This window comes from Mustela nivalis (genome assembly GCF_964662115.1).
Source record: "Mustela nivalis genome assembly, chromosome: 20".
Lineage (NCBI taxonomy): Eukaryota > Metazoa > Chordata > Mammalia > Carnivora > Mustelidae > Mustela > Mustela nivalis.
Window position 1 is genome coordinate 5,081,852 of NC_139039.1, and position 72,089 is coordinate 5,153,940.

The 72,089-nt window shown below is 39.7% G+C and overlaps 1 protein-coding gene across 2 annotated transcripts; it reads right to left on the reverse strand.

The window, feature by feature from the left end:
* Positions 1 to 9,875: 9,875 nt before the first annotated feature.
* Positions 9,876 to 27,811, reverse strand: GOLGA7 (golgin A7). 2 transcript variants are annotated; one of them, XM_082715542.1, is made up of 6 exons: positions 27,702 to 27,811; positions 27,339 to 27,470; positions 21,388 to 21,540; positions 14,770 to 14,871; positions 13,635 to 13,697; positions 9,876 to 11,289 (listed from the first exon to the last, which is right to left on the reverse strand). In XM_082715542.1, the coding sequence occupies exons 2-5, from the start codon at positions 27,447 to 27,449 to the stop codon at positions 13,650 to 13,652; spliced, it is 414 nt and encodes a 137-aa protein (XP_082571668.1). In that variant the 5' UTR covers positions 27,450 to 27,470; positions 27,702 to 27,811; the 3' UTR covers positions 9,876 to 11,289; positions 13,635 to 13,649. The 2 variants fall into 2 exon arrangements, with proteins under 2 accessions (XP_082571668.1, XP_082571667.1); XM_082715541.1 differs by having other exon boundaries at positions 13,635 to 13,702; positions 27,702 to 27,787.
* Between the last annotated feature and the right edge of the window lie 44,278 nt (positions 27,812 to 72,089).

Here is a 72,089-nt window from a genome sequence, read left to right on the forward strand (position 1 = left end):
TCACTAATGCTTCACCAAGGCTTGATATCAAACAAAATAGATTTTTCCTAATTCTTGAAGCCTCCTCCTCCCTTTCACTTGTTTTTCTGTAGAATCCTTTGTTCATGAACTCCTGAGCTTGTGTCAATATTGACATCTCGCTGATCTCCACGTATAATTAGTAACAAGATGGGGATGGCCAGCCAGCCCTAGTCATGAGACCAGCTTAAAGACTAAGGAATGCGGTTGGCAAGTACTAGCTTCCTATTGAAACCACCCAGATCCTGTATTTTCTTTTTCTTTAAAGATCTTATTTATTCATGAGAGACAGAGAGAGAAAGAGAGGCAGAGGGAGAAGCAGGCTTTTCAATGAGTAAGGAGCCCAATGTGGGACTTGATCCCAGGCCCAGGATCATGACCTGAGCTGAAGGCAGACGCAACCATCTGATCCACCCAGGCACCCCAGATTCTGTATTTTCCTATAAAACCCCTCAGTTTTTTTACTGTGGGTTGGTCTGCAGTCCTGGAGACATTAGCTTGTTGCAGTCTCCTTGGCTTGGCAAAGTGATAAACTATCTTCCTTTTTTATGTGTAAACTCTGTCTTCCTGTTACATACTTTGGCTCTAGAGTACAGAGGTCGGTTTTCAAAAGAGCACTTTGTAATCGCCTTGCCTGGGAGAATGTTGCCGAAGTGATGGTCTGACTTCATAAAAGGTGGTGCAACTTCTGTGTGACTCTCTTTCTTGAGCTGCGCCCCTTGGGAGCAAATGAGCTGATATGTGAGAAGTTTGGCTGTCCTGCCGTTGCCATGCTGAAAGGTCCATATGGGGAAATCACATGGAGGTAGAGAGAGAGATGTCTCTGGATGGAGTCTCAGCAGCCCCATGTTTGGTCCTCCCGCTGTCTGAGTTGAGTGAGCCTTCAGATTATTCTAACTCTCGGACTGTGAGCAGGACCAGCTAACATGGAGGGAGTGGAGATGAGCTGACCCTGCAGAGCCCTCCCTGGATTGCAGATTTGTGAGCAAAATACTGTTTTAAACTTAAGTTTTGGGGTGCTTTGTTGCGTAGCATAGATGATTGGAACGTTAGATGATTAGAACATTAGTTGTTGAGCACAATCCCATTCTTCCGTAATTTTCATTCCTATATAGCTTTTCGGCCGTTGTTATTAATATTCCTTAAGTGTTACAGATTTGAGTCCAAGCATGGCTAACTTCTCCATCCAAGTACCAATTGATTACTGACTCAGAGACTTCGCTTCTCCAGGGCCAACTGCTTTTTCCAGTCTCCCACTGTTCCTCAACTGGGGAGCGGGGTTCAGCTTCTGCTTCCTTAGTAGAGGTGTGGCCCTAAACAAGTCCCTTCTCTGGCCTTCGGTGGTGCCCCCTGTTTGTGAGAGCGGTTTGTATCTTCCTAAAGGCAGAGGGATAGATAAAAAATAACGGAGAGCCCCTCTTTCATTTCTAAATCTTTGATCCCAACTAATATGCATCCAACAAAACCACATTAGAGTAAAGTGAATTTTTAGAGAAAGATTTCTGCTATGTAAAAAAGGGAGGATTTAAGGAGATGTCCAGAAAGAATATATAGAACTACGCGGGGAGAAACCTGTGATGAAGCTGTTGGTCATGTGGCACTGTCAAGTTCAGGAAGGTGGGAGAAAAGTCGCGTCTTAAGTTACATTATGGAGGATGAAGAGAAAAATCAGGTGGACACGTCCCTACTGTCAGGAAATTAAAAAAAAAAATGACTACACAGCTGTGTGAATGGAATGTCACTCATTAAAACAGACACATAAAAGATAATTACAGAGATTATGATAGCAGGAGGGTGCAGTTTGATGGTAGTGAATGGAACCCTGGGGCAGAGTTTGTAGGCAAGTTCTGATGATAGAAAGGGCAAGACAAACAGGGTAATCTGGACTCAGACAAGAACAAGGTGAAGCCACAAAGATGGCAAAAGAAAGGAAAAGCTACTGCCCACTGTTTCAGAAGACATCACCCTATGCAACTGAAGAAGCTGAGTTAATGCGATTTCCCGATCCTGCTCAATGAAGAAATTGATTGCACTTATAGACACAGCATATAGAAACAGCAAAATATTTGTGGTTAGCTATGGAAATACACGTTAATAAGAATGAATCTATTTTATTTCAATCACCAGGGTAAGAGACAAAACCTGCATAGTTGATACAGGACTGCGAGCTTTTTGCAGGAAGGTGCTTTTGAAATACAAGGTAATATGACCATTATTGTTCTCATATCATCCCTGCCCTTGCTGATTTGGTCAACAGCTGTTCCTCACTGTTTCCTTCCTCTAAATTCCATCGCATTCTTGGTCTCATTGCCCTGAGAAGCAAAGCCTTACATTTTGGGCAGTGTATGAAGCTAAGTTGAACTCCCAGTTGTTCTGAATGAAGGACAATTTGGACTAAGGATAGGAAAGTGAGCATTTTTAGGCAACCTGCATTATTAAGGAAGAGTACAGAGAAGTGCTCTTAGGATGTTTCCTTGGCTGCTCAAGGAAAGCTATTGACAGGTGAACGTGCAGATGTTTTTCTGGCTAATGGTAAAACCCCATACGTGCTTGTACAGGCAGATACTGGAAAGCTCCGGAGGCCAGGGTCTGTTTTGGATCTCACTGACAAATGGAAGATCTGGGCAATTCAGAGTCATCTGAATTCCTTTTCCCCCCTCAGATTTCTTTCCTCATCCCTTACCCATCTTGATTTCAAGCACATTAAATTAACCCAGAAATGTCTTCAACAAAGATATATGCTTTTCAAATCTCTTTTGTGTCCTTCTTTTCTAAGTTTTGAGATTAAGGTTTCAAGAGTTCTTTAACAGGTAGCCCTCAAATCCAGCACAGCGCCCATCATTTATGCATGCATTAATTTCTTTGTTCAACAAATATTTCTTGAGCATCCAGTGATATTTGTTTGAGTGTCTACTGCCAGGCTCTGTGTAAGGGCTAAAGAAAAAGCAGGGACTAGAAAACTCAGACTCCGTGAAGGGAGATAGACAATAAATATTTGTCAGGTTGTACAAAATAAAGCTGGACAATAGAATGTTGCAGATAGGGGCATTTTGGAAGGTTTCAGTCGGCATCTGTCTCAGTCCATTTGGGCTGCTATAATAAAATACCACAGATTATGTGGCTTCTAAACAGCAAAAACTTATATTTCAGTTATGGAGGCTGGGATGTCCCAGATCGTGGTTCCGAAAGAGTCGGTGTCTGGTGAGCGCCCATTTCCTAGAAGGCTGTCTTTTCATTGTAAGGTCACAGGGTGGAAGGGGCAAAGGAGCTTTGTGGGCTGCTCTTATAAGAGCACTGATCTCATTCATGAGGGCTCTGAATTACGGGCTTGGGGGTTAGGATTTTAACACATGAATTTGGAGGGGACCAGTCATTCACCCTACAGCAGCTTCCCTGAGGAGTGGACACACGACATAGTTTGCAGGAAGCATGACTGAATTCCAGGAGAGGAGTGGGAAACACTGCGAAGAGAAACAGAAACTGTATTGTCATTGCAGAATGTACAAGGACTATGCCTTTCCTTTTTTTTTTTTTTTTTTTAAGATTTTATTGATTTATTTAACAGATAGAGATCACAAGTAGGCAGAAAGGCAGGCGGAGAGAGAGAGAGAGAGAGAGAGAGAGAGAGAGAGAGAGAGAGAGAAAGAAACAGGCTCCCTGCTAAGCAGAGAGCCCAATGCGGGGCTCCATCCCAGGACCCTGAGATCATGACCTGAGCCAAAGGTAGAGGCTTTAACCCACTGAGCCACTCAGGCGCCCAGCCTTTTCCTTTAAAACAAAACAAAACAAAACAAAACAAAATGCAACTTATCTTCTGGAAAACTATGGCCATTTAGCAAGTTACAGAAGACTATTTTCTTAATGATTTTCTGGATGAGTCAGCAAAGAGAAATGTGGTTTTTCCATCAGAAAATTCCTGTGATTTTATGTCAGGAGTGTCTAAGTGCTGGCAGTCTTTATGTTTATTAAGTTCTATGTAATTTAGGGAATTGTCTTTAGGTCTGAATGAAAACCAGGCCAAACTCAGCATTTCTAAATACTTAAAGGTTAGGACATTGCTCTTCTTTTTTTTTTTTTTTTTTAAAGCATGTAGCCACAGGTAAAGGTTTGATAATGGTCATAGGAAGAGGCTTGGAGGGTAGCCTTGCTTGAATCTACCTTGTGTCAAAATTCCATTCATTGGTTTTCATTTTAGTGCCTTATCTTTTTTGGTGTTAAGGGATCATAGACATGGCACCATGTTGAGAACTTCTTATAACTAACAAAATGGGTCACTCCACTTCAGCGTAAAGTTTGTTGAAATAATTTTTCTGTGTAGGGACAACTCTTAGAATACAAGTGATACTCCTCTGTATCTGGGCTTCAGTTTCCCTGAGCTGACAAGGTGCATGAAGATTTATTTTAAAACTTTTTTAAGTTCCAAACTTTCTAGTTCAAGTTACAGAGATGGAATTATACTGTCATTATATCTACATTATATCTATATATTGCATTATATCTAGTTTTTTTTTTTTTTTCATTTAAACACTTCTAACAGGTGTCTCGTTGGTGAGCTAAACACTTTAATTCAGTTCAGTATTCATCCTCTATCAGAAGGCTGGAGAGTAGATAACTTTTAACTGGGCTCCATGTCCCAGAACATTATCTGGGTATTTTACTACTAATTCCACCTTTAGAGTATCCCACAGTGATAAAACCCACGAAACTGTCAGTTTCTGTTATGTCCAGTTTAGTTATGAAAATGTTTTCAGCTGGAAATACTGAAATCTGGTCAAGAAATTGTGTTAACTGTTGATATGTTTGGAGACAAGAACTGGAAGCTTTGGGCTACTTGGTCTGTTGTAGCAGATTTTGCCATGAGCGTTGTCATTGCACACCTTTGCCAGCTTGTTAGGGTCAGTAAGCTTTGGATGTGACCCATGGAGCTCTGGGGAAGGCTGAAGTGACTTTTGACTTGTCTCTGTTTATGGGGAAGTGAGAGTGTAAGTTTCCTAGTCAGCTTCTTTCTTTCATCTCCGACATGTTTACATGAGAAATTCTGCTTGACCCTGAACTTTACTCCTCGGCTATATGCTGCTTCTGGGCTGTAAGTTTAATTCATTTATTTTATTTTTATTTTTTTAAAGATTTTATTTATTTATTTGACAGACAGAGATCACAAGTAGGCAGAGAGGCAGACAGAGAGAGAGAGAGAGAGAAGCAGGCTTCCCGCCGAGCAGAGAGCCCGATGCGAGGCTCTATCCCAGGACTCTGAGATCATGACCTGAGCCGAAGGCAGAGGCTTTAAACTACTGAGCCACCCAGGCGCCTCTAATTCATTTATTCTTATTTTTTTTTAATTAAAAAAAATTAATTTATTTGACAGAGAGAGATCAGAAGTAGGCAGAGAGGCAGGCAGAGAGAGAGAGAGAGAAGCAGGCTTCCCGTCAAGCAGAGAGCCCGATGCGAGGCTCCATCCCAGGACTCTGAGATCATGACCTGATCTGAAGGCAGAGGCTTAACCCACTGAGCCACACAGGCTCCCCCCCAATTTGTTTATTTTGAAAGGCTACTCTCATATCTGTAAGCAGGAAAAAGCCCCTTGTCAGTATTTTTCACTTTTTTGGTGTATTTAGAAGTAGCAGAACTCAAGACGCTAGTGCTTCTTGACAAGGAGACCAATGAGACAAACAGGCCTGAATGCTTAGAGGAAATTGGAAATAGAGACCTGAAATCTCAGGGGGTGTGAGTATTGTGTCCAAACTAGCAAAGTCCATTAAACATGCTGTTTAATTACAACATGCTGTTGTAATAAAATTTGTTAAATTTGAAAATGTATAGAAAATAAGAAGGCATTTAATATTACAAATTCAACCTAAGCCCTGTGCTCTTCTTTCCGACCCCATTCTCTCTCCTCCCTCTCTACAGGTAACCACCAGCTTCAGTCACCTTAGTGTTCATGGTTTCTAGGCAGAGGGACATATTTTACCACAGCTGTATATATCCAAAAGTAATGTGGTAATAATATACAAATTATGTATATGCTTATCAATTAGGATAACTCCTGGACTATAATAATGAGGCAATTTTCTTTTTGTTTCCAATAGTACTTTTGTCCCTTTACATTGATTTGTTGGGTGGGTATAGCTCTTCCCCTATCCTGGAGGAAAACTAGGGACGGTCCATGATTACTCTTGACACTCTTCTACTGAAAAAAGTAAGTCCTGTGATCTTTCTACGTCACAGAACATAGTGCCCAGTAATTAAAATGTCCAGTGTGATCTAATCAAAACCCCCTCTGGAGTATATTGCCAGCTTGGGGGCTTAGCATTGGTTGGCCATTTGTGCCCTGGACAGTGGCAGTAACCGAATCAGTCATAATGAGCGGAAGTCAATGCTGTTGAGTCATGTGTGGCCTCCATTCTTGCTGCCATGACCATTTTACATGGTCCCAATGAGCAAGCACCAGGGGGGCTGGGAAGAGTCTGAATGACATCAGAGCACTTTCCACAACCACAGTGAGACCCTCTCTGCAGTGGGTGGGCATTTACACGGCATGTACATTTCTTCACACTCTGAGACAGTTCCTAGAGATTCTTCCACAGAGCATTCCTCTACTCTTCTTCTTTTGTCCTCCCTGGTCCCTAAGCAGCTAGCCAGCCAGCCACTCCCATGAATCAGTGTGCCTTGCTTAGATTCCTGCTCATTGATCTTTCCCACTGGCTGAATCCTACTGGAAGCCACAGGCCAAGGGTACCTGGTTGATACTGTCTGCAGGCATCAGTTTTCTAGAACCTAAGGGAGCACATGGAGGAGAAAGGATCTGGAGGGGCCAAAGGAGACTATCCAGCCCACCAGACAAACTTGCGTGTGCATCTAGGTCTCTATTCTGTTCCATTATTCGGTGAGCTTGTCCTCATACCAATGCCCCATGTTAAGCACTACAATTTAATACATCTTGCTAGTTGTAGGACAGGTCTCTTCACTTTTTCTAGAATCAGCATGTCAAGTTCCATAAAAAACCTTATAAGGACTTTGTTAGGCAAATAATTTTCTAAGTTCTTAATAAGCCTGTCTGTAGAATGAATTGAGTAGACTAAATTTGACCCTAAATGCTTTCTCCTGTCCCAGAGGCATTTTTACTTTCTGCCTTTAACTGTTACATATAGTTAATATGCAGCTGCAGTATTATCCTGACGCTGCACATTACCTCGACAAATAGAAAAATTGTGGTCACCGCAAAACCTACATAGTACTTGGGAATAGAAATCAATGTACACAAGCAACCATTTTTCCCCCCTCAGAGTTCTCACAGAATCTCCATCAAGGATCTGATTATTTTTAATATATAGCTCTTGCCGGCAGGGATTGGCAAAGTTTCTGTCAATATGGTTTCTGTTGGGCATTCTGGTTACTTGAAAAGGTGATTTTTCCCATCCTGATGTAGTCCCTCCATATAATTAGACATTAAGTGAAGATGTTTTTTTGCAGTATTAAAAATGCCCACAGCATGCTGTTAGGCCTTTCCTTTCCTAATTGTTTAACTGAAGCATCACTCATTTTAAAAGTAGACAGTCACATCTATAATAATGTTGCTTTTTCAAGCACATAATCCTTCAGACATCTAAGAAATTAGGAATTGGACTAAACAAAACATTTGTGCATTGTATGGGATACAAAGATATGCAAATATGCCCACCAATCCTTTAATTGAGAAGAAAAGGTCACATTACATCCGTTTCTGAGTCCTTGTGTATCACAGAATCTAAAGTGCTACAGTTATGTTGTTTGGCATTTGGTTGCTCCCAGAAGACTAATTGCCAAAACATTTTGAATACAAATTATTATGTTCATTTCCTGGCAATAAATTGGTCTGTGAAAATATGAGGTAAGAAAATATACAAGAAGAGAAACATTAAGATCAAGAGCAACAGATTTGGCAGTTGATGGGCTGATTTTTAGCACCCCGCTTTTTAAAAAGATTTATTTTAGAGAGAGTGAGCATGAGTGGGAGGGGCAGAGGAAGTAGAGTCTCAAGCAGACTCCCCCCATTGCAAAGCCTGACATGAAGCTCGATCTAATGACCCTGAGATCACACCCTGAGCCAAAAGCAAGAGTCAGACACTTAATGGACTGTGCCACCCAGGCGCCTTACCACTTCTTCTTCTTTTAAATCTTTGTAGCCGACACAACCAAATAAATAAATTCTTCAAAGGCAAGGTGATTTATGATTCTAGAGGTTAAAGATTTCACATAAAAAAAGTGACAGCACAAAGTTAAGTAAGTTCTTATAAGGTCAATAGACATATAGCTCATATGCTCTTTTTAAAAAAATCAGCACATTCTGTTGGCATAAATTCGTTTTGACAATGACCCTTAACCAAAATCTTTGGTTGTGCCTGAGTTATAAAATTATTTCTTTTTGTGAAGTGGAGGTTTAAATTTTTTTTTTTTTAAAGTAGGCGTTCAATTCTTACAGGGCTTGGAGGCAGAATTTCACAAAACCTCACATCTGCACCATTTGAGATATACAGACATGTAATTCTGTGTTTACTCATTTTGAAGCAAACTTGATCCAAGAACTTAGGTGGTACGGAACCTACATTTTGACATTCACAATTCACTGGACATATTTGCTATCTTGTACACATTTCCAAGTTTTGAGTACTGTGGTGTACTACTATAAAACCACTCACTACAGCTTTGGTGGGAGGAAGAATAAAATCCTTCACAATTACACATTTGCAGATTAAGGTGGGTCACTGTGTAATGCTTGTATTTATTGGTTTATCTTCCAAGCAAGCACTGATGAGGATGGAGATCACTTACGGGCAATGTCAGGGATCTACAGAGTAAAAAAAAAAAAGGACAAAGGACGAGTTGGAGGGTTACGCAGTATTTACAGATCTCTGTACTTCAAAATGTTTTGAATGTAATTCTTTTCCTTTCCCTGGGAATTCCTGACTACAGGAGAAAGTTCACTTTCTCCTACCGAGAGTAGTTATCTCTGTGCAAAAAAGTCTATTCTGAGTTTAAGCCACAGATCTCTTTCCAATCTTGTAACTTTATAAGAGGGGGTATACAAGTCAAACACCTCAAGATGTAGTGAAGTAACTGGGCTAATCACCCATTAGCCTGTATCTTATTCACTTAGCAAATATGCGTGTTGAGTAGGTGTATCCCCCTGCATGATGATGCTTGCGAGTTAGGGACAGATGCAAGGGTAACTAGAAACAACCTCTGCCCTCATGGAATTAGAAGGATTAGGGTGGGGAAGGAGACATATGGCAAGGGGAAGGGGAGACCATTGTATATAAATCAAACATAGCACTAATACTCTGACCTCCCTTATATGGACTTAAACAACAAAGTGAAAAATAAAGCATGTTACTCTTGCAAAACTATTACTTTATGGTAGGAGCCAGGCAGGGGCTTATGGCCTTTGAGTACCATTTCCTGTTAGTGTAATAGGGTAGGAAAAAGAAGTTGACTTTTATAAAGAAAAATAATCTTATAAAAGTCAGAATATGGACTGTATTATGTAAGTGGTCATTCTCTACTAATGCATTTCATCTTAAAAAAGTCATCAGATGATCCAGGATATAACAATTACTGATAGTTTATTCTTAATGAAACATATTTTTATTTCTTTAATTGAATACATTTTTGACTCTCAGGGATGATTTCTTTGTTTTTATCTATTTAGCGAACACATCTGTCTCTTAGGAAATAAAGCATGTAAAAAGTGGAAAAGTGTGATGAGTGTAAGATGTTTGCTGGAAAACATTAAGCTGCACCGATTCTAGTAGTATTGTTTATCTGTGAAATTTAATGCCGTATCACTTTACCAAACCACACCAGATATGACACAGAGACAATTTGTTTAAGAAAAGTTTTACTAATGTGTTCTTATTTCAGCAAAGTTATTGCAACAGGTTTAAAAGGCAGACAGACACACTATTATAGGCTCTAAAGTAACAAAGGAATTTTATACAATTAAAATATTACACAGACTGATGAGATTTACTGAATAACTAACAGATCCATAAAAGAAACTAAATCTGAAAGATTAAATCCAGTATTAGCACCTACAGTATCTCTGAAAGTAAAACTTTTAACTGTTTCATTCTCTCCTAATACATTTCTGAACTTTCTCCCAAAAACAGTGCTCTCAAACCCCAAAGATGAAGGAAGGGCATAAGAAACCCTGATACTAAGAACATACAGCCAAAAGAACTTGAAACACTGACTCAGACTTGAGAGTTTTAGTTGGAAATCATTTAACTTACTGTATTTGAACCAATCATAAGATTTCTGTGCACTGAATACTGTATATGAGGAAAGTCTATGAATCATAAGGTTTGCCAGTAGGGACAGTTAAAAATTAGCAATATACAGTATTATTCCTATCAAATTTCTTTTCTCATAAGTTATATTTATAACAAAACTATAATTAAAATATTTATTATACTTGCTTATTACACATTCAGGGACACAGCAGGGACATTTATGTTTGATGGTTTAGCATCCACTTTATTGTGCTTACTTATTTTTGTAAGGAACACGCAACACATACTACATCTTCCCAACATTCAAGGTAATGCATTAATAACAAAACTCTCCAAAGAAAAATAACTGGAAATTGCATTAAATACTGCTTTAATTAGGAATAATTACTATCATAAAACAAATAACATCATACATTATTTTTCCAATGAGTTTCAGTTTAAGAATTTGAACAGCAGAAACAGATCTTTAAGATTTTAGTCATGGCAAAACTGGTAGTTCTTCGAAATCCGGGAGATGCATTAGCAAAACCACAGATACAGCCTACCTTTCACCAAAATCCTGGAGAAAAGCATTTTATGAATTTGAGGGAAATAAGACTGAACACTGGCTGAGATGTGACTGGAAGTCGAGAGCCACCTGGGAAGCTGGCCCAAGGAATGAAGAGAACCACTGGTACTGGTGGCAGATAAGAAAGAAACTTTGTGTTGGGCTAACCAACGGCCTATTTTATTAATGGCTTTGGATAAAAAAAGTGAAATGCTTCATTGTGTTTTCTCAGAAACTAATCAAAAGATTACAGAGTCCTACACAATTTGGAGACACAAAGTGGATGCTGAGCGACTAGAGGTCACTCCAGGTGTGGAATCTTAGAAAGTTAGTCCTTGGAGTAAATGGCACCGTGGCTCTGGCAGCAGATACAAAGGAATGATGCTCTGGAGAGGAGGTAGGGGACACTCTGCGATCGGCCAGTGGATAGATGAGGGTCCCAGCTGGAGGTGGGATCTGCAGTCAGATGCGAAAAGTAGAAGTTTTAGAAAGGGATGCTAAAATAACCTCTACAACATCTCTCCTACACCAGCTCACAGGAGCTCCTCAGTTCTAACAGAATACTTGGATCTGTACTAATTGATTAAGCAACCACATAGCTCAACAGTCTAGAAACACAAGCCCTGGATATTTCAGTCTCTGAACAATCCTGTTACAAGAGGCAGGTAGCACAGCACGGGCTGAAGCAGCGAGTCTGGGGCCAGGCCACCTTGGCTGCTACCTACTAGTCTTTGGTCTTAGACAGTAACTTGGGTTCTCTGTGCCAGACTCTCCTCATCTGAGAAAACTGGAATAATAGTACGTACCTTGTAGGGCCGCTATAGTAGCTTGTAGGCATTGAGAACAGTGCAGGCGCAGAATGAGCACCCACAAAAGTTAGCTACTTTTATCAGTGCTCATTTATTGTGACCGAGTAATGATTATGTTCCAATTTTTAAATAAAGACAATTCAAAGAGAAAACTCTATCAGTCTTTAATAGAGTGATTTTAAACATCTTTAATAAAGGCCATCTCCATGATTTGTTTGTTTTTTGGCTAAATCACTAACTCTCGTGTAATTCCTCAACCTGCACAGAAACCTTAGAGACTTAAGAAAAACCACAGAACTGAATTAATTATTCTTACAGTATCTCCCCCTCCACCAAGACCTCCACCCATACTAGATCCTGGGCCTGAGGAACACGCAGCTCTAAACTGAACAGAAATATCTGCATTCATGAAACTATCCAGAAGTTCCTAATGTAAATCTTTTCCATTTCAAAATTTCACAGTTGCCTGGCTATTGATAGATTAGTCTCTGGTGTGTAATTGCTCAAAACCCCACACCACCCCAGAAAAACATTACATTTAGCAATAATAGCTGCAGAATGAGTCATGATAAATGGGTCATGCCAAGTCAAGGCAGCTGCAATTGATAAAACAAACTTATTCCAATGGCACATAACAAAAACCACACATTAAGGTTCCTGGTTGCTCCACTGAGAAGTATCATTTGGAAATTGCACTCGACAAAGTCTATGAGCAAGTAACACTGAGTATTCCCAAACAAGACCTTTTTAAAGAAAGGAAACACATGGCAGAGAATGTCATTATTTAGATTTTGGCTTTCAAAGTCAAAGAATTCAGGTGCCACTTTCACTAGTGCTAAGACGGCAGCTTTGGAATGTTGATTAGTTTATAGGATCTGATAAATTGTACTGGGGTAGACAAAATATATCTTTTAAGAAAGTCTTGAAAAAGAAAAGGGGAGGATAAACACTTAGAATAATCTGATGAACTCTTCCCTCTCCCCATGTTTCTTCTGCTGCAAGAACTTATAGGAGATATGGTGTGAAAACAGGGGTTTTATGGTTCACCAAATTTGGGTTCATATGCCAAACTGTGTTAAACTGAATGACTTTGAGAACACCACTCCATCTATTTGTACCTTGGTTTGCTCATCTCTAAAATGGAGGAAATACTCGGCACACTTTTTGTAAGGAGACATACCATTCACAGAACACCTGGCACAGAGCAGGTGCCCTCGAAATGGCAGTTATTATTACTGTTGCCCTTGGAAGGAGGAGGAGGTCTGGATCTGTTTCTGTGCTCCCTGTTAGTGACAAACACCTGCAAACAGTGAATTAGGAAAGTACAGCAGCAGAACGTTCACTCTCTGTAGAAAGTCTAAATGATTGGAACTGGCAGAAACGGTGCAGTATGATTTTCTGTTACTTAGAAGGCTGTACTAATGGACTATGGTTTCCACATGATTCTGCATCTACACTCCTACCAGTATTAACTGATTTGTTTCTCATTTCTTCAAGGTCATTATATGGATACAGAAGAACATAAATGTTCTAAACAAAAGAATTAAATTTATGGTTTTAACCACCGAGGTAAGTTTTCTTCTATAGGGCAATGAAGCCACTTAAATAAAAGAATCTCCCCTCCACTCTGAAACGTTTCTTTGGTTATTAAAGCCATTCATCATACAGGCAGGGCAGTAGCGAAAATGATTAAATGATTTTTATATGCAAAATGTCTAGGATTGTTTTGAATATTAAAACAAGACCTCCTCCCCTGAAAAAACACCCGGCAAAACAAAGTAATAATAAAACCAGTCTGAAAACAATACAGAGGGGGAAAATCAGGATTAAATTCTAGATCACCAAATAGAACTTTGGGTTAAATATACATTTTAAATCTCAAGCCAATACACAGAATTTGTCATTATCTAATCATTTATTTGCCATGCAGGGAAGAAAACTCATGCATGCTACAAATGACAAAAACTGCACATAAATCACATAATTTTTTACCTTTAATTCTATGGTTTATCTTCCACTGCTCATGCCTCTGTCTTCATAAATGGTGATTTCAATCTAAACAGCATAGCTGTTAAGAAAACACACTGGAGAACGGAACATATAAAAGGGGGCTGTGGAAAGATGATGTGAATGATCTGCACAGACTTTGCTTTCAGTTTCCTTTACTCATTTTTGAATTATTAATAATTTCTCCTACTTAAGTTAGACGTGGTGCTTTCTCCAACTTGCAAAAAACTTTAAGAAATCTAACTGCCTGTAGTACTCTACATGTAATTCCCCACCCCCACTCTCCACCCCCAAACGTTGTTTATTTTTTGGGAAAAAGAATTCTGAAAAAAGATGCTGTATTGTAGAACTAGGGGGTTCTTAGCTGAGAACTAAGGAAGGTAATGAATTCAGGGATTCAAAATGCCCTGTAGTTATCTGCAAACTTTTTCTTGGGAGAGGGTTCATGACCTCTAAGAGTTTAAGAACCACTGCCACAGAGTATAATAAAACTGCTGAAATTATTATCAGCCGGAAGGCCTGGGATTATCTGACCTCGGTTTTTAAAAAAATTTATTTTACTCATGATTCCAGTTATCAAGCTAAATTAGTTTTTTTGCAATTTTATTTACCAAATTCACTTAGTAGTGAGTTTCAAAGCTTACTGCCTCTAAAAATATGCACAGTATGTCAAAGGTAATGAAATTATACATCTGGCAGCTGTAACTGATTTCAACTAGTCCAATGAACCCATGGAACTGCAATTCATTTGGATGACAAGTCTCACCACACATTATGAGTTTATGCATTTCAAAGAAGCTTTAGGTTCAGAGTTTCTGCAGCTGAAACACATTACTCATGCCACCCCCATTATTACTACAAGATGCCTTCAGAACCACCAAGAAAGAAGGTAACCAGAATATTAAACAATCCAAAGACCTGCATGATGCAGAGGAAGGAGACGTGCTTTAAGAAAAATGTTGGAGACGGGAGGGTTAAGGTAGGTAAACAATTCAGAGAAGGTCCCTAGGGCAAATACAAGAGAAGGGACCTAAATTCTCTCTAGTTGATGCCAAAGAGTACTGTCAAAATTTTCTTTTTATAGATATTTAGACTTTATGATCTGGACAAAAAAAGATACAACTCGAAGTCCTCTCTCAATGGGATCTGTCAGGAGGAGGCCTTGGGGAGCATATATCTTCTCATTCTGCTCTTGAATGTATTTGGACACTTTCTTCAGAACCTGATGGAAGGAAATACCATAGCTTTTAACAAATGTCATTAGACTTCCCATTAAGTATTAGCTGGATCTCAAAATACTCAGGCAGTGGAATTAGCTTTTAAAAGAAGAAATGGGTATTCGCATGAAGGGACACAGCTGTGAGTATTTGGCACACGCCGGTTGTGTACGACATATGGCACAGTCTGATGGACTCTGCAAGGCACACGGTCTTCAATGCGGTGTAAGTACCAGTGCGTACAAAATCATGAGCGCCAGCCCCTCCTTCACCTGCGGTTGTCTCAATCCTGGATATAGAGAAATAAGTAGGTGATTATATACACAAAAGTTGGTTGTACTTTTCTCTTTCCCACTCATCAAGTGTTGTTAATGCGACACCAAGGTAATACTTGGGCATTCCCTTTAAGACTTAAGAACAGCTGCTTCTCTCCTTTGAATGTTTTCGTCAATTTTAAGTAATGATACAAAGTTGGCCCATTAACAAGAGATAGCCCAATTAGTTTAAAACTTAAAAGTTTATTTCCTTTGTAAAGCATGTGACAGCTGCCTTGGAGTTTCTGATGACAAGCGTCTTATATCACTTCCACCACTGCATGTAATGCTACTCTGTAGTCTGCTCTTGTGTCCTTGATGGGAACTTTGGTTTATAAGTTTAGAATTAAGGTTGTAAAAGTCAAAGCAAATGCAGACAAAAGCCAGATAGGATACAAAGGAACTTCTGGAAATTGCCAAATCTCTAGCTTTAATAAGGGCAATTCTGAGACTGATAAGGTAGAAGAAAATAAATCTTAGTAGCTATATACAAAATCAAAGAGTTACATGTTTTATTTCAGATTCAAAGTCATCATAACCCTTTTTTGGCTCTAATGTTCAAAAAGGCTTTGATCCAGTTCTTTAATTACTATACATTTTCTTAGATTCTTTCATACTATCAGCATATGCTGAAATCCTGGATAAGTGTGATCATGACATAAGGGAAAAAAAGAATGGTATGAGGATAAAGTTAGAGATTAAGAAACAAATTAAGTATGGGTCTATAATGTACCAGGGCAAACTAACAAAATTAGGATGCTACAATTTAGGTGCTGTAGTATAAACTGATTTAGAATTTAAAACACAAAGTTTCCATAACAAATCTTTTTACTGAAGGAAAAGGAAATTTAAGTAAGTTTATTCAAGTTGCATCTTTGGGAATACTAAATTTCATGTTCTAAAAGAGCATGATGTTAATAAAAGAGCAATCTGCAGGGTTCTTCAGGTAGTGAATTAAGAATACCAATTCTAAAGAAATCATTTTTTTTCATCTAATTATCTGAAGTAATAATACAAGTATCATTCTCCTATTTTCAACTCTCAAAGAACTCATGTGATGCTTGATCTTTTATGGGCAAAAAAGAAATCTTAAGCACTATCTTTCTATCAGTTTGTCAATCACGCTAAAATAACGAATAGAAGGAAGTAGCCCATAAACGTGCCCAACTCAGGACCCTCAATCTTCTCTCCAATTTCTTCCTTGGCTCACCTGCCAGAACTGGAAATTGGAGAGTTGGTCTACCCTTACTCCCATTCATTTCCACTAGGGGGTACAGTCAGAAAAGTGCTTGCATGACTGGTTTCAAAGAAAGGATTCCTTCAGAACAGCTTTTCCTCCTCTCTCCTTGGGTACAGGTTACCGGCAAAGAAACAGCATGCCTTTATTTGATTCAAGGGTAACTCTGTTGTGCAAGGTTTTTATTTAAACGTTAATAACATTCATGTGCACTTAGGATCAGTTCAGAAAGAAAACAATGTTTTCTTTTTGCATAAGCTCCAAATCCTCTTAAACCACTCTGGTGAAGGCAGGACTGCCTTAAACAAGATGCTCTTAAACTCCTAGTCTCTTTAGCAACAAAAAAGCATTAACATGAGTAAACTCATACTGCATCCCAGGAAGGACAAAGTAACGTTCTTTTTCCCAAGAAACTTTATGTTGACATTTTAGCCATAGTTTATTATTTTTGGTAAATCAATGTCAAAACAAACTATAATATTCAACAAAATTATCTGTTATCCTCAAACCCTTAATAAAATCTCAATCTCTATAATATTTACAAAGCTAAACACAATCAAACCTCAGTAAAGACTATTATCTCCTTGAGATATATTATATTAAACTGGAGAGACGCTCAAGAAAAAATACAGACCTTCAAGAAAAAATATCCTAAGTGAAGCTAAGTGAGAACAGCAGGATCTTAGTACTTTCAGAAATAACTAGGTTGCTTCCAATTTATTCCTTTTACAGATTATAGCACACAAGCAGAAGGGATGTTATGAAAAAGGCAGACAGCTACTGAGAGGAGAAGCTTCTACAAACCCATTTGTTCTCTAATTATAATGGGCAACAGCAATAGAGAAATAACACTGAAGTCTTTATCTTCATTTTAAATCAATAAACAGCACATTATAGGAAAAAAAAAAGCATGATTGTTCTAGTGAGTTTTAAAAGGCTTATTTACAATTTCAAAAAATTTAACCCACATGACAAAGTGTAAGCACTATTATATTTGGCTTACTATTTGCAGACTAAAAATTTTAGTGTTTAGAACAATACAGACTTACTGACCCAATCCTGTCCTTTCATAAAGTGGAAAATAATAGTACAGAAATTCCTAAGGGACAAACTGGAGATTAGGAGGGCAGCTGTGCTCTAGTATCACTGTATCAAAATGACAAATATACATTTAATATTTTCTTTTAAAAGTATAAGTCTTAATTAGCACCATTCCAGTTATTCATTTGGCATGATCTAGTCACTCATGCCCAGTTTCTAAAATAAAATCACCCACTTAAAAAAATGTGGCCACACCTTAAATTTTGGTTTCTTGACTAATTTTATTTGGTCCTTAAAAAAAAAAAAAAAGACTTTATTTATTATCTGAGAGAGAGCAGAGCAGGAGTACATAGGTGAGGCTGGGGAGGAAAGGGAGTAGCAGGTTCCCCACTGAGCAAGGAGCCCAATGTGAGCTTGATCCCAGGACCCCGAGATCATGACCTGAACCAAAGGCAGATGCTTAACAAACTGAGCCACCCAGGCGTCCCTAATTTTATTTGTTCTTTACTTGCTTTATAATACTCCATATAAAGAAAGAAACCTTGATTAGTCTTACAAAGTAGTACCTTCTATATCACCTATGAATCCAAGGTAAAACATGTATTAGGACCAATTTCCACTCTATTCCTGATACAGAGAACTTCAAGATTAATAATCAAAGGGATATTTATTTGTTGACTGACTGTAGGCTCCATGCCCAAGGTGGGGCTTGAACTTAAAGCTCCGATATCACAAGCTGCATATGCTCTACCAAATGAGCCAGCCAGGTGCCCCCATAGTTAAAGGGATTTTAATTAAAAGCTGCTAAATGTTTTAAGCAGCTAAATAAGTTAGCAGCTCCTAAAAAAGATTACTTATACCTGGAAAACATGTATATACACACACACACACACACACATTAGTGTGTGTCTATACATATATATGTATATACACAAACTTAATTTTTAAATTCATCTTAAGAGAATACTATAATGCATTTACCATATGTGAGGAAATACATTAATTCTAACACCCATTTTACAGTTGAGAGCTCAGGCTTAGAGAGATTAATTTGTCCATGATACCATAATTAATGTAATTGACTTGGCTAGTACCCAATTACCAATTTCTTTTTACAACTGACAATAGAAGGAGGTATCTATCTATTTCAGCAAATGCACATGGATAAATAAAAGTTAATTAAAATCTTATCAACAAATGTAAAAGCTATAGTGAAATGACAACTCAATTGTCTAATACTCCACTAAGCATGAACAAAATTCTCTAGAAGCTGTAATTCTACCTTAAATTGGTCACGTCCTACACTTTTTTAAATGAACATCCCCCCATGGCCTAGTTTCCAGCCATATGAATTCAGCCCGACCCCTCCTACATTCAGTTCCTCATCAAATCTTGGTTCCACTATCACCATAGTCCTTGAATTTGTTCCCCTCCTTCCATCTCTATGGCTCCATTCCCTGTCCAAGCACCCATCATCTCTCGCCTGGATTTCCATGGAGCATCCTACCTGGTTTCCCTACTTCCACTTTCATACATTTTTTTCCCCCCTAAAGAGATTGCTTTAAAATGAATATCTGATCATATCACTCTTCCACTTAAAATCTTTGAGTAGTTTCCCCGCTGCACTGAAAATAAAATCTGAACATCTTTCTATGGACTACACACTCCTACATGCTACAGCTCCTCCTAACCTCTCCAAATTCGCCTGTGGCTCCTCTCTCCACTCCTCTCCTTCACTCTGGCCTTCTTACAGTTCCCAGGACCCATCACGCTCTCTGGACCTTTGCAAACACTAATCTCTCTACCTGAATGGTCCCAGGATTTGCATTCTTCATGTAGCCACTTATAGGTTACCACTTCAGAGGTCTTTTCTGACCACACAATCTAAATTAGGTCTCTCCTAATATTTTCTATCACGGGAAAGTTTGTTTTCTTCAAGATGCTTATCACTATTTATAATTTAGTTGGTTTTGTTTCCTTTGCATCAATCATTACCACTAAATTATAAATATCACAAAGTCAGCAATCATGTTTGCCCTATTCTGTTACATCCCGGCACACTATTTAGCACATTGTAGGCTTTCAATAAATATTTACCAAATGAATGAATCCCTTGTCCCTTCACTCAGCGAATGTACTATTAAAGAGAAGCTGCAGACTGAAAGCTGATACTGATCCTTTAAAACTTCTGATTTTTGAATGCTGAACAGGAATGAAAGTTACCTGCTTCTCTGTATGATATGGAAAAAGATATATTAACTACTAATTTAGTTATTTAAATATACCCTTTTAGTAACACTAAGACAGTTCATGTCAGGATGCTAATGAAGCATACGGCAGTATTTTTAGCCAGTAACTCTCAAAAATACTTCAGATGCAACTGTATTTGCTTTCCACTATATAGAGTCCATGACAATCACAGGGACACTTCTATTAGGTGGGGTATAATCTGTAATACAGATATCCTTATAGCATTTTAGTTGCTAAACATGCTCAAAGTTAAATAATATATTAGGGGTTTACTGTGATTAACTTAAATTCCTTCAAAACACATTCAGTGAGTGCCTAAAACATCTCAGGGCATGGTGGTGGGCATGAAGAGGGACACAAAATGGTTAAAGCACTGTCCCTGACCCAAGAAAAATACATCCCTGAAGGGCAAATGAGAATGTAAACTGCTACATTCCAAAATTAAGAAGACAGGTTAAGTGCCAGGAAAAGAGACATAAACAAAATATTGTGGGGATACAAACACGAGAAAGAATTCTGATTTGAAGAATAAGGAAAAGTGAGACGACAGGAGGATCTCATGGACCGGGGAGATTTGAACGGGGGAAGAATGGCACTATAGGTGGAGGAAAACCTCAGAGGGTGTGCTTGTTGCCTGGCAAGAGAATGAGTCTGGCTGAAAGATAAAGTAAAGAAGGGGTGGGAGACAAAGCTGGAAAGATAAGTTGGAGGTCACTTGGAGACAGGGCTTAGACTTGACTGTTAGTAAATGAGAAGTCAGGGAAGGCCTCTGACTTCGGAAAAGTACGAGAGGAAGTAATGCAGTGATTTTTGTTTTTGTTTTGATTGCATGCGAGTTGAGAGAGGGGCACAGCAGGAGAGAGAGAGAGAGAATCTCAAGCAGACTGTCTGCTGAGTGCAGAGCTTGACACAGGGCTCAATCCCAGGACCCCGAGATCATGACCTGAGCCAAAATCAAGAGCTGGAGGCTCAACTGACTGAGCCACCCCACTTACATAGTGTTTTATGAAGGCAGCAGCAGATGGTTTGGAAAAATAAGAGAATGGAAGAAATGAAACTTGTGAGACTATTTCAAATAACTGAGAGACAGTTAATAAGGACACATATTAGAACAGTGGCAGAGGAAATCATGAAAAGTTAGTGAATGAGAAAATGGAAGATATTTCAGCTTTGACAACTGATAATTTCTTCATCCTCCACACCTTAAGATGGTACTGAAAAAGGCAGGGTGCTATTACACAAAATGGGGAGGTGCGAGGTTTGCCTTTTGGACACCGAAGCTGAGAAGCTGGCAACACCAGATCCAGCAGGCAGATGGAAAGAGAATATAAGAACTCAAGTCACAGGATAAAACTGAAGACAGAGACTTGGGGAAAACAAGAGGATTCTCAGAAAGCTATACAGAATGAGAATATAGATTTTCCACAGTTTTCTTAAGTGTAAGCTAATCTGAACACCAGTATGTCAACTTCATGTTGACTGAACAATTTTGACCAATTTCTGAAAGACTCAGGATTCTTTACTGTGTGCTCTAGACATAGGAGCAACAACAAAATTTGAATTATTATTACTATACATGCTCCTTTAAGTTTAATGGCAACTGTCATCTTGTAAACATGTCAACAGCTCACCGTTTTTCACGATTTTAAGAGATTTTGTGAAAACAATGGTAGCCTTACCTTCTCATAATGAGTTTCCATGCATAAGAAGATGGTGTATGCTGTTAAACAAGCCAAACAGCCTTCAAGATAGGATTGGCCTCCAAGCTTCTCTGCTTCTGCATACAGGTTATTCAGAGTTCGAACTGTTTCTTCAAACTGCTGTCTATCAATCTGTAATGAAAAAAAGAATTTAAAAATAAGTTTTGGGAAAAAAAAGATCAACTACTCACTAATGCTTGCTATCACTAATTTGTTCTGCTATTTTGTCAACATTCTTAACCACTAGTTGGCAAACATTTTAGGCGATGAAATGGGGACCTATGTTACCAAAATTGCTTAGTCTTTGTTTAATCTTATCCCCTCTTATGGACACTGGATAACTTCAAGACTCAAGACAGTATCTCTTTATTCTCTATACTGAGTATCAAGTAACTTCATAAAATGATACAACCCTGGGGCACCTGGGTGGCTCAGCTGACTGTGTGTCCGACTCTTGGTTCTGGCTCAGGTCATTATCTCATGGGTTATGGCATCGAGCTCCATGTTGGGCTCTTGTGCTCAGTAGGGGATTTGGTGGAGAGTCTCTCTCTCTCTCTCTCTCCATCCTGCTGCCACCGCCCTCCCACCCAGGCCCCCACTCATGAGTATGCTCTGAAATAAATCAATCTTAAAAAAAAATTATATAATCCTTCCAACTTCCATTCACTTACATCAACATTTTCTGAGCACCTACCATCAGACAGGTGTTAAGACAGCTTAGAGAAAGATGAGTAAGACACTGTCTTAGTCCTCCAAGAGTTGACAGTCATGAAAGCAGAATAGGTATGTAAACATAAAAACATAACAGATTGACAAAGTACTACGGTGGAGGCATATGGTGGGGGCACAAAAGGAAGGAGATACTCTCTTATTTCAAAAGAGCAGGTAATCTTGTTATTTTTTTAAAAAGTTTTTATCTAAATTCCAGTTAGCGTAATATTAGTTTCAGGTACACAAAAGAGTAATTCAACACTTGCATACAACACCTGATGTTCATTACAAGAGCACTGCTAATCCCCATCACCCATCTCACTGATCCCCCCACCAACCTCCCTTCTGGTAACTACCCGTTTTGTTCTCTATAGTTCAGAGTCTGTTTCTTGGTTTGCCTCTCTCGCTCTTAAGAGCAAGTAATCTTAAATTGAGTCCCCAAACACTGGAATCTACTGAAAGTTCACACTGAGACAAAATCTCAAACTATCACAGAAGTCTTCACACCAAGTCATTCCTATTACGTTTCTATTCAGTGAAACCACTATCTCACATTTACACTAATACTACCATTGTCATCCATCTTCACTTTAATCTCCTGCTTTCACTTTTTTTCTCCTAACTTTGTAGATTTCAAACCTCAAAGCTTGTACCTTACAACTTTTACCCATTAGCAGAGTATTTCATGTAACACTGTCATTCTCGGCAAAAAAAGACAATTTATCTGTCCTTACTCTAGGCCCTCTCTCACACATTTGCTTTGCTCCTGAAAGGAGTAACTCCTTACATATAAATTCTATCTTTTATGAAGTCTTTTTTTTTTTTTTTTTTGAGAGAGACTCTTAAAGCAGGCTCATGCTCAATGTGGAGCCTGACGTGGGGCTCAATCTCGCAACCCAGAAATCAAGACCTGAGCCAAAATCAAGAGTCAGAGGCTTAACCAACTGAGCCACCCAGGTGCCCCACTTTTGTTAAGTCTTTCTATAGAAACAGATGGGGAAAAAAGTCAAATAATTTCAATATACAGTTTGAGACAAAACAGACCCAAGACTATAATTTTTTAAAATGCAAAACAATTGGGGCACCTGTGTGGCTCAGCATTATCCTCTGCCTTTGGCTCAGGTCATGATCCCAGGGTTCTGGGATCCAGCTCCACAGCTCCACATCTCCACATAGGCTCTCTCTCTGCTCAGCGGGGAGCCTGCTTCCCCCACCGCCCGCCCCCCCACCCTCTGCCTACTTGTGATCTCTCTCTCTGCCAAATAAATACATAAAATCTTAAAAAAAAAAAAGTGAAACAATTAATGAGAATCACCTTTAAGCAGTTAAAATCCTTTGAGTTAGAGGCAGTTGCAATTACTGTTTTTCCTTTGTATGGAGATACTATTGAGGACTCAAAGAGCCAAAGGCATGAAAAACTTTAATGTGAACTTTAAAGTGGTGGCAGCTCTCCTGTTTTTCAAAAGGAGCTACTTTTAATTTCCCAGAATATTCAGAGTTTCTGACAAGGGTTGGGTGGGTGGAGATGGAGCTAGAAGTCAGGGTAGCATTCCTGTACTGAGCCACCACTTGAAGAATGGTCATCTGAGGAATCTATGTCAGAGTTCTCATTCCCTGAAAATGGACTTTGTTCACTTCATGAACAAATATTTATAACAAATTGTTATCTTTACTAGTTATGGCCAAGTTAACACCTTCAGTTTGTCACATTGGCAAATCTACAAAAGTCTAAATAATTTAAAAAAATGCACATTTGATCTACCAAAAATGTTATGATCTGATAAGAAAAGTTCTATGAATTATTTACATTTCTTTGGATACAGTGTGATTCAAAACCATGGGATCCAACTAGGAGACATTTTATTTATGACTAGAATTACTAGTCATACCAGAAACATGAATTCTTAAAAAAGTTATTCCAAGATTAGAGTGCTTTATAGGATTGAGATAAATCATAGATCATTAAAAAAAAATCCAAGGTGAAGGATTTAAAAAAAAAAAGTTTAATAAAAAATTTAAAAAGTCAGTAATTTCTTAGAAAGGTCACTAAAAAAGAAAAGAGGGTAAAACGCATGCTAGGCAGCAGTAAAGGCATACCAGGGCTCAACAGAACAAATGTGGGCATTTTCCTCTCACTCCGCTATGAAGAACACTTGTCAGTGCCGTCCTTTGGGCACGAAGACTGAGATCAAAGCTACGTCAAAACTGGGAGATTTGTGAAGTGGGAACCAAATATAAATTAGAAACAATAAGCACTGAAATTCCGAAGAAAATAGGAATCAGACTCATTTTCTAAGAACTTTTGTTTCCTGAACTATGTAGTAGAAAGCATGGAGCGGAAGCTTAAAGTGATCATAAGTCAAAGGTAACAAGTCAAAGGTAATTTCCACCAACTAGGTATAGACGCATATTTTTAAAGGTATGTAAGGGAAAAAATGCTTCAATTATAGATCACTCATTTCTGTCCTACCAAGGGTGCCCAACGTGTCTGTATTTTGGCTAAAGTGAGGATAAAGCTTTCTTCAGGAACTGTCCTGGCAACAAAGTACTTAAGCATCCAAGGATTACATTCTAACAGGCAACAGAAAAAGTAAACTTGTTAGAGGTACTTGGTGGCTCAGTTGTTGGGCCTTTGCCTTTAGCTCAGGTCATGATCTCAGGGTGCTGGGATCAAGCCTCACATTCGGCTCCCTGCTTGGTGAGAAGTCTGCTTCTGCTTCTCCCTCTCCTACTGCCCCGCTTGTGTTCCCTCTCTAGCTCTCTCTCTCTGTCAAATAAATAAAAAATCTTAAAAAAAAAAAAAAAGTAAACTTGTTACAGGCAGAACTTATCCTTACTCCCAGATTAAAGGGTACAAATATATGTGTGTTTAATGCTTTAAAGTAATACAAAACATTTGTATATTAGTTTCTTCCTCTATTAAATTGCCAAGTGTGATGTTCTCACAAAAGGAAAATCAGCCCCAGTGGCAGAGCAATCAGTAAAATTCTAGGGTAAGTCGTAGAAACAAAGACAGAAACCTTTCAATTTTCCATCAAACAAAGCAAAGAAAATTTAAATCTGTAATTTAAATTTGATTTCAAGCATTAAAAGAAAAATCAAAGCTCTCCTAAGCAGTTTAAAGTATAAACTAGTGTTTTAACCCAAACATTTAAAAAAAGGAAAAGAAAAAAAAAAACCTAAACCCCTCAAAGACACAACTGAACAGCACCAAATAACACTCCATATAGTACTCAGAGTCACAAGCAGTTCTAGGCTATAATCTGAAGTCAAAGAAATAAAAGGACTAAAGAATTTAGAAACATCAATTTCCTGTAAGAGTCAGTGGATCTGTGACTACATTGTGTTTCTGTATTGACTATAAAATAAAGGCTCTACCACACACAGAGTGGAAGGCTAATGTTTGATTATGCATACATGTATTTGGCTCAGTTATGCACTGGAAGTTTGACTTTAAAACCTTTAAACAAAGGAGTCTTTTTTTTTTAAATTTTTAAAAGATTTTATTTATTTATTTGACAGAGAGAGATCACAAGTAGGCAGAGAGGCAGGCAGAGAGAGGGGAAGGGAAGCAGGCCCCCCCTGCTGAGCAGAGAGCCCGATGCCTGACTCGATCCCAGGACCCTGAGATCATGACCTGAGCCGAAGGCAGCGGCTTAATCCACTGAGCCACCCAGGCGCCCAAACAAAGGAGTCTTATAACATCCAAGTAAGTGTGGTAAATAGTTTACACTACGATTTAAAAGTACATAAATAGTCTAAGAGTATAACAGGCTTACAACCAAAACATTTGCTTCATTTCACACAAGCCCTAACATGTAAAACATGTTAACTGTGATGTTAAATTATTTTAAAAATAACATTCAGTAGCTCTAGCCAACAGGCAACTTGCTCAATTTCTACCTCTTTGAACCACAGTGGAAATGGCCACCCAGTGTCCAGCTGAGTTAACCCAACATCGAGACAATAAACTACAGCCCCATTTATATGGCATTTCACGGAGAAGTTACTCTACAAACCATCTTTATAAAGCATACCTGATCTTTCATTTGCACTTAAACATACTTAGGTCACTAACCTGACCACAGTAATAACTTAATGTTGAAGGACACTACAATTGATATACACTGATTTTCCAAACCTGGCAATCAGGTAGAACCACCTACCTGTTACAAGCTGGTTTTAAACGACTGCTATACATTTCTCTAGTACAGACTCATCTACACCCACTTACCCCATGACCAGTATTTCTTACTCCCACACCCACAGTGCACCTAATCAACTTAGTCCCTCACCCTCCTCACCAAGGTGAAAACAGCACAAAACCTGCTCCCATCTAACTAGAAACTGATCTCTAAAAAGGAAACAGAATGTAGAGTAACATGGATCAAGACCAAAAGATCTTTCTTCGGGTGGGTAAACACATGCAGGTACAAGAAAACACACATACATGCTAACTTCATTGCACTTTTAAAATACAATACAATGATATCCCCCCAAACCCCCTTTAGTCTGAAGAAGGAGGAAACACAGGCAGCCCATTCTTCCATTTCTGTATGCAGGGTTGCCTAAGGGACCTATATCCTCATGCCAATTTTGATATGCAAGTCAACAAAACACAGGTGGTTCCCAGTGATCGCAATTGGGAATGACTGCTCTAAGGCCTTGTTCTGAGACCTTTCCGTGTCCAGGCCAATCTAATGCTCTGCGTTTTTCACGTTCCAAGAAGGCCTGTCTGTACTGCCTGGCATAGTAACTTAATAAACCCTTTGTGCCGAGCAGTGAGTGCGACCAGCACAATAGTCACAAACGCCAGTCACGAGAATGATGACTCTTCCTGGCTAGGTAGGAGGATGCAGCTTACAACGTGCTGATTTAGGTGGCTTGGAACCGCAGGAATTAGTTTCTCATCACTGCTGTCAACAACCCGGGATGGAGGTGGGAGGGGACAGCCGGGAAGAAGACGGCGGGCTGGGTACAGACTCCCGGCATGGGCACCAGAGTTCTACACGGTCATCACACCGGGGACTTGGGCTTTTTCGTCCTCCTCCAAGCACCATGTCTTGCTTAGTGACCCCCTTCTGACCAAGGCTCCTTCTTTGCCTGCCCCTCCCCAGAGCCGCGAGACACTCAGCGGGCCCGGTGTCGACCCATACTCCCTCCCGTCCCTGAAGAGCCCTCCCTCGCCCAGAGCTGGCGCGGGGAGTCAGTCTACGTACCCGGTTCTCCAGCTCCGCGGGGAACTTGGTCTGGAACTGGCACCGTGTGCCACTGCTGTAGTCTCGCTGAATGAATACCTTCCCGGACACCGGCGCCTGCTGCGGCCTCATGGCGAGGACAGGACCGGCGCGCTGCGGGTTCGGGGTGGGGGAGGGTAGTGGAACACCAACCAGGGTCAGATCCCCGGCCTGGACCCAGGACTCCAGCCCGCCAGCCCACCAGCCGTCCCCACAGGCCAAAGCGGCCCAAGACCTCCCCCGCCCCACTTCCCTTCACCCATACTGTCACCGCAGGCCTTTAGCTACAGCCCCGGCCCAGGCCCCGCGCCCCCCACAGCCCGGTTCGGCCCGGGAAACACGAACCCGCCTCCTCTGCCCTCCAGCTGCACTCGCACCGCCCACGTCGTCACTTACGGCCTGCCGCAAAAGGCCTCTTTCCCCGCCCCTCAACTCGGCCTCCTGCCTCAAGGCCAGGGCCCACCCTCTCCCCGGCCGTAAAGCGACTCTGGTGAGGCTGCGCGGTGCTGAGTAGAGGCACGCCCAGGGGGCGGGGCCCGGGCCGATTCCGCCTCCCGTCCCTCCCAGAGGAGCCAACACGGAAGGAAAAGGCCGAGTCGGGAGGGGCGCGGCGTTGGGAACTCTGGAGGCTGGGCTCTCCTGAAGGTTGCGGAGGTCCAAGACTCGGGACTTCCCCGTGGTGTCATATCCGTGCGTGTCATTTCCCTCGTAATGGTTGAGGTAGTTTTTGATCACCGATGTAAGGCGTCATTTTCACTCTTGATTGGATGTCCTAGCTTACACGTGGGACACCACCCGACCTTCTACAAAACAAACTGCTCCAAAACACCAATTTGGAGATGGAAAGCAGACCTCTCGGGGCCCTTTTGGCAAGGCGGCGGGGGAAAGCGAGGACAAAGAACCTGCTTGGGCTTTATTATCAAGATCCCTTCCCCCAAATCTCTGAGGTGTAACCGCTCCTCCTACCCCAAAGATTGTCATCCCGCGCTCCAGTTTACATCCCTCAAGTGGCCTGAGAGGACAAGCGGTTCCCCTTTCCTTGACCCCTGGCGCTCTTACTTAGCATCCTTTTGCAAGGCAAAGAAACCCCCGTTACCCTTGTCTGCTGGTGCTTGGGTGACAGAGCTTGTTTGCAGCACTGTTTCATCCTGCCATATATATATATACATATATACCTATATATGTATATATATATATATATATATATATATGTGTATATATATATATATGTGTATATATATATATATACATATATACCTATATATGTATATATATATATATACACACACACACACACATATATTTTTAATTCTCTTACTGTATATTATTTTATTTTTAATTTTATTTCATGTTTTTAAAAAGATTTTATTTATTTATTTGACAGAGAGCGAGATCACAAGTAGGCAGAGAAGCAGGCCCGGAGAGAGGGGGAAGCAGGCTCCCTGCGGAGCAGAGAGCCCGATGTGGGGCTCGATCCCAGGACTCTGGGACCATGACCTGAGCCGAAGGCAGAGGCTTTAACCCACTGAGCCACCCAGGTGCCCCCCTCTTACTGTATTTTAAAAAGAGTTTTATGGAAGTATAAATAGCATACAATAAACGGAACATATTTGAAGTGAAGGATGTAGTAAGTTCTGACGTATGTATACAACCATGAAATCATCATCTTAAGGTTGTGAACATTTATCATCCTCAAAATGTTCCTTTTGCTCCTTTGTAATTCCTCTGTCCTGACCTTACCCAGCTCCTTTTCCAGAAGCACTGATCTGCTTTCTGTTACTATTTATCAGTTTGCATTTTTTGAATGTTATATAAAATGAATCACACAGAATTTTTTTTTTTTGTTAGTTTGTTTGACTTCTTTCACATAGACGTTATTCAGAGATTCATCTGTTGTTGTGTTATCAAGAATACATTCATTTTTGTTGTTGGATAGTATTCCACTGTACGGGTATCCTATAGTTTGCTTATTCATTCATCTGTTGATGGATGTTTAAGTTGCTTCTGCTTTGGGGCTATTACAGATAAGTTGCTATTGGACATTCATCTACAAGTCTTTATATGGACATATGATTTCATTTCTCTTGGGTAAATATCTAGTGTTTAACGTTTTAGGAAACTGCCGAACTGTTTTCCAAAGTGGTTGTACCGTTTTCCGTCTCCACCCCAGGGGATGAGAGCTGCTCCACATCTTTGCCAGCTCGTGTTTAGAGGGATCGTCTTGTGCTTATAAATTTCATTTTTCCATGACTAATGATGTCAAACATCTTTTTATGTACTTATTTGTCATCCCTGTATCTTCTTTGATGAAGTATCTGTTCAAGTCTTTTTGTAATTTGTTTGTGTTTGTTTTCCTATTATTGAGTTTTTAAATGTAATCTAGAGAAAAGTCCTGTATCAGCTGTATGATTTACACAATCTCCCCGCCACCCCCCGCCCCCCCCCCCCCCGCCGTGGCTTGCGTTTTCACTCTCAACATATCCTTGGATTTGCGGGCATTAGGGTGCAGACATATCTTGGGGAGGGCAATATTCTGTCTATCACAGGTATGGATTTAAGTCCATTTTTTCCCTTGTATAATTATCCAGTTATTCTAGCACCATTTGTTGAAAAGACTCCTCTTTCTCTACTTCGTTGCCTTTGCAGCTTTGTCAAAAAATCAGTTGTTTGTGTGTGTGTGTGGCTATTTCTGGATTTTCTAATCCATTCCATTGTGCGACCCTGTTTTACATTAAATGTCTACTAGTGTTTGTCTCTAAAGTTGATGCTTCTTTACTGATTCAGTAGAAGTTGTTTTCCTACATACTCAATATTTCCATTTGGGAACATCTTCAAACGAGTAGAACAGTCTCAACTCTTGAACTAGCAGTCTAGGGGAGTAGATGAAGAAACAGCTTTCATACATTGTGTAAAAGGAGAGTATTACTGAAATATTTTTCTGTATATTTTGTCTTTAACTTGAGGCTTTTCCCTGTAGCCCCTGACCACTAAGCCTAGGTGGTGAAACAGTTCATTCATTCATTCATTTTTTTCCCCCAGGAAACAGGAGGGAAAGTATAGGAATAGAAAGGCAATAAGTTGTATTAGAGTTGTGTCTACTCTCCTTCCCTTACATTCATATGTCTATACTCTTTCAGGAAGAATGTGGGAATGAAGGATAGTGGACACATTGAGGATGCTAGGGCAGGGTACTTTGCTCAATGCTTCTCAAGATTTAGGCCAGAAGTCCTTCTTTTGGCATAGAATAGGGGAACTGGAGCAACACAGGTGCCATGCCGGTAGCAGATGAGGGCTAAGGCTGGTGGGCCAGAGATAGTGCCTCCAAATATCCTGTTCTGTAGTCTGGGAAAATCAGAGCACCCTATGTGGAATTGCCAAGAGATCCAGTGACATGGAAGAAGCCTGGGATGAGAATAAGGAGGCTGAAGAACGGAAGGACCTATGGCTGGCCAAGCAGACTTCCACACTGCAGGCAGCAGGACGTTCAAAAGGACCAGGTGGCTTTTGCCATGCCTCACTGAATAGCAGCACAAGATTCCCGGAGACTAGGCAGTGCAAGCCAGACTTGAGATGTTGCCAGGACAGTAACCCAGTTCTCTTTCCCGCAAATCAGAATGATACAAAAACTCCTCTAGGACTTGGATTTCCTCCAGGAGAAAGAGGAACTCAAAATTGACTGATCTCAAAACCTAACCCATATTTTAAAAATGCTTGGAAGGGAAGTTTTCTTGAATAGGCAAATTTAAGGTTCTCCCCCCTGCTCTTGCTACAAAATAGGAGGAAAGAGAATAAAGAGAAAATAAAGTTCTATTTCTTTAGCACACCTATCCCAGCCTCTTGCACCTCTTACAACGCACATCTGGAAAGCTGTTCCCCAAAGATGTGAAATCTGATCTTCCATACAAATAGGCTTTAGCTGGGTGAGGTGGGCTCTCTACTGACTTAACGTTTCTTTTGGGCCTGGTGATTGCGGCTGAGGTTTTGTTCTACCAAATTACTGAGGGAGGTAGAAGTGTGACTATGAAACTGTTTTTCTCCAGGCAAAATCACTGAAATACTTTTACCCAGTGGCTCCCAAGCTGCTTTTCTGCCAGAAAATCAGATATTAGGAGTGCCTGATAGATGCCAATCACTTTGAAGAAACACTTTCTTAGTTATACTTAGATGAAGGACAGGGCATAGATAAAACATTTCAGTTTCTATCAGTCTTCATTTTCCTCTTTCTTCTTCTTCTTCCTTTCCTCTGTCTCTTCTCCTTCATTAGATTTACTGTTAGTGGTATTGAATGGTCTGTAATGGTTTCAACCTATTCTAGGCAGTTGAACACATTTTGGAATTCCATACTACTAATTCATATTTAGTTAGCATATTTGGTTTTAGTTATTAGAGAAACCAATAACTGTGGTGAGAAGCTGCCCTTGAAAAAAGAATCCAAATAATTCCCTTGCCTTATAGCAGAAGCTTCACCGATAGATTTCTAAGGACTCTAGGAAAGATTTCATAACTTTTTCACATACTGACCTTTTAATGCCTACTCTAGTTTCCTTCTCTGGTTTAGACCATTTCCCTTGGCCCATATTTAGCTAGGAGCTTCATTTGTCTGTTTATTTCTGAAGATTAGTTTTTCTATGTTCCAGTCATAGCCTTGTTCCCCTGCTTGGAAGAATAGAACATCTTCCTAACATCTACTGGCTCGAACTCTGGTGTTAAATCAACTGATTTAACTGATGGCTCTTTTTTTCTCTTACACAACACTTCCATTTTTGTTAGGCTGCTTGTTTACTGACTTTCTGGGATCCTCTCCTATTCCCTCTACTGTATCTTCGCTTCTCTGTTCTGCCTCCTGGAGTGAACCCTGACATTTTCTTAGCCTAAATTAAATCTTATTCTTTCCATACTCACTTCCCGTTCGTTGTGTTGTTCATTCATTCACTGACACATTCATTTACCAGATTTTCCGCCTTTTTTTGGAGCTTTGGTGAGTTGCAATTGTATATACTTTGTACATATTCATTTGCATATATATAAAATATACAATGTGATGATTTGACATATGTATAATTTGTGAAATGATTACCACAACTGGGTTAATTAATATATTTATCTCCTCACATAGCAACCTTGTGTGTTTGTGTGTGTGAATGTGTGGTGAGAATGCTTAAGGTCTATACTCTTAAGCAAATTCTAAGCGTGAGACATGTAATTATTAACTATTGTCACCATATTAGATGCATATTAGATTCCCAGAGCTTATTCCTCTTGAAACCCTTCATTGTACCCTTCGATCAAATTCTCCCCATCTCCTTGACCTCTAGCCCCTGGTAATCACCATCATACTTACTCTCTGTTTCTGTGAGCTAGACTTTTTATTTTTATTATTTTAAGATTCCACATAACAGTGAAGTCATAAAGTATTTGTCTCTCTATTTGGCTGATGTAATTTGCCATAATGTCCCTTAAATTCATTTATGTTGTTGCAATAGCAGGATTTTCTCATGACTGAATAATATTCACATCATAATAATATATAAAAAACATTTTCTTTACCCATTTACCTGACTATGGACATATAGTTTTTTCTATATCATGAGTATTGTGACCAATGCTACAATTAACATAGGAACACAGTTATCTCTTTGAGATACTGATTTCATTTCCTTTGGATATATACACAGAAGAAGGATTGCTAGATCATACAGTAGTTTTATTTTTAAGTTTTTGTGGAAACTCCATCCTCTTTTTCATAGTGGTTGTACCAACTTACATTCTCATCAACAGTGTGGAAGTTCTTTTGTCCACATCCTTGTCAGCACTTGTTATCGGCTCTCTTTTTATAAAAGCCATTCTAACAGCTGTGAGATATTATCTCATTGTGGTTTTGATGTGCATATCTGGGGCGATTGATGATGTTGAGCAACTTTCCATGTACCTGTCGGCCATTATGTGCTTTTTTGGGAAAATATCTATTCTGGTCCTTTGCCCATTTTATAATTGGATTATTTATTTTTTTGCTATTGAGCTGTATGAGTTCTTCATATATTTTGAATATTAAACCCTTATCAAATATATGGTTTGCAAATATTTTCTCTTGCTGTGTAGATTGATTTTTTAATTTATTGTTTTCTTTTGCCATGCAGAAGCCCTTTAGTTTGAGGTAGTCCCACTTGTTTATTTTTGCTTTTCTTGCTGTGCTTTTGTTGTCATATTCAAGAAATCAATGCCAAGACCCATGTCAAGCAGCTTTCTCCCAGTGTTTTCTTCTAAGAGTTTTATGGTTTCTGGTCTGTCTTTGGTGGCATTCCATGCAGCTGTGGAAGCTGGGCACTTATTCACAGGCTCTCACTTTCCCTGGGGAGAAATCACAGGCTGAGAATATCTTTCTTGGCACTTAGCTGTGCCATTTTGGGGGAGAGGTGATGCAGGTGAAATGAAGCTGTTCCTTTTATCCTCTTCAATATGTCTGATCTTGGATTATTTTTTCTTTAAAGGTGTGCTGGAACTTCTCCACTGGACTCCCAGATTTACCCAAAGACACTACTGTCCATGTATGATTGTGAAAATTGGTGTTCTTTGGGGAGAAGATAGTAGAAAACTCCTGTTGTTCTATTTTGCTGATGTCACTCCTTTCCTGTAGGTGTTTTAGAACGACTTGAATTTCAACCTGCAAAGCAGTTCCAGGTGTCAGCGTGGTTATTGCTTAGGCCCTGTGACCTCTAAATTTAAAATCTTACAGTCGATTTCTGTAGTTCCTGAGGGTTGGGTGAAGGTTAGAAGTATCATCCTGGGACACCTGGGTGGCACAGTGGGTTGAGCCTCTGCCTTCAGCTCAGGTTATGATCTCAGGGTCCTGAGATGGAGCCCCGCATCGGGCTCTCTGCTTGGCAGGGAGCCTGCTTCCTCCTCTCTCTCTCTCTCTCTGCCTGTCTCTCTGCCTACTGGTGATCTCTCTCTGTTGGGTAAATTTAAAAAAAAAAAAAAAAAGAAGTATCATCCTGCTTGGCAACCATGGAGCGTCACATGGAGCCACCCAAGGCTTCTATAAGAGTGAAGGGTTGGAGAGGCTTCAAATGACAAGAGATCGTGTCTTGTCGGAATTTTCTCTGGTCAGAAAAATGGACGTGTAGAAGGATTGTTGATGGTTTTTTCTCCTCTAAGATAGTTTCCAGCTGGAAATTATGATGTCCTCTCGGAAACTGGGGCACAGATTGTAATCAGTAGCATCTTGCAATCACATGTCTCATGCCACACGTTGTCAGTGCCTGTGCATGTGGCCCTTAGTTGCTATTGCTGATACAGGAATAGAGAATTCAGCCTTCAGAGGTCCAGCTGAGCTCACTCTCTAGATCTTTACGGACTCCTATGCCATACCAGGTACATGTCAAAGCTTGGGATACAATTTGGATAAGACATACCCTTGAGCTGCTCACAAACTAGCAATGAAGAATACCAGAAACAAATTCCTTTAGAAGTGTGGGGTAAGTAATATAATAGCAGACAAATCCTCTCTAATTAAACTGTATACCCTACCAAGAGCTTTCCTTCCTTTACATTCCCCTGAGCACTTCTGAATACCACGTGTGCTATGCAATTAAGGACTCCCTGTTGTGATCCCTTGAGATTGCTTTCTTTATAACTATATATATATAATATATATATTTATTTATTATAGAAATAATAGAATTCTAAAGCAAGAAAGATGTTAGATGTTACCTGCCCATCTCTCACTCTTTGCAGAAATTCTTTCTACAACCTCTGTTTGAGTACTAATTTTAGAGACTGGTAGACTACAGCTGTATGATCTGGGTGCTTTTGCCTCATTGGAAAGATAACCTTTTACTGGCTGGAAAACCACTTTTCTGTACCTTCTGAAATAATGTATTAGAATGAAACTTTTTAGAATTCTACAAAGCAGATGCTGAGAACAGTAGCTAAGCTGGGTGCTTGATACCTAAATGGACCTATTTAGGAGATTGAAAAGCCTGTCCTGTTTGCAATAGCCCATCACTCATCTCTCTCTGTTAGCCTTGAGAACCTTCTTTATTAAAGGATTGCTAGAGTGCTGTGCCATTTCCTAGCAAATGAAATTAGTGGGGAATCAAGGGTATTCTGAGAGCTTCCAGTGTGTTTCCTGGAGTTTGAGGACCTCATTCCTGAAATGTTTAATGGTTAGAGGCTTTGCCTGTAGCTGCCTACTCCTGGTGACCTATTGAAGAGGCTGCACTGGAAAGGAGCTACACTCTCTCTCATCGTGCAGCGAAGGTACACGTTTTCCAGGGATTCAATGGTCATATAGAAGGGAGCTGGTCTGGGTCTTCTTAAGAGAGCTCCAACAAAAGAGGAACTTCTAGGGGCGCCTGGGTGGCTCAGTGGGTTAAGCCGCTGCCTTCGGCTCAGGTCATGATCTCAGGGTCCTGGGATCGAGTCCCGCATCGGGCTCTCTGCTCAGCGGGGAGCCTGCTTCCCTCTCTCTCTCTCTCTCTGCCTGCCTCTCCATCTACTTGTGATTTCTCTCTGTCAAATAAATAAATAAAATAAAATAAAAAAAAAAAGAAAAAGAGGAACTTCTAGAGAGGTAAAGGAATCCCAATAGACAGTGGGCAGCCAGGGAAAAGCTGCAAGCCACTCATGGAAGGAGAGACATTGACTCAGTCAAAGGAACCCAGCCTGATGCCTGGGGGAAACCCCCAAATGCTTGTGAAAGAAACATAATTGTCCTTCTGTCCCCAACAAGGCGTTACTGCCAGATCACAGCCATATATACCACTTTGCTCTTTGTCTCTAATCTCCTCTCCCCTGGGGTTTGCCCTGAAAGAAGCAAACACAGCGACTGGCAATCTGGGGAAGGAGAAGGAGCAAAGAAGAGAGACTAAGTCAACCAGGCATCCTTCCCCAAACGTCCCCTCTGTTAGCTTCCATGCTGGGAAGAGAGAAGTCCTAAGTTCTGACGAGTTTGGAGAGTTGATGTTACACTGGAGGGATATCTTAATACTGAAACAAAACTGTTCAGTTGATTGAAAAGGCCCCAAAACTAAGGAAGGGGCCTGCTGGAGATTTCACTGAGGGGTAGGAGAGAACAAGTCAAGGCATTAGCCTGGGAGGGGCAGTGGGAGAAAGAGCACAAGTATTCCTTTTTGCACCCAATAAATCTGTTATATTTCCAATCACTCATCTCTGTCTTTTCCCCAAACTGTCAGAGAATCAATCCTCTTCCTTTTCAGCATTTTTTAAATTTTAATTTTAATTAATTTATTTTTAAAATTTCTTTTCCGTGTAACACTATTCATTCTTTTTGCATCACACCCAGTGCTCCATGCAATACGTGCCCTCCCTAATACTCACCACCTTGTTACCCCAACCTCCCACCCCCTGACCCTTCAAGACCCTCAGGTTGTTTTTCAGAGTCCATAGTCTCTCATGGTTCCTCTCCCCTTCCAATTTCCCTCAACTCCCTTTTCAGCATTTTTACAAATCTTAGGGGTTTTAAGAGCTCACAGACTCAGGCCCCTCCCCATCCCAGTAAGATTAAATATGCTTACCATCTCATGTGACAGAGTTTTGGTGGGACATTATTATCCTCCAGTTACATGTGCAGTGATACCCTTGCTGCCTGGGGTTTGGGCACCAGAACCTCATCAATGCAGGGCATCATGTGGTTGATTCTTACTCAGTTTTGTTTTTTCAACCCCCTTGTAATTTTTCATATCAGCTGCTTTTTTTCCCCTCAAAGATTTTATTTATTTTAGAGAGTCATGGTCAGGGGCCAGGAACAGATGGAGAAAGGGAATCTCAAGCAGACTCTGTGCTGAGCATGGAGCCCAAGGTGGATCCTGATCACACAACCCTGAGACCATGACCTGACCAGAAATCAAGAGTCAGACTCTTAACCGACTGCACCACCCAGGCGCTCTTCATATGAGCTGCTTTAAGTCAAACCTCTGCTATTGTTTATTTGTATATTTTTAAAGACTCAGAAGCAGGATATATATATACACACATATATAATTTTTTTCACTGTGAAGTTTTAATTAATTAATTAATTAATTAGACTGACAGAGATCACAAGGAGGCAGAGAGGCAGGCAGGGGTGGTGGGTGGGGCGTGGGGAAGCAGGCTTCTCACTGAGCAGAGAGCCTGATGCGGGGCTCAATCCCAGGACCCTGAGATCATGACCTAAGCCAAAGGCAGAGGCTTAACCCACTGAGCCACTCAGGTGTCCCATGTGAAGTTTTATTTTAAAGATAGATTTTGAGTGATGGCAAAACTGAGTATTCTAAATCTTAATTCTCTCATCTGTGACAAGAAGTCATCCTTCTTAGCTTGGTGTCTTTGGCCAATCTTATAAGCAATCCTTCCACGACTTCATGGAAATGATTGACAGGCAGGATATTGTCATGGTCATGAGAATGGACTCTGGAACCAGATTCCTTGAGTTGAGCTCCTGGCTCTTTTAGCTATATAATCTTGGCACATTACTAAAGCCCTCTGGACCTCAGTTTCTTCCTATGTAAAATAGGAAATGAATAATAGTTTACTATTATTATTGTACCTACGATATCCCTTAGGTAACAAACTACCTTGAAACTTAGTGGCTTATGATAACATTTATTTAGTTTATAATTCTATATTTATATAGAATTATATACATATAATGTATATATTTTATATATATATATATATTTATAATATAATTTGCAGTATAGCTGAGTCTGGGGGTAGGAGCCTTCATTTGTCTGTGGTCAGCTGCAGGTTAAGCAGGCAGCTCTGTTTTTGAAGGTGGGCTAGCCATTAGCCGAAATGCTTCAGCTCATTCACTAGCAGGCCAGCTTGGGCTTGTTTTCATGGCTTGGAGTGGGAAATCATGCAGGGCCTCTTGAGGCTGAGCCTCGCATCTGACACAGTTACTTCTACTACTTTATTGGCCAAAGCAAGTCACAGAGCCAGGCCAGATTTAGGGGTGGGGAAAGGTGTTCCATCACTTCTTCATGGGAGGGGCTGCAGAGACACATTGCAGGGGCACGGGTACAGGGAGAAGTAAGGATTTGGGGCATTTTGGGGGGGGGTAGTTACAAATAAATTCCTTTTCTCTTTCTTCTTTCCTTCTTTCTTTTAAATACAGTGTTACATTAGTTTCAGGTGTGCAATATAGTGATTCAACAATTCTACACATTTCTCAGTGCTCATCACTTTTTTTTTTTTTTTTTAGATTTTATTTGAGAGTGACAGCTAGAGAGAGAGAGAGAGAGAGAGGGCATACCCACAGAAGGAGAGAGAGAAAGAGAAGCAAACTCTCTACTGAGCAGGAAGCCCAATGCAGGACTGATCCCAGGACTCTGGGGTCATAACGTGAGTCAAAGGCAGGAGCACCTCTCAGGGCTCATCATGATAAATGTATTTTTTTTTTTTTTTTTTTTTTTTAGAGACAGAGAAAGCAAGCATGCATACACATGTGGATGCAAGCTCGGTGGGGGCAGAAGGAGAAGGAGAATCTTTTTTTCTTTTTTTTTTTTTTTTTTGAGAGGGTGAATCTTAAGCAGGCTCCATGACCAGTCCAGAGTCTCACATGGGGCTCAATCTTACCACCCCAAGATCAAGATCTGAGCTGAACTTGAGTTGGACACTTATCAGACTGAGCCATCCAGATGCCCCCATGATAAGTGTACACTTTTTAAAAAATATTTTTATTAACATATAATTTATTATTAGCCCAGGGGTATAGGTCTGTGAATCACCAGGTTTAGAAACTTCCCAACACTCACCATAGCACCTACCCTTCCCAATGTCCATAACCCAACCACCTTCTCCCCAACAACCCTCAGTTTGTTTTGTGAGATTAAGAGTCTCTTATGGGGTTTGTCTTCCTCCCGATCTCATCTTGTTTCATTTTTCCCTTCCCTACCCTCCAAAACCCCCATGTTGCCTCTCAAATTCTTCATATCAGAGAGATCATATGATAATTGTCTTTCTCTGATTAACTTATTTCGCTCAGCATAATACCCTCTAGTTCCATCCACGTCATTGCAAATGGTAAGACTTTATTTCTTTTGATGGCTGCATAGAATTCCATTGTATATATATATATACACCACTTCTTCTTTATCCATTCATCTGTTGATGGACATCCAGGTTCTTTCCATAGTTTGGCTATTGTGGACATTGCCACTATAAACATTTGGGTGCATGTGCCCCAATTTTCCCAACACCATTTGTTGAAGAGACTGTCTTTTTTCCATTGGACAGTCTTTCTTGCTTTGTCAAAGATTAGTTGACCATAAAGTTGAGGGTGCATTTCTGGGCTCTCCACTCTGTTCCATTGATCTAAATGTCTGTTTTTGTGCCAGTGCCATACTGTCTTGATGATGACAGCTTTGTAATAGAGCTTGAAGTCTGGAATTGTGATGCCACCAACTTTGGCTTTCTTTTTCAACATTCCTCTGGCTATTCGAGGTCTCTTCTGGCTCCATATAAATTTTAGGATTATTTTTTCCATTTCTTTGAAAAGAAAAACAGATGGTATTTTGTTAGGGATTGCATTAAACATATAGATTGCTTTAGGTAGCAGAGACATTTTCACAATATTTGTTCTTCCAATCTATGTGCATGGAACATTTTTCCATTTCTTTGTGTCTTCCTCAATTTCTTTCATGAGTACTTTATAGTTTTCTGAGTACAGATTCTTTGCCTCTTTGGTTAGGTTTATGCCTAGGTATCTTATGGTTTTGGGTGCAATTGTAAATGGGATTGGCTGCTTAATTTCTCTTTCTTCTGTTTTGTTTGTGTAGAGAAATGCAACTGATTTCTGTGCATTGATTTTATATCCTGACACTTTACTGAATTCCTGTACAAGTTCTAGCAGATTTGGAGTGGAGTCTTTTGGGTTAGCCACATAAAGTATCATATCATCTGCAAAGAGTGAGAGTTTGACTTCTTTGCCGATTTGGATGCCTTTTATTTCTTTTTGTTGTCTGATTGCTGAGGCTAGGACTTCTAGTACCATGTTTAATAGCAGTGGTGATAAAGGACATCCCTGCTGTGTTCCTGACCTTAGCAGAAAAGCTCTCAGTTTTTCTCCATTGACAATGATATTTGCTGTAGGTTTTTCATAGATGGCTTTGATGATATTGAGGTATGTACCCTCTATCCCTACATTTTGAAGAGTTTTGATCAAGAAAGGATGCTGTAAAGGAAACAGTTAACAAAACAAAGAGGCAACCCAGGAATGGGAGAAGATATTCACAAATGACAGTACAGACAAAAGGCTGATATCCAGGACCTATGAAGAACTTCTCAAACTCAACACACACAAAACAGATAATCATGTCAAAAAATGGGCAGAAGACATGAATAGACATACAATGAAGACATACAAATGGCTATCAGACCCATGATAAAATGTTCATCATCACTAGTCGCCAGGGAGATTAAAATCAAAACCACATTGAGATACCAGCTTACACCAGTTAGAATGGCTAAGATTAACAAGACAGTAAACAACGTGTGTTGGAGAGGATGTGGAGAAAGGGGAACCCTCTTACACTGTTGGTGGGAATGCAAGTTGGTACAGCCCTTTTGGAAAACAGTGTGGAGATTACTTAAGAAATTAAAAATAGAGCTTCCCTATGACCCTGAAATTGCAGTACTGAGTATTTATCCCAAAGATACAGATGTAGTGAAAAGAAGGGCCATCGTACCCCAATGTTAATAGCAGCAATAACCACAATTGCCAAACTGTGGAAAGAGCCAAGATGCCTTCCATAGATGAATGGATAAGGAAGATGTGGTCCATATACATTATGGAGTATAATGCCTCCATCAGAAAGGATGAATACCCAACTTTTGTATCAACGTGGCTGGGACTGGAAGAGATTGTGCTGAGTGAAATAAGTCAAGCAGAGAGAGTCAATTATTATATGGTTTCACTTATTGTGGAGCATAAGAAATAACACAGAGGACATGGGGAGATGGAGAGGAGAAAGGAGTTGAGGGAAATTGGAGGGGGAGATGAACCATGAGAGACTATGCACTCTGAAAAACAATTTGAGGGTTTTGAAGGGGTGGGGGGTGGGAGGTTGAGTGAGCCTGGTGGTGGGTATTATGGAGGGCACGTATTGCATGGAGCAGTGGGTGTGGTGCATAAACAATGAATTGTGGTACTCTGAAAAGAAATTAAAAAAATAAAAAATTTAAAAGAAGAAAGGATGCTGTACTTTGTCAAATGCTTTTTCAGCATCTATTGATAGTATCATATAGTTCTTGTTGTTTCTTTTATTAATATATTGTGTCACATTGATTGATTTGTGGATGTTGAACCAACCTTGCAGCCCAGGAATAAATCCCACTTGGTCGTGGTGAATAATCCTTTTAATGTACTGTTGGATCCTATTGGCTAGTATTTTGGTGAGAATTTTTGCATTTGTCTTCATCAAGGATATTGGTTTGTAATTCTCTTTTTTGATGGGGTCATTGTCTGGTTTTGGGATCAAGGTAATACTGGCCTTATAAAATGAGTTTGGAAGTTTTCCTTCCATTTCTATTTTTTGGAACAGTTTCAGGAGAATAGGAATTAATTCTTCTTTAATGTTTGGTAGAATTCCCCTGGGAAGCCTTCTGGCCTCGGGCTCTTGTTTATTGGGAGATTTTTGATGACCGCTTCAATCTCCTTACTGGTTATGGGTCTGTTCAGGTTTTCTATTTCTTCCTGGTTCAGTTTTGGTGGTTTATACATCTCTAGGAATGCATCCATTTCTTCCAGATTGTCAAATTTGCTGGTGTATAGTTGCTCATAATATGTTCTTATAATTGTTGTAATTCTTTGGTGTTGGTTTTGATCTCTCCTCTTTCATTCATGATTTTATTAAAATCATTAAATCATTTCTCTTTTCTTTTTGATAAGTCTGGCCAGGGGTTTATCAATCTTATTAATTCTTTCAAAGAACCAGCTCCTAGGTTAGTTGATTTGTACTTTTTTTTTATTTTGGTTTCTATTTCATTGATTTCTGCTCTGATCTTTATTATTTCTCTCCCCTTCTGGGTTTAGGCTTTCTTTGTTGTTCTTTCTCCAGCTCCTTTAGGTGTAGGGTTAGGTTCTGTATTTGAAACCTTTCTTGTTTCTTGAGAAAGGCTCATATTGCTATATATTTTCCTCTCAGGACTGCCTTACTGTATCCCACAGATTTTGAACATTTGTGTTTTCATTATCATTTGTTTCCATGAATTTTTTCAATTCTTCTTTAATTTCCTGGTTGACCCATTCATTCTTTAGCCTCCATGTATTTGGGCTCTTTTTAAATTTCCTCTTGTGATTAAGTTCTAGTTTCAGAGCATTGTGGTCTGAAAATATGCAGGGAATGATCCCAATCTTTTGGTACCAGTTGAGACCTGATTTGTGACCCAGGATGTGATCTATTCTGGAGAATGTTCCATGTGCACTAGAGAAGAATGTGTATTCTGTTGCTTTGATATGGAATGTTCTGAAAATATCTGTGATGTTCATCTGGTCCACTGATCTTTTGCTGGGATGATCTGTCCATTTCAGTAAGGGGGGTGTTAAAGTCCCCTACTATTATTATATTATTGTTGATGTGTTTCTTTGATTTTGTTATTAATTCATTTATATATTTGGCTGCTCCCATGTTAGGGGCATAGATTTTTAAAATCGTTAGATCTTCTTTTGGGCAGACCCTTTGAGTATGATACAGTGTCCTTCCTCATCTCTTATTACAGTCTTTGGCTTAAAATCTAATTTATCTGGTACAAGGATTACCACCCCAGCTTTCTTTTGATGTCCATTAGCTAGGTAAATTGTTTTCCAACCCTCCCCCACTTTAAATCTGGAGGTGTCTTTGGGTCTAAAGTGAGTTTCTTGTAGACAGCATATTGATTTTTTTTTTTAAAATCCATTCTGATACGCTGTGACTTTTGATTGGGGCATTTAGCCCATTTACATTCAGGGTAAATATTGAGAGATATGAATTTAGTGCCATTGTGTTGCCTATAAGGTGACTGTTACTGTATATTGTCTCTGTTCCTTTCTGCTCTACTATTTTTAGACTCTCTCTTTGCTTAGAGGACCCCTTTCAATATTTCCTGTAGAGCTGGTTTGGTGTTTATAAATTCTTTTAGTTTTGTTTGTCCTGGAAGCTTTTTATCTCTCCTTCTATTTTCAGTGATAGCCTAGCTGGATATAGTATTCTTGGCTGCATATTTTTCTCATTTAGTGCTCTGAATATATCATGCCAGTTCTTTCTGGCCTGCAAGGTCTCTGTGGATAAGTCTGCTGCCAATTATTTGTAATATTTTTGCCATTGTATATTACAGACTTCTTGTCCCAGGCGGCTTTCAGGATTTTCTCTTTGTCACTAAGACTTGTAAGTTTTACTATTAGATGACAGGGTGTGGACCTATTCTTCTTGATTTTGAGGGGGGTTCTCTGCACCTTTTGGATTTTGATGCTTATTCCCTTTGCCATATTGGGAAATTCTCTACAACAATTCACTCCAATATACCTTCTGCCGCCCCTTCTTCTTCTGGAATCCCAATTATTCTAATACTGTTTCATCTTATGGTATCACTTACCTCTTGAATTTTCCCCTTGTGCTCTGTCATTTGGTCTTCTATATCACTTCTATATCACTAATTCTCTCTTCTACTCTCAGTAAGTGCCTCCATTTTTTTACTGCATCTCATTAATAGCTTTTTTGAATTCAGCTTGATTAGATTTTAGTTCTTTTATTTCTCCAGAAAGGGCTTTTATTTTTCTAGAAAAATTTTCTCTAATATCTTCCCTGCCTTTTTTGAGCCCAGCTAGCACCTTGAAAATCATCATTCTGAACTCTAGATCTGACATTTACCAATGCCCATATTGATTTGGTCCCTAGCCTTAGGTACTGCCTCTTGTTCTTTTTTTTGTGGTGAGTTTTTCTGCTGTGTCATTTTATCCAGATAAGAATATATGAACGAGAGAATAAAATACTAAAAGGGTGGCAGAGACCCCAGAGAAATGTGCATTAACCAAATCAGAATAGATCCAAAATCGTGGGGAGAAGAAAGGGGGTAAAAAGAAGTTAAAAAATTTAAAAAAATTCACACACACACACACACACACACACACGACTGGTGAATAGAACAGGGCCACCCACTTGATTTTGGGTGTATTTTGGTCTCTTAGAATAAACACCTCCCAGAATTGTATAGAAAGAGAAAAGCACACACACACACAATAAGGGTAAACATGATGAAGGGATGGAATATGACTGTAAAGATGAAAATTTTAAAAAATTCTAGAAAAGGAGTTGATAAGTTGGTTAGGAAAAGAAAGAAAAAGAAAGTGGAGAGGATTTGTTCAGCTGGAGACTAGAACAAAGTCCTGTGCTAGATTTAGGGTATATTTTGATCTATTAGAAGAAGTTTTATCCCAAAATTTTTTAGAAGACAAAACCCTATACGTATACAAAATATAAAGTTAGATACAATGAAGGATAAAATATGACTATAATAATGAAGGTTCAAACAGATTTTTTTTAAAAGAAAGGTATTGTTAAGATAAACTAGTTTAAAAATGTTAAAAGAAGAAAGAGCAAAAGTTACAAAAATTAGAATAAGAAAAAAATAAAATTAAAAAAAATTAATTAATTTTGCAGGACTAAAGAATCATGGGGAGAAAGCCATGAATTCCATGCTTTGCTTTCTCCTCCTCTGGAATTCTACTGTTCTCCTTGATTAGTGCACTTGGTCTTGGCTGGATGTTCTTGCTGGTCTTCTAGGGGAGGGACCTGTTGCCATAATTCTCAAGTGTCTTTGCCCGAGGTGGAATTGCACCACCCTTGCCAGGGCCTGGGCTAAGTAATCTGCTCGGGTTCGATCTTGGAGCTTTTGTTCCCTGAATGCTTTCTGTAGAGGTCTGGAGGACGGGAATGAAAATGGTGGCAAGGAGGAGCTGAGAGCTCAGGTCCCCACTCCTCAGTGTGCCCTTAGAGAAAAATGCTCAATCCCTCTCATCTCCAGCTGCATTTGGGCTCACCTGGCCTATGACCAAGCGCTTCTGTCTTTGGCACAGTGACTCCTGTTTGGAGTCTCCAAACCCAGCATATTCCTACTTCCAAAAACCTGAGTCTCCCCAGATCTGCCACTTGTGGGGTCCCTGCTCAAAGAGCAGTGGTGTGACTGTGCCACAGACCACAGTTTAAGATAACCCAGAGCTGAAAGCTCACTCCTTGGGTCCATCTCTTTAGCTGGCTTCCCTACTCTAATACCTGTGAGCTCTGCTACACTCAGACACCCCTGATCCTTCTGTGACCCCTGCAGGACCTAAGACCATGTGGTCCCTGTGAGGTCTCCACCCCTGCTTAGCCAGCTGTAAATCTATGGACCAGTTTACATGTTTAAGAGCATGGGCTTTGGAGTCAGACCTGTGCTGGGATGTGAGTTCTGTACTTTCCTAGTTTTGTGTCCTTGGACAAGATGTATCACCTTTCTACATCTCAGTTTCCTTATTGTAAGAGACTATAATATTGAATCCCTGTATTCGTTTCCTAGGGTCATGACAACAATACCACAAACTGGGTGGCTTAAAAAATAAAAATTTATTCTTTTACAGGTTAGGAATCTGAAATCAAGGTATTAGAAGGAACTTTCTTTATTTGAAGGCTCTAGGGAAGGATTCTCCCTTGCCTCTTCTAGCTTCTGATGATTGCTGACAATCCTGTTAATTGAAACTGGGTGCACCTCTTGGTGGATGTCAAGCCAAAAGACATGACCAAGCCAAAGAATAGAAAAAGGGAGAATTCTACTTGTAACAAGAAAAGGAGAACACTGGGTATATTTCCTAAAACAATTATCTTATTGAACAACAAAAGTGGGGGAAGTCTTAAGCTAAGGGTGCATACATATTCATGAAGGGGCTTGTGCAATGGGACATTCAGTATGGAATTGCAATAAAAGTCTTTTTTTTTTTTTTTAAGGTTTTATTTACTGGAGCACTTGGGTGGCTCAGCTGGTTAAGTGGCTGCCTTCAGCTTAGGTCATGATCCCAGGCTTCTGGATCGAGCCCTGTGCTGAGGTCCTAGTTCAGTGGGGAGTTTGCTTCTCCCTCTCTCTTTCTCTGCTACTTCCCCTGCTTGTGCTCTCTTTATCTCTCAAATAAATAAAATCTTTTTTTAAAAAAAGAGTGGGGGTAGGCGAGAGAGGCAGAGGAAGAGGGAGAAGCAGACTCCCTGCTGAGCAGGAAGCCTGCTGGAGGGCTTGATCTCAGGACCCCTGGATCATGACCTGAGCCGAAGGCAGATGCTTAACTGACTGAGTCATCCAGGTGCCCCCACTTTTTTTATAAAAATAAAGATTTATTTATTTGAGATAGAACAGAGAGGGAGCCAGAGGGAAAAAATCTCAAGCAGATTCCTGCTGAGCATGGAGCCCCATTTGGGGTTCGATCTCATGATCCTGAGATCATGACCTGAGCCAAAACCAAGAGTTGGCTGCTCAACCATCTGAGTCATCCAGGCATCACAAAAGCCATCTTAAGGTGACAGAGTCGAGGTCTTAGTTGGTCAGAGTCCTGAGGGCCAGCAAGGGTCAGTATCATCAATTCTCTGTTTCAGTTGGTCTGGTATCTGAGTGCTCAAATGAGTTTAGATCTTGCAGCGGTAACTCAAGAATGTACTCAGGTCAATTTTTGCTTTTGAATCAGCACTGGGAGTTTGACCACAGATAAATTGTCCTGATATGATTAGACTATTGCCTGGCTAGAGAATGGCAGTTTGGTCTACATTTTTTTGTTCCCTTAAAAATAGTTGATGCTGTCTATTCTTCTGCAGTCTTGGAAAGTTCTGCAAGATCTGTGCTTTGGGCAAGTAGTGCTGGTAAGGTATAGATTACAATATGACTGGAGGCCTAAAATGACTTTACTTGTGTCAAGATAGCTATGTCTCAGGGCACCTGGGTGGCTCCATTGGTTAACCGAGCAACTCTTGGTTAAACATCGGGCTCTTGGTTTGGGCTCGGATCATTACCTCAGAATCATGAGATTGATCCCTTTGTTGGGCTCACACTGGGCATGAAGCTGCTCATGTTTCTCTCTCTCCCTGTGCCCCCCAACACCGCCCCCATATGTGTATGCTCATTCTCTCTCTCTCTCAAAAAAAAAAAAAAAAGTCTAGGTTTTGGGACCCCTAACTCCTTCTACTTAGAATTCATGGCATTCCTTGGGTCGTGGGAACAAAACTCCAATCTCTTTATACAATCTGTGTCTCCTCTATGTCTTCAAATCTTTCTCCTGCTAGGACACCACCCATTGGATTTAAGGCCTACCTTAATCCACTGTGACCTCTTCTAAACTTGGTTACATTTGCAAAGGTCCTATTTCCACATAAGGTCATATTCTGAGGTTCCTGATGGATGTGAATATTTAGGGACAGTTTTCAACTCAATATGCCTAATTGCAGGCTCTCAATGTGATATCGTATATGAAGCACTTAGGATGTGTTTGTCACATAATAAACAATAGATAGTAGTCATTGTTTGCATTATTATTACTATTGTATCACTAGGGAGAATCAAATATCTTGCTAAAGTCAATATAATAATACTAATAGTTATGAATTACTGAGTTATTACTGTCAGGAATTAGGCTGAGTGTCTATATTCATTATCTTATATAATAACTAAATCTGTGAATCTGGTTACCCTGGCCAAATAATGGTAATAATATGAATCAGACACTATATGTGATCCATGAACGTATGCTAGCTGTAAATGATCATCTTATTCTTTTATGTGTTTTAAAAATCTTTTTAATATTTTAAGGTGCTGAAGTCAAGCTGTCACCAGCTAGATGCCAAGTCCTGAGCTTTACTGCCCACCTGCTTTCACTCTCCTATCTTTGTCCCACATTTTTCCTTAAGCTATTCTTCTCAGCTTCTCTCTTGATCTGTCTCTCTCCCTCTTCTTAAAGATTTATTTATTTTACAGAAAGAGAGAGAGGGAGAGCACACAGGGGATAAGGACAGAAGGAGAGGGAGAGAGAATCTCAGTCAGATTCCAAACCTAGAGTAGAGCCCCATTTGGAGTTCCATCCCATGACCCTGAGATCATGACCTGAGATAAAACTAAGAGTCAGATGCTTAACCGACTGCACCACCCAGGCACCCCTTCCCAGCTTGTCTTTTAGGCAAATGGAAAGCAAAACTGTCCCTGGTGATAGCAACTGCCCAGACAAGACCTCCAGCTGTTGAGACCACCCTGACCAGTTTGAGCTTAACCCCTGACTCATGCCTACTCAGATGAACCATGGAGTGACTTCTAAAGTGACCAGTCACTACCTTTACCTCATTATAATACTGAAATCTGCACCTAAGGAGGAGCCTCAGCCTCATTTACATAACACACAATGTGTGTGTAGGTGAGTTTCCGTAAAGCCCATGTGAGTGACATGCTGCTCGCCTCTACCTACCATGGGAGCGCTTTCCTATCTGAATATCCTAAATATCCTGAATATCCTAAATTGAAGGAACGCATTCCCCCTTACTCAGAAAGCCCCAGCTTTGGGATTTATTCCCTGTGATCTCTGTATTTGCTGCAAATCAAGATTTCCTTGTATGCCAACTCCACCTGGTGCAGCTTCTGACTTACCAAGGAGCCACCTCCTGCTGGTTTGGTTACAAAGCTCTTGATCTATTGTCTTAAAAATGCATTCTTTCCTCCTTTTTAAAACTTGCATCCTTTGTGTTTAGTTTCTTGGAGACTTACATATTTATTATATTACACTGTTCCTGATAGATTTTCAAGGAATGATTTGAAAATGAATTCATTCAACAAACATTTATTGAATGTTTACTCCTAAGAGCTGGGGATGACCTTTCTTGTTTCTAGGGTGTGCTCACACAATGGAGAGAACTCCAAGACTGTTGTTGGTAATTTCTAGTCAGCTTCTGTTCCAGAAGCTTGTATGTCTCCACTGCATTTTGAGATAATACTGTTAGTATACTGGAGTTGACAACATCTGCTCCTTCCTACTTAAATGCCACCATCCAGAACAACACATGTCCTCATTTCAGGAAACAGTCTGAACAGATGTCTAACTTTTGTAATGAACACTTCCCTCGTGAAAGAGCTCTCTTGCTTGCATTTTTATTTCTTCCACCATGAGGTAGAAAAGTGGATAGAGCAATGTCATTCACAAGAGTCCTTTGCCTTTAATGTTTGGACTGATATTGTAGCCTACTTGTGTCCACAGTGGCTGGCCCCAGCAGAGGGTTTGGAGGTTTGACTCTCTTCACCAGCACAGTGCAGAGTTGCAGAGTTGGAAGCAAGTTCAGCTTTGTGGGCCTGTAGCCTGCATGGTCTCACAGAGTTCCACATCTACAGGGACCCCACACTGGGCTTAATGTTCTGCTGTCATCCTCTTGAGATTCTTAATTATTGAATGTGGGGTCTGATTTTCATTTTGTGCTGGATGTCACCGATTATGGGTGGGAAGAATAAGGGGGCATCTGGTAGGAACATACCGTCACTACCTGGGATAGATGATTCAGCTTCTATATATCTCTGTGGAACCTGAATCAATGTGAATTTTGACAAAGTAAAAAAGAAAAACGAGTCTCTCTTAGAATTGCATCTTCCTAGAGTTGGAAGGGCCCATCAGGCAAGTGGTTCAGGCATCCCTCTTAGACTCAGGCACTGTTTAAACTGTCTTTGTGGTTTCCAGGGATAAGGATGGTGTAGTTCTCTAGGAGGCCCTTTCAAGTTCACTGGTTGTCTTATAAAGGACAGACATCTATAAAGCATGCAAGAACTTTTCATCACAAAGGCATATTTATAGTAATGGGCATGCCAGGGCATTGGCAAAATGGGAATTGAGACTGTCTGTAAATTTAAGAAATTATTTTTCCCCTGAGAGCTAGCTTGTTGAAGAAGAGGTGCATATTTAGATCTTGGCTTTTGGAGAAGTAAAATTACTCTCCTCTTAACATTTAGCCATGCAGACGTATTTATAGAGGGAAGGAGTTGGACAACTCAAGGCTGGAAAAGAATCAAGAAGAATGAATATGTGAAGAACCCCCGAGAAAGAAGAGAGAGGATGGAAGGCCTTGAAGAGGTTGCTTTGTGAAGCTTCATCAGTGGCCACAGACTCAGGGTTCTGATTAGTATGTGTGAGAATCCTCTCTACTTTCTAATCCATCCATCCACCATTATCGAACCCTTCTCTGTAGGGCGCACTTTGTGCCCAGCTCACCCTTTGAGCCCCTCACACCTTTTCCTGCTGGGTGATATTGAACCATGTGATCTTCCTATTGTTCGTGGTATGTTTTTAGTTCTTTAGTATAGGACTTGCATCATGTCCCTATTAAACTCCATTTTACCCTTGATATCAGTCTTATTTGTGCCTTGCCTAATTTAGTGAATTCCCTGTGTTTAATCAGCAGGGTTTCTACTCCATCATATAAGTCACTGATAGGCAGGGTTACTGAGTAATAGAGGCTTAAAAAAATCACTGTGTAACTCCAGAAATTGCCCAAGGCCCCTCCTAAACAAAATACTCTGTTAGATTTACTTCTTTGATCTTAAACCTTTTAACCAGGAGCACACAATTAATGAATGCAAATTTCATCCCCAGACACATTTACATTCATGAATGTGTTAACTTAGACTGATACTTTTTTCTTTCTTTCTTTTTTTTTTTTTTTTAAGATTTTTAAATTTTTAAGTATTTGCTACAGCCAGCATAGGGCACAAACTCACCACACCGAGATCAAGAGTCTCATGCTGTTCTGACTGAGCCGCCAGACACACCTGCTTTCTCTTTTTCCTGGAAGCCTGGAGAGTCTTGGAAGGTATAAAGGTTGTGAGAGAGTTTTCTTTCTGTGGAGAAGCGTCAAGGGGAATATTTGGAGCACAGGGAGTAGCCCAGAGGAGCTCCCAGAAAGTTTCCTGAGCGGCCCAAGACTGCTTAAGGTAGGGTGCGTGAGAAAAGGCATGAACATCTAGGATGTCAGCACCCAGTCACAATTTTGCTAAAAGCTAGTCCAGGACAAGACATTTAGTAACATGTTGAACTGGCAGAGAAGTTACCTTTCTCCACTCTGCCTTGCCAGCTGTCAGATTGGTCAGTGACCAGGCAGGTCCACGGAGAATAGGACAAAGGTCTAGGCAGAGGAACTAGGACTAGGCAGAGGAAAGAGGGAGAGGTTTGAAGTGGGTGGGCTTCTGTGTGATGGTCCCTAATGGTAGGTTGGAGAAGGACTTGGGAAGGGAAAATGGGGGAAGGGAGCCCTCAAGATAAATTTTTCCTACTTTTACTGGCGCTGTTGTGCTGTAAGTGATAGGATCCTTTCAAAGGTGAGCAGACATCAGAATCAACTGCTTTAGGATTTTTTGGAATTAAGAAGACGTGACCAAGTTCGTTGGTGTTAAAAACCAGGTGTTTTCTGATATGTTGTGTATCTAGCCAGGTGAAACATACATTTATCTTGTCCTGGAGAAAAATGGGCCCTTCATCTTCTGTTTCTGAAGATGAGGAGAGTCCTTCTTCATGGTCCATCTTTAAGCAATATCTATTCCTTCAGATTTGTCCACTTTCATCCTTCCCTTCCTCCCTTCCAATCCATCCAGCATGTTTTAATGGCCCAAACCTCAATATCCTTAATTTTCTTATATGAAATCAGAGACCATTTATTACTGGCTTCATGGTGTAATGAGGATGAAATGAGATAATTAAGGTAAAGTTACTAACTCTGGTAAATCACTAGATGTTAGTTTGGTTCTCCTTCTAACATTAACCTTTCATTCATTCTTTCACAAGCATTTGTTGGGTGCTATATGTGTCAGGTACTATTTTGAATTCCTTTAAATAATTATTGCTTTAAAAATCCAAAGTACTAGATTATTTGTAGATTAACTGATATTATATATCAATATTAATCATAATCCAATTAATAAAAATTATTAACAACAATTATTAATCATGTTAATTAATAACACAATTGATAATTATCCTTTTAATAGTACTATTGATAATTACACTATACTTCTGTAAGAAGGTGATATTTGCAGGAGCTGGTGAAAGATAAATTAAGATTTTTTTTACAATATTTTATGTAATTATTTCGAAATGCAAAGGTAAAATATTCTAAGAAATAAGGATCCTTGGTAAGTAAAAATGAACATGTACTTACCTCTTTATCATTAGGTGGTGCTAGATGAGAATACTGCAAGTTAACCAAGATCTCATTGACTGGGTAGAGATCCAGAGGGAAATATTAGGGCACAAGGCAATTTGACCTATGCAAGTTCCAAACTGAGTTAATCATCTTCTTTTCTTTGTTTCCCTTTCTGTAATTCCCTAAATTACTAACTGGCATCCCCTCTCAAATTAGTCAACATCAATTAGTTATTGTGTCTTTATCTGACTACCTCCAAAACATCACTATTCTCTTTTCATTCCCACTGTTACTGCCTTAGTTTGGGGCTCTTGACTTCTTACCTGGACCCACCTCAGCTTCCTTCATCAGTCATACATGCTTCCATTCTACCTTTCACACTTCTACCAGAATGATCTCTCTAAAATGCCAGTTTGATTGTGTCATACTCTTATTTAAAGGGCCCGTTTATAGGATAAGTCTCAAAGCCACTCGATGAATGTTGTGGGTTGAACTGGAAACCCCTCTTCCCCCAGAATGCTAGAGTCCTAACCTCCAGTACCTTAGAATGTGACATTATTTGGAGATGGTGTTTTATAGAGGCAATCAAGTTAAAATGAAGTCATTAGGGTAAGACATAATCCAATATGACTGGTGTCTTTATAAAAGGAGAAATTGGATGCAGAGACAGAGAGGCACCCAGAAAGATTGGAGTTAGGCTGCCACAAGCCAAGGTACTACCAGAAGTTAGAAGAGGGGCCTGGAACTTCCTTCCCTAGCACCTTCAGAGGGAGCGTGGACCCACTAACACCCTGATCTCTAGCCTCCAGAACTGTAAGACAATACAATTTTGTTGTTCAAGTCACATCCACTTTGTGGTCTCTTGGTACAGCATCCCGAGCAAACTAATATGATGGGTTTCTGTCTCATCTTCCAGTACTTACTTCATTTATTCATGCAACAAAGATTTGTTGAGAGGTGGTAATAATCTAGGTACTGAGCTAGATGTTGGGATACAGTTGGAAATAAGGCAGGTGGCTCCAGCCTCACGGAACTTAGGCACAAGTGAGGTCTATGACAAGTGCCCAGGCCATCAGAATGAAGTGTGAGAAGTCTCCGGTATAGTATGGCATGCACAGAAGCAGGGCATTAAATCAGTATTTGGAGGGCTACAGAAAGCTTTCTGGAAGAAGCAACATCCAAGTGTGGTGTAGTAACTCCATCTCTTCTACAGAATGCTTGAGGTAAACAATAACTCTATAGATTTAAAAAAAAAAAAAAAGGAAAGAAAAAGCTCTACATCCAACTTGGGGCTTGAGCTCATGATCTCAAGATCAAGGTGGCTCCACCAACTGAGCCAGTCATATACCCCATGTGAGATGAACTATGGAAAGAAATGGAAGAAGAGAGGAAACCAAGGAAAATGGTATTAACCACCCCAGCCATCCCTCTAAGACTTTCATATCCTCTCTGAAATGAGTTTTCCCATATGGTGTGGGCAATTTGTTTTAGTACTTTTATCCACGCCTTGGGTATATATACTAGAACATATATACTGAGACAGAACTGTGTCATACACTACCCTCTCCTTCTCCTCTACTGGCCATTCTTCCATTATGCTCCCTTCAAGGGATATGATTTGATTTGTGATTTATTTTCTCTTCAAAGTTGACCATGTTCATTTTAACAATTTCAAAAACATGATCAAAAAAATGAAAAGACAAGCCACAGAATGAGAGAAAATATTTGCAAAAATCACATTTGATAAGACTGTCATCCAAAATATACAAAGAGTTCTTAAAACTTAATAAGAAAACAAACAACCCAATTCAAAAATGGGCAAAATACCTGAACAGACATCTTACCAAAGATGATATACAGGTGGTAAGTAAGCATATGAAAAGATGTTTAACATCATATGTCATTAGGAAATTGCAAATCAAAACAACTAGATGCCACTGTATACCTACTGTAATGGCCATAATCAAATACTGACACCACCAAATGCCAGTGAGGTTTGAAGGAGCAAGAACTCTCATTCATTGCTAGTGGGAATGCAAAACGATAAAGCCACTTTGGAAAAGAATTTGGAAATTTCTCACAAAACTGATCATATTCTTACTGTCCCAGCAATCACACTCCTTGGTATTTATTTACCCAAATGAATTGAGAATTTTTGTCCTTACAAAACCCTGCACATAGGTATTTTTTTTTTTTAAGATTTTATTCATTCGACAGAGAGAAATCACAAGTAGGCAGAGAGGCAGAGAGAGAGGAGGAAGCAGGCTCCCTGCAGAGCAGAGAACCCGACATGGGGCTCGATCCCAGGACCCTGGGATCATGACCCGAGCCGAAGGCAGAGGCTTTAACCCACTGAGCCACCCAGGCGCCCCTGCACATAGGTATTTATAGCAGCTTTATTCATAATTGCTAAAACTTGGAAGCAAGTAATATGTCCTTTGGTAGGTGAATTATTATATAAACTGTGGTGCATCCAGGTGGTGGAATTTTAGTCCAAGCTAAAAAAAAAAAAGAACTATCAAGCCATCAGGCGACAGCACAGAGAAAGCCAAAATGCATATTGTTAAGTGAAAGAAGCCAATCTGAAAAGACAAGATTCTGTATGATTTCAACTACATGACATTCTGGAAAAGGCAAAACTATGGAGACAGTAAAAAGATGAAGTGGTTGCCAGGAGATGGGGGGGCAGGGAGGCCTGAATAGGCAGAGCATAGAGGATTTTTAAGGTAGTGAGATGATTCTTCATGATGCTATCATAGTGGATACGCATCATTATTCATTCGTCAAAAACCCATAGATGTTGAGCACTGGGAGTGAATCCTACTGCAAACTATGGAGTGTGGGTGATAAGGATGTGTCTTTGTAGGGTCACCAGTTGTAGCAAATGCACCAGTCCAGAACAGGACGTTGATAGTGGGGAAGGTTGTGTGTTTGTGAGGACAGGGGGCACATGTGAACTCTGTATTTTCTGTGAAACTAAAATTGCTCTAACAAAGTTGACTGATTTTAAAAAACCAAAACCAGAACCCATGGGTAAATGTAAGTTGTGGCTAAGAATTGTCATCTGCTCCAGATTTTGTACCTCTTTTTCTCCCTCCACATTTCCAGGGATGGGATTTCCAACCATTTCCCCCATTTTACCTCTGGCTTCTGTTTTCTTATTTTCTTACTTCTTTTTACTTTGCCAGAGTCCATGGAATGTTGATTTCCTATTGTGATATTTCTGCTAGCATCCAATTTCCATTGAAAATACCCTCTTACTTTTCTCATGCCCAATAAACTTTAACTCCCTCCCCAAATCTCTCAAAGCATTAGGCTTTCCAGTCTCACCATTCACTGGTTTAATTCTACTTAATTGGGTCTGTCCTTTATACATTGCCATATGGCTTCAATATGTATGTTATCAGTATTTCCTAAAATGTTATCTCCTAGACCCAGAGCATTACAAAGATGTCACAAATGGAATTTAATTAAAAACATATGGATCCTCTTTGAATGGCTTCCTTATCAATTAACAATACCAACTGTCTCACTAATGCAATCCTAGAAAAGAAAGAAACCATCTAATATAACTCCCTCTTTTTATAGATGAAGAAACTAGAGACCAGAGATGTTCACGTGACATTCTAAAGGTCACACAGCTAGATGGTGACAACACTGTGTCTTGAGTCAGGAGACCCGAGCTCCAGTCCCAGTTTCTATCAGCAGAGGCTGCTTTCTACTTGTGATGTGTGTTTGCAGGGACTGCCGCCCGTCCCCACCCCCTAATCAAATGCTCCTTTGTAGGGTGCTCCAGCCAACCCTGGGGCAGCAACACTTACATGCAAAAAATTTCAAGCATTTCCTGCTGCCTCTCTCCTTCCTTCTCTTCCTATATCTCTTCTTCTTTTGTCAAACAAATAAGACTTAAATTCATTTTTCTGTTTTTTTTTTTTTTTAAAGATGTTATTAATTTGTTTAAGAGAGAGTAAATGAGAGAGAGCTAGGGGAGGGAAAGAAGGAGAAGGAGAGAGAGAATCTCAAGCAGACTCTCTGCTGAGTAAAGAGCCCCATGTGGGGCTCGATCTTGCCACCCTGAGTTCATGACGTGAGCTGAAATCAAGAGTCAGATGCTTAACCGACTGAGCCACCCAGGAACCTCTTAAATGCATTTTTCAAGACCTCACATCTTTTGCTTTAAAAAAATAAGATTATAAAGGCCTTTGAGTCTTAGCCCATTAATTTTACAGATGAGAAAATGGAGGCCCAGAGAGTTGAGTTAACTTGCCTCAGCTCATGCAGGAGATGGGAAATCAGAAATTAGAACACAGTGTCACAAACTTCTAATGGCGTGCCTGTATACATTGCCTAGAGCAGCCTAATATTGCAGAAGTCTTTTTTTCCCCTTTTTTCTTTTTTTAACAAGCGATGGGTGGAAAGAGGGTTGGAAGCAACAGGGAGGAGGCATTTAGGAAAGATCTGAAAATACCCCATTAATTAATTTCGTGTGAAGAGAAGCCAATGCTTCTAAAAACATGTCCCTGGGTCAGAGATAGCACTGTTGAACTGGACTGCTCAGAAGATGAAAAGCAGAAGTTTGTATTGGCACAGTCCTTGTCAGTGCATGAAAAAGGAAAAATATCCTTTTTTTTTGGTGCAAAGACTGCATGGATTGTCAATTTCATTGTGTTTTTCTAGGAATTTGAGACAGCGAGAACAGACTGGCTTTTACTCACACATTATTTCTCAGTTTATTTTGCTCATAAACATATTATCATTTCCAGACCAATTAACCGTTGACCTCCAGAATCCTGCCTTCACAAGACAAGAGCAAGATGAAAGGTTATTTTGTTCAATGGAACATTAAGATGGGTTGTTATTCCACCAACTCAGCTGTTCCAAAATGTGTTTCATTCCCCTTACATCTATTTTTAGAGGTTTCCTTTTTAAAACCAAAACTCATCAGATTTTTATAAAGAGAGGCAATATTAATTGTTAATTATAGCATTCTTTGGTAATAAATTTGAACACAGATTTTAAGGGCTTACAGACAGCATTTCTTAGAAACCTTTCTGCATTTATAACCCAAAAGATATTTTGGATCTTAAAAAACATTAAAAATGCTTAATTAATACTTAACTAGAAAGCTTAGTTTTTGTTTCCTGATTACCTTGATTTTGGTCTAAATTGAGTAGCAATTTCAGCACTTTGGGGTAGAGAGAGTGTTACAGGATGAATTGTGTGCCCATCCCCCTGCCCCAACCAAATTCATATGTTGAAGTCTTAACCTCCAGTACCTTAGCTGTGACTGTATTTAGAGACTGGGCCTTTAAAGAGGTAATTAAGTTAAAATGAGGTCATTAGATGGGGTGCTGTCCTTACAAGAGAAGGAAATTTGAACACAGATACATGGGAGACCATGTGAAGACTCAAGGAGAAGACCTCATCTGTAAGCCCTAATCCAATATGTCTAGGAATGCTTGGAAGCTATAGGGTGCTCAGAAGCAGAATAAGCCCTTTGTTCTCCCCCACAAAGAGTAGTGCCTCTCACTTTCCTTCTAGGGCTGATAACTGCCCCAGCGCGATAATGTGTGTGAATACAGTTAGAAAACTGTAAATCCCTGTCTAACTCTGTGACCCTGGGCGGGTCTCCTCTGCTCCTGGGAATCAGTCTCCTATCCTGGAGAGTCCCTCCATATGCCTTGCTGCTCACTGTACCACCTGCTCCAGCTGGGCCCCTAAGGGAGCTTGGTAAAAATACAAATTCTCAGGCCCAGCTGCAGACCTACTGAATCAAAATCTCTGTAAGTGGTGCACAGGAATCCTTATTTTTCTTTTCTTAAAAAAGATTTTATTTATTTATTGGGGGGAGCATAAGGAGGGGGGAGGGACAGAGGGAGATGCAGACTCCCCACTTCAGGGAGCCTGATGAGGGACTCGATCCCAGGACTCTGGGATCATGACCTGAGCTGAAGGCAGACGCTTAACAGCTGAGCCACCGAGGTGCTCCAGGAATTTTTATTTTTATTTATTTATTTTTTAAAATGTGTAGTTTAAAAAGAGTTTTTTATTTTATTGACATATAATGTATTATTTGTTTCAGGGGTACGGGTCTGTGAATCATCAGTCTTACACAATTCACAGCACTCACCATAGCACAACCCTTCCCCAAATCCATAACTCAGCCACCCTATCCCTTCCCAACAACCCCCAGCAACCCTCAGTTTGTTTCCTGAGATTCAGAGTCTGTTATGGTTTGTCTCCTTCCCTGGTCCCATTTTGTTTTATTTTTTCCCTCCCTTCCCACCATGAGCCTCCACCGTGCCTCTCAAATTCCTCAATTCAGAGAGATCATATGATAATTGTCTTTCTCTGATTGACTTATTTTGCTTAGCATAATACCCTCTAGTTCCATCCACGTCATTGCAAATGGCAAGATTTCATTTTTTGATGGCTGCATAGTATTCCACTGTATGTATATATCACATCTTCTATATCCATTCATCTGTTGGTGAACATCTAGTTTCTTTCCATAGTTTGGCTATTGTGGACATTGTTGCTATAAACAATACCCCTTTGGATCACTACATTTGAATCTTTAGGGTAAATATCCAGTAGTGCGATTGCTGGTCATAGGGTAGGTCTATTTTCAACTTTCTGAGGCACCTTCATACTGTTTTCCAGAGTTGCTGCACCACATTGCATTCCCACCAATGGTGTAGGAGGGTTCCCCTTTCTCCACATCCTTGCCAACATCTGTAGTTTCCTGACTTGTTAATTTTAGCCATTCTGACTGGTGTGAGGTGGTATCTCACTGTGGTTTTGAATTGTATTTCCCTGATGCTGAGTGATGTTGAGCACTTTTTCATGTGTCTATTGGCCGTTTGGATGTCTTCTTTGCAGAAATGTCTGTTCATGTCTTTCGCCATTTCTTGATTGGATTATTTGTTCTTTGGGTGCTGAGTTTGATAAGTTCTTTGTAGATTTTGGATACTAGTCCTTTATCTGATATGTCACCTTAGTTTTGTTGATTTGTTCTACTGCTCTTTTGGTTTCTGTTTCATTGATTTCTGCTCTGATCTTCATTATTTCTCTACTCCTGCTGGGTTTATGCTTTCTTTGTTGTTCTTTTTCCAGATCCTTTAGGTGTAGAGTTATGTTATGTACTTGAGACCTTTCTAGTTTCTTGAGAAAGGCTTGTATTGCTATATACTTTCCTCTCAGGACCACCTTTGCTGTGTCCCAAAGATTTTGAACAGTTGTGTTTTCATTATCATTTGTTTCCTTGAATTTTTAAAAAGTTCTTCTTTAATTTCCTGGTTGACCCATTCATTCTTTAATAGGATGCTCTTTAGCTTTCATGTATTTGGGTTCTTTCCAGCTTTCCTTTTGTGATTGAGTTCTAATTTCAAAGCAGGAATGATCCCAAACTTTTGATACTGGTTGAGACATGATTTATGACCCAGGATGTGATCTATTCTGGAGAATGTTCCATGTGCATTAGAGAAGAATGTCTATTCGGTTGTTTTGGAATGGAATGTTTTGAATATATCTGTGATGTCTTTCTGGTCCAGTGTGTCATTTAAAGCCTTTATTTCCTTGTTCATCTTTGACTTAGATGATCTGTGCATTTCATTGAGGGGGGATGTTAAAGTTCCCTACTATTATTGTATTATTGTCGATGTGTTTCTTTGATTTTGTTATTGATTAGTTTATATAATTGGCTGCTCCCATGTTAGGGGCATAGACTTTTTAAAATTATTAGATCTTCTTGTTGGACAGACTCTTAAATGAGTCTGTCAGTGATACAGTGTCCTCCTCATTTCTTATTATAGTCTTTGGCTTAAAATCTAATTTATCTGATATAATGATTGCTACCCTAGCTTTCTTTTGATATCCATTAGCATGACAATTGTTTTACCCCTGACTTTAAATATGGAGGTGTCTATGGGTGTGAAATGAATTTCTTGCAGACAGCATATCAGTGGGTCTTATTTTTTTTTATGCATTCTGATAACCCTGTGTCATTTGATTGGGGGAATTTAGCCCATTTACATTCAGAGTAACTATTGAAGAATATGAATTTAGTGCCAGTATATTCCCTGTAAGATGATTGTTACTGTATATTGTCTCTGTTCCTTTCTCATATGTTACTTAGGCTCTCTTTTTGTTTAAAGGACCCCTTTCAATATTTCCTGTAGGGCTCATTTGGTGGTTGCAAATTCTTTTGATTTTTGTTGTTCCTGGAAGCTTTTTAATCTCTCCTCATATTTCCAATGACAGCCTAGCTGGATATAGTATGCTTGGCTGATATTTTTCTTGTTTAGTGCTCTGAATTTATCATGCCAGTCCTTTCTGGCCTGCCAGGTCTCTGGATAGGTCTGCTGCCAATCTAATATTTCTACTATTGTGTGTTCTGGACCTCTTGTCCTTGAGCTGCTTTCAGGATTTTCTCTTTGTCTCTGAGACTTGTAAGTTTTACTATTAGATGACAGGGTGTTGACTTATTTTTATTGATTTTGGGGGGGGGGTTCTCTTTGCCTCCTGGATTTCTATGCTCATTTCCTATGCCAAATTAGGGAAATTCTCTGCTATAATTAGATCCAATATACTTTCTTCCCCCTCTCTCTTTCTTCTTCTTCTGGAATCCCAATTATTCTAATATTGTTTAATCTTATGGTATCATTTATCTCTCGAATTCTCCCCTCATTGTCCAGCCATTGTTTATCTCTCTTTTTCTCGGCTTCTTTATTCTCCATCATTTGATCTTCTACATCACGAATTCTCTCTTCTGCCTCATTTATCCTAGCAATAAGAGCCTGCATTTTTTATTGCACCTCATCAATAGCTTTTTGATTTCAACTTGGTTAGATTTTACTTCTTTTATTTCTCCAAAAAGGGATTCTCTAGTATCTTCTATGCTTTTTTTGAGCCCAGCTAGCACCTTGATAATCGTCATTCTGAACTCTAGTTCTGACGTCTTAATAATGTCTTTATTGATTAGGTCCCTAGCCTTTGGTACTATCTTTAGTTCTTTTTTTTGAGGTAGGTTTTTTTTTATCCTTGTTATTTTATCCAGATAAGAATAGTTTAATGAGAGAACAAAATACTAAAATGGTAGCAATGACCCCAGAAAAATATACACTAAACAAATTGGAAATTGGAAGAGACCTGAAACCAGGGGGAGAAGAAAGGAGGGAGGATATATATATATATATATATATCTGCACACACATATATATATTTGACTGGTGAATAGAACAGAGCCACACACTTGATTTTGTGTGTATTTTGGTCTGTTAGAAGAAACTGCCTCCCAAAATTTTAAAGAAAGAAAAACTTACATATATACAAAAATGAGGGTAAGCATGATGAAAGGATGGAATATGACTGTAAAGATGAAAATTAAAGAAGATTCTAAAAAAGGAGTTGATAAGAACTTGGTTGAAAAAAGAAAAAAAAGCAGAAAGAATGTTATCAGGCTGGAGACTAGAACAAATCCATGTGCTAGCTTTAGGGTATATTTTGATCTGTTAGAAGAAACTGTATCCCAAAATTTTAAAGAAAGGTAAACCTATATGTATACAAAAAAAAGGTTAAATACAATAAAGGGATAGAATATAACAATGAAAATTAAAAAATATTTTTAAAGAAGATTTTGATAAGATAAAATAGTTAAAATAGGTTAAAATAGGAAGAGGGAAAATTTAAAAAATTAGAAAAAATAACATTTGAAAAATTTAACTTTTAAAGACTAAAGAATCATGTGAAAAGAGGCAGAAGTTCTGTGTGTTGCATTCCCCTAGCTCTTGAGTTCTGCAGTTCTCATTGATTGGTGAACTTGGTCTTGGCTGGATGTTCTTGCTGATCTTCTGGGGGAGGAGCCTGTTGCAGTGATTCTCAAATGTCTTTGCCTGAGGTGGAATTGCACTGCTCTTGCCAGGGGCCAGGCTAAGTCATCTTCTCGGGTTTACTCTCAGGAGCTTTTGTTCCCTGAATGCTTTCTGTACAGCTTTTGAGGATGAGAATGAAGATAGCACCTTGTAGTCTGCAGCCTGTAGGAGCTGAGAGCTCAGGGCCCCACTCCTCAGTGGGCCCTCAGAGAAAAACACTTAATCCTTCCTGTCTCCCTGGTTTCTGGTCACAATGCTTGCTCATCTGGCCTGTGACTGATCATTTCTATCTCTTGCCCATGGCCCCAGTTGGAGTCTCCAAACCCAGCTGATTCCTGCAGTGCGCTCCCACAGAGGAGAAGGAGGGGGGTCTCCCCCGATCTGCCAGTTGAGGGCTCACTGCTTGAAGAGTAGTGGTCTGACTGTGCCTCAGATCACGGTTTAAGGTAATCTGAGCTGAGAGCCCCCTCCTTGTCTACATCTCTGCAGCCAGCTTCCCCACTCAGATACCTGGGAGGTCTGCTACACCCAGACATTCCCAGTCTTTTTGTGAACCCATGGATCCTGAGAACACACTGTCCCTGTGAGGGTTCCACTCCCTGCTTAGCCTCTGGAGTGACGTCCCTCAGTGGAGCAGACTTCTAAAAGTTCCAATTTTGTGCTCTGCTGCTCTACTGCTTGCAGGGAGCTGACCCCTCCCCCCATTGTCTCTCTTCCTGTATATTGCCTTGGATTCACTTCTCCACACATCCTACCTTCCAGAAAGTGGTTGCTTTTCTGTTCCTAGAATTGTTGTTCTTCTTCTCTTTGATTTCCTGTTGAGTTTGTAGATGTTCAGAATGGTTTGATAATTATCTAGGTGAACTCCTGGGACCTGATGGTTTTAGGTCTTCTACTCCTCTGCCATCATTCTCCACCCCCCCCCCCCAACACCCTACCCCATATCTATTTTTTTTTCCCCATATCTATTTTTAACAAACTCTCCAGCAGATTCTGACAGGAAGCCTAGTTTGGGAATTACTTCCCAAACTAGATCTTCTCAAGTTTTCTCTGCTTCATGTAGCATTCTGTGCTTCTGGGTAAAAGGTTTTGATTCCTGACCTCCAACAAAGAGGCCAGGACCTGGAAGAAAATGAGGAGTGGAATCTTGTCTCTATCCCACCCTGATTATGGTCCTTTTTTACTGCCTTGCACATTTCCCTGCCAGTTTCAGAAATTTTGAAGTGTCATAGGACAGCCTGTGTTGTGAGGGGATCCCCTGGGAAGGGGAGCTTGGGCCCCAGGGTCTGCATGTTGAATTGCTGGCCTGCGAATGGGGTTGGTTGGGGTTCAGGAAAAGGGATCAGCTCTAGGCATGGTGTGGAACAAAGGACCTGTGAAGCTCAGGGCCATGGTGCTACTTGGATGGATGGGTTGAATTCTGTTCCCAGCTTTGTAATGTACTAGTTATGTGCCCTCAGTCAAGATAGTCTTTGCAAGTTTACTCACTTGCAAAATTCATTAATTTTCTGCTCTGCCTGTCTTGTGAGACTATTGGGAGGATCAACCGAGATGATGGTTATTAAAGTGCCTTGAAAATAGAAATCCTTTCCACCAATCTCCGATTCTGTTGTTGGGATAGAGTAATCATGAGCCATGGCTGGATGTGGCCAAAACCAACAGTGTGGCTGGGCCACAGCACAGGTCTTTGGGAAGTGAGTAAGAGGAACTGGTTAGTTTCTGATATACACTTTCTGATACAGATCTAATTAAAATATGAATCTTTGACTAATGCCTAACCACGGCTTGTAATAAAATAAGATGTCTCTGAATCCAACAAAGGGAAAATGGTTCTCCATCACATACTGGCCAAAAATATGGCAGAGCTAGAATATCTATCCAGGTCTTCCTTCCCCATGTCACATCGCCTCTTCTTGAGGGTAAATAGTGTGCCAATGGTAGGGGTCTGACTCCACAGTCCTACCCTAGGACGTGCAAGTTCCAAAGAGAATCTGGCAAGAGCTGCCTCTTTTATTAAATCCCCTTCACAGTCACATGCTGATTTGCAGAAGAACCATCCTGGTTTCTCTACACATCTCGGGGACGTTGATATTTGCACATATGATTTTCATAATGGTTTTCAACCTTACAGTATTTACAATGTTAACTAGTGAGTCCTTAGAGAATCCCTCTGTGGAGCTGGCAGTTCTCACTTCAGTTTTATGAAAAGCCATCTGGGAAACAATGGACTTTCTCCAAACTCCTATTAGTAGGAAGGCTCAAGTCTAGAAACTAATCATTCTAGCCCAAACTATACAAACTTACCTGGCATATCACGTAGTCCTTTAGTTACTTCTCAAGTGGCTTTGGATCAGTTGGAGTGATCAGCTGAAGTAGGTGGTTCACCTATTTTATTTTATTTTTTCTCTATGTGTGTGTATGTGTATGTATATATATATTATATATTTAATTTATATAAATAATATATAAATATATATTTATATATGTTTATACATAATATATTACATATTAAGCATATAATATTATATATAATATATAATTGTAATATAAATCTTAATATAATTTAATATAGTATATAATATAAATATATATTTAAATATTTAAATAATATTTAAAATAAAGATTTTATACATATATAAAATTTTTCTTTAAAAAAAAGATTTTATTTATTTGAGAGAGAGAGAGAAGAAGAGAGAGAGAATGGGGGGAGGAGCAGAAGGAGAAGGGTTAGGAGACCCTATGCTGAGTCCAGAGCCTGATGTGGGGCTCTAACCCATCACCCTGAGATCCCGGCCTGAGCTGAAATCAAGAGTTGGATGCTTGACCAACTGAACCACCCAGGTGCCCCATAAACAAAATTTTTATACAAACATACATTTCCCCTCACTTGTCCTAATGACATCTTTTGTTGATTATTTTTCAGTCAAGATTTAATTGAGATTTATAAATTGCTTTTGGTTTTTAGTCGTAGCTTATCCAAAGCAGACCTATAACCTACTGACTTTTTCAGGATTTCAGTCCAGGTGTTTTATAGAATATTTAACATTCCAAATTTGTCTGTCTTTTCACAGTATTTTAAACCTCTTCCTCTATCCCCTGTATTTCCTGTAAAGTGAAAATTAGGACCCAGGCTTGATTAGATTCAAGTTAAATGATTTTGCAATAATAAATCATAGGTGATTCTGTGTCCCTAACCCATATCCGGAAGCACACAGTAATAGGTTGTCCCCAATCAGTGATGTGTGTGATCACTTGGTTAAAGGTGATAACTGACATCTTGAAGTTGTGGGGTCCATTTCCACCCTTGCAATCTGAGAGGCGATACTTTGGCATCCTGGGAATCTCCTGCTCCCAGTGTTTCATGGAATGGTTTCAGCACCTTCCAATGCTCCTTACCTTGACTCGCTAAGGACATTAGAGGTTACAAAGTGGGGATTTAGTCTTTCTTTCTTTCTTTCTTTCTTTCTTTCTTTCTTTCTTTCTTTCTTTCTTTCTTTCTTTCTTTCTTTCTTTCCTCCAAGAGAAACTTAAGGAGGATCCACACCCAGTGTGGAGCCCAGTCTCACAACCCTGAGATCATGACCTGAGCCAAAATCAGGAGTTGGATGCTTAACCATTTAAGCCAAGCACTGCCCCTACAGTTACTTTTGATGCTTATATTTCCCTAAATTTAGATAGTGGGAGTGCCTTCGAGTTGGCTCCTCTGTCCTTCTGATCTAACCTTGGTGGTCTTAGAGTGCTGTCCTTACTTTTGGACACATCATGATATCCTAGTCTCCTTTACTCTTTTCTCATCTTGGGCCTGAAATTAGCCATTTCTCAGAAAGCCCTGATTTCTCAATGGGGAACAGCATTAAAAACCAAGATCTGACCTAACAATATTGCACTGTACACTTAAAAATGGTTGATGGTGAATGTTATATTGTGTACTTCACCACAACTAAAAAAAAAAGAAAAAAAAAAAACAACCAACATTCCATGCCAGGTGGGTATAAACTTACTGTCATAGTGTCTACATTCTTTCAGTGAATGGGGCTAGGAAAAAGTGTTTTAAAAAATGAGTTTAAGTTGGTATTTCCAAATCTAATCTAATAGTGTAGGTTTTTCAGCACTTATTTTATATATGTATCTCTGGTCTTTTGTTCTGAAAATCTTGGTTTACAGAATAGCTTATTTTAACTTATTCTCTTTATCTTGTTATATACATAAAATAATTTCATGATTATAATCACTGTATTGTTATCAACAATAAATTTACATAATAAAGTTTAATATTTCTTTGTAAGGCCTTTTGTCCTTAGAATATAGTCATATAATGGGGCTCGTTGGTTGGGCATCTGCCTTTGACTCAGGTCATGATCCCCGGGTCCTGGATTGGAGGCCTGGATTGGGCTCCCTGCTCAGCGGGGCCCCGTTTCTCCCTCTCTGCCACTCCTGCTGCTTGTACTCTCTTACTTTCTCTGTCAAATAAATAAATAAAATCTTTAAAAAATAGTAAAAAAAGAATATAATCATATAGAGAGAATAGAGCCATTAAAGATGTACAGAGCATAGTATTCAAAAATTACTCAACATAACATTGTCACATTATTCATTTGATAACCAGTTAAGCTAATTTGTTTCTGTTTCTGTTTCTCTTCCATTTAAGGTTTTAAATTTTTGCCTCCATTTTAAGTTTAATTTTAGTTTTTGAATATGCAAAATATTTTTAAAGTTTTAAGGTCAAAAGAATATCAAAATTATGTTGAGAAAATCCTTGATTCTGTCTCTACCGCCTATTCTGCTCCTCACCTACTGCCCCAAGACAGCCTTTTAATTTGTTTCAGTTTATATTTCCTGTATTTCTTTTCTTTAGTTTTTTAATTTGTAAATTATTATTATTATTATTTTTAAAGATTTTATTTATTTATTTGACAGAGAGAGATCACAGCAGGCAGAGAGGCAGGCAGAGAGAGGGGAAGGGAAGGAAGCAGGCCCCTGCTGAGCAGAGAGCCCGATGCGGGACTCGATCCCAGGACTCTGAGATCATGACCTGAGCCGAAGGCAGCGGCTTAACCCACTGAGCCACCCAGGCGCCCTGTAAATTATTTTTATCTTTTATTTTTACTTTTATTTATTTCAGTTTAGTTAAAATACAGTTTCAGGAGTAGAATTTGATGATTCAACAGTTGCATATAACACCCAGTGTTCATAACACCAAGTGCCCTCCTTAATGCCCATCACCCAGTGACCCCATCCCCCCCACCCATCTCCCCTCCAGCAACCCTTAGTTTGTTTCCTAGAGTTAAGAGTCTTTTATGGTTTGCCTCCTTGTTTTCATCTTATTTTGCTTTTCGTTCCCTTCTCCTTTGTTCATCTGTTTTGTTTCTTAAATTCCACATATGAGTGAAATCATATGGTATTCGTCTTTTTCTGACTTATTTCACTTACCATAATGCTGTCTAGTTCCATCCACATTGTTGCAAATGTAAGATTTAATGCTTTTTGATGGACGCATAGTATTCCATTGTGTATATATACACCACATCTTTTTATCCATTCATCTGTCTATGGACATCTGAGGTCTTTTCACAGTTTGGTTATTGTGGGTATTGGTGCTATAAAGGGGTGCAGATGCCCCTTCGAATGACCATGTTTATATCTTTGGACAAATACCTAATAGCGCAATTGCCAGGTTATAGGATAATTCTATTTTTAACTCTTTGAGGAAACTCCATACTGTTTTCCACAGAGGCTGCAATAGTTTGCATTCCCCCCAACAGTGCAGTGTTAAGAGGCTTCTGCTTTCTCCATATCCTCACCAACATCTGTTTTTTCTTGACTGGTTAATTTTAGCTGTGCTGACTGATGTAAGGTAGTATCTCATTATGGTTTTGATTTGTATTTCTCTGATGCCGAGTGATGTTGAGCACTTTTTCACGTGTCTGTTAGCCATTTGTATGTTTTCTTTGGAGAAATTTCTTTTTGAAACAACAATAAGAACAAAAATGTATATATTTTCCCCTTCCTTTCACACAAAAAAGTGAATACTTTCCTTCATGTTTTTCTTTGATAAAAAAGTACTTTAAGTACTAAATATACCATTTACATTATTATTGACTTTTTCATTAATAAAGATCTTAGAAATCATTCCACATACATCCATTAGAAATCTTAATTTCCTGATATCTTGCCATTTGCAATGATGTGGATGGAACTAGAGGGTATTATGCTGAGCGAAATAAGTCAATTAGAGAAAGACAATTATCATATGAACTGTCTGATATGAGGAATTTGAGAGGCAGGGCGAGGAGTTGTGAGGGGTAGGGAAGGAAAAAATGAATCAAGATGGGATCAGGAGGGAGACAAACCATAAGAGATTCTTAATCTTACAAAACAAACTGAGGGTTGTTGGGGGCTGGAGGGTAGGGATAGGGTGACTGGGTTATGGATATTGGGGAGGGTATGTGCTATGGTGAGTGCTGTGAAGTGTGTAAACCTGGCAATTCACAGACCTGTACCCCTGGAGCAAATAATACATTATATGTTAATAAAAATAATTAAAAAAAGAAATATTTATTTCTTTAAAGTTATGTAAAGCCACACTGAGTAGATGTACCACAGTTTATTTAACCAGTCCTCTTTTGATGGACATTTGGACTTTTTCCAATTTCCTGCTCTTACACATAGTCTCATAATGCATAAATGTATATAGATACCATATATATACTTACTAAGCTGTATTTTCAGGATAGATTCCTAGGAGGCCTGACTTTTCTTTAAATGCTTAGTGTATCAAAATCAAAGCAAAAATTCATATGGGATATAAGGATGAGGGTTTTAGATACTTATCAGGAAACACAGTAACTAAACAAAGAATTTTTTAGTCTTAAAACTTGCACAAGAACCCACACTATCCTGAACAATCATTTGTAGACCTTATAGTTTGTACTTAAAATTATCTTAGGCATTGAACTGCACGTAGGAATTTTGGCCCAGTGGTATTTCAAATCATGTCCTCTTTTTTGGCTCCTGTCCTATCCCAATGTTCGGGTCTTTGCTATTCTGTGTTCATAAATTCTGACCACATCATAGAAACTGGATTTTATTATTTTTTTTCTAAAGTTTTACTCATAGTGCTAATACTTCAGGCAAGCATAGTTCCACTAAACAAAGATAAATTTTTACTAACTTGGGCAACTCCTTTATCATTCAGGGTCATTGCTCCAGCATTCAATCATGCTAACTTTTTGACCTCTTGGTAATTAAAACCCCTCTGCCTAAATATGAGTTGATAGTCAATAATCACATATAATAATGTCACATATATCAATAGCATTCATTACCTTAACTGAGACCAAGGTTAGAAACCATTGAAATATCATACAGCACTTGTATTCTGAAATAAACTTTAACTTGATACCATATTCCTGATCCACTTTCTAAATCATAATTCTTGCGTAGGTTGTTTTTTTTTTTTTTTGTATCTGCCACTTCCCTTCGTTCGGTGAACATTTGGTTTAGGGAGGAATGTGATTGATTCATCCATGGGGAATAAGTGAGTTGCTGTCTCCTCTGTTCTTCCATAGTGTTTTGTACTTATGATTGATTCATTTCTCTTTTACAGAACTTAGACATGTGGTCACAAAATGATGGCTATACAATGTGAGATTTCCCCATTAAGCTGTGAGCTCTTTGGGGGTGCTTGGAGACTAAAGTCTGCATGTTTATGCTGTCACGGTATGGGGCACAAATGAATGACTGACAATACCTTACACTTATTCCTCCTGTGGCATTCATGCCCGTCCACTGAGGTGATCTGTATGTAACATTTCAGGACCCCTCCAACAGAGAAGGGGACACTCAGCTGGAATCCAGTTTGGATATCTGTGAGGAAATTGATGTGGGGGGAAAAAAGCAAACTGTCATCTTGATAAATATGTGCCAAAGAAAGCATTCTAATCCAAATCATTAAGGGAATACTGTAGAACCACAGGAAATGCAAAATGTAAGCTAGCCATCTCCATCCTATTTTTTTATTCCTTTATATTCCTTTTATTCCTTGTCTAGCTTACAGAAGATGACAAATGAATCTTCGCCTGAGTCTTTCCAAATGTCCCCAATTATTCTAGATTTCCAGGGTCGTATTTTCCTTTACTATTTAAATAAAGTGATGTGGCCAATAAGAAATTCATAGGCTCTTGCAAAAAACAAAAATTAAGCAAATGTCTTTTGAGGGGTTTTCTGGACTGTCTGTCCTTTTGTAGTGATTCAGAGATGGTGTGTCCCTTAGAGGATCTGGGTATCCTCAATCTGGTTTAGTTACAGAGCTGGCTGTGGTGAGGCCACCTTCCTCCCCCATATGTGGGATAGATTTAGATTCTGTGTGAGCTCCCAACTGGATTGCCCAGAGCTCACCCTAAGTTCTAGGTAGTCCTGGGACATATAGATAAGCACTGAGGTTCCCTACAATCTAGGATGTAAATTTCACCAAGAGAGGAATAGTAGAGAGAATAAGAAAGTGACTGGCCTGACTTAGGTGGGAGCCTTAGGATTGCCATTCGGGATGAGCTTTTGGAATCTGGAAACTGTAGATCTTGGAGAAGCAACAAAAAGAAGGAAAGGGAGGTGCAGAGTAGGACATGCCTATGAAGTCTGTTTCTCTGGCCTCTTCCTTTCCTCAAATGCTAAGAGGTTTAGAGAAGCAAACTGGCAAATTATGAGGGAAATGAATATGTTAAAAAGGTGATAGTAATACAAGGTAGAGAATACTGTAAGAGACAGCTGATTTCCACTGGCTAAAAAGGTCTAGAAACGCTATCCAAACAGAATGGGACTTGCACTAGGTCTTGTGGATAGCACTAACCTAGAGAAGCAGAGGGCTGGCCTGTGCTGTAGTAGTTGGAAGATGGGAGGCATGCATCGTGCTCATGGGGGGTGGAGAAGGTCTGGCTGAGCTGGGGGGAGGCTTGGGTAGGCAACACATGGAGGATGAGTTTTGAGAGGCGAGCTGAGGTTGGCTGGCAGAGTGCTTGACTCTCCAGCTAAGAACTTTACATTTTACCCTAAAGGCAGAGACAGATATAGGTTTTGTGGTTTTTGAAGCTCATGGAATTTGGAGGTCTCACTTGAAGAAAAAGAATACATGGGAAATTCAGGCTTTGTGAACTTCACTGTAAATAAGGAGCCCTTGAGTATTTTTGAGCAGTGGGTGTTCTCTGGGTTGCCACGCTTGGCAAGAACTGTTTGGTTCAGGACTGGATGCAGATATAATTTTTTAGAGTGCCTAGAAGACACTAAGATGAGTTGGCAAGCTTAAGGTGGGCTATATTGGTTTCCTAGGGCTGCTGGAACAAACCACCACTAACTGTGGCTTAAAACAACAGAACTTTATTTTTTACACCGGGGGCCTGAATTCAAGATGTCTAGGGCTGGTTCCTTCTGGAGGCCCTGAGGAATAAACCAAACCCTGTCTCTCCCCTACCTTCCGATGGTTGTTGACAGTTCTTGGTGGTCCTTGGCCTGTAGACATAATACTCCATTCTCTGCCTCCAACTTCACCTTGCCTTCCTCTCTGTGCCCTCTCCTCTTCTCATAAGAACATTTGTCACTGAATTTTGGGCTCACCTGAAATCCAGGATAATCTCCTTTTGGGATCTGCAAAATAAGGTTACATTTACTTGTATCAGCAGGTCAGGACTTGGACATTTCTTTTGGGAGGGCGTTATTCAACC

Bases quoted from the DNA above. Each gene is read 5' to 3' on its own strand.
- GOLGA7 (XM_082715542.1), bottom strand. From the start codon at position 27,449: ATGAGGCCGCAGCAGGCGCCGGTGTCCGGGAAGGTATTCATTCAGCGA. The intron at 14,872-21,387 runs GTAAGGCTACCA...TCCTTCCATCAG, and splicing joins TGGAAACTCATTATGAGAAG to GTTCTGAAGAAAGTGTCCAA. The intron at 13,698-14,769 runs GTATCTTTTTTT...TATGCTGTTTAG, and splicing joins TTGAGAGAGGACTTCGAGTT to ATTGAAATCACCATTTATGA.